The 72,089-nt window shown below is 36.7% G+C and overlaps 2 protein-coding genes across 11 annotated transcripts; both read left to right on the forward strand.

The window, feature by feature from the left end:
- Window positions 1–6,018: 6,018 nt before the first annotated feature.
- Window positions 6,019–6,447, forward strand: LOC124819633 (uncharacterized). Its single transcript, XM_047291187.2, has one exon. The coding sequence runs from the start codon at window positions 6,019–6,021 to the stop codon at window positions 6,445–6,447; it is 429 nt and encodes a 142-aa protein (XP_047147143.2).
- A 19,021-nt stretch (window positions 6,448–25,468) lies between these two features.
- LOC124834346 (uncharacterized) lies at window positions 25,469–28,545 on the forward strand. Of its 10 annotated transcripts, XM_047309015.2 has the most exons (8): window positions 25,474–25,679; window positions 26,053–26,181; window positions 26,735–26,803; window positions 26,897–26,958; window positions 27,043–27,182; window positions 27,837–27,983; window positions 28,065–28,124; window positions 28,230–28,545. In XM_047309015.2, exons 2-8 carry the CDS (start codon window positions 26,084–26,086, stop codon window positions 28,404–28,406), a joined length of 753 nt encoding a protein of 250 aa, XP_047164971.1. In that variant the 5' UTR covers window positions 25,474–25,679; window positions 26,053–26,083; the 3' UTR covers window positions 28,407–28,545. The 10 variants fall into 10 exon arrangements, with proteins under 10 accessions (XP_087956307.1, XP_047164971.1, XP_087956303.1 ...); XM_088100181.1 differs by having other exon boundaries at window positions 25,469–25,679; window positions 26,735–26,958; window positions 28,216–28,453; XM_088100177.1 differs by having other exon boundaries at window positions 25,475–25,720; window positions 26,735–26,958.
- The last annotated feature ends 43,544 nt before the right edge of the window (window positions 28,546–72,089 follow it).

Here is a 72,089-nt window from a genome sequence, read left to right on the forward strand (position 1 = left end):
AGCGGCCATTTTGCCCCTCAGCGGACCTCCCGCAAACTCCTGAGTGCCGCTCAGCGGTAAACTGCCGCTGAGCGGTGACTTCGGCTTCTCCTTTTGCACTTTTTATTGTCTTTTCTGATTTCATCTCTCTCCTTCTTCACTTCTTTTACCAAATTCACCTTAAAACCTGCACAAAAACACTGAAATCAAGCATAAACCTGTCCAGCTCTCTTATTTCCAAAAATATACAGAAAAGCATGATTTCAAGCTAGTTTCTAAGTGTAAAGGTTGCTTTTAGTGTCTATTTTAATCATGAAAATAACAGTTTTTCAACTGTTATCAGTGGTCAGACGGGTAGGGCCCTTGAAGGCCGAATGCGTGAGGCTGTGGATGTCGAATGATGGATGCCAAACATGGCTGAATACCTGAGGGCCTAATGGCTAAATGGTTGAGGTAGAAAACTTACCTTGAAGGCCGACTTGTAGACGACCGAGCGGAGCATGCCACGGGTGGCAGAGAAGTGCAGGCCTGTGGAGGTCGATCTTTGGCCATGGAGGCCGAACGGATGAATGCCGAATGATCGAGAGGTCGAAGCCTTTGGAGAGCAAGTTAACTATCTAGCAAGTTAAACGGCTAGATAGTTAACGGCTAGATAGCAACTTGGGGGGCTTGTGTATTGTACGGTCCTCTTGACTGAACGACCCTCCCAAGACAGACTGAACGATTTCCCCGAGGCCGCCCACCCAAGTCACCATCACGACCGAGCGTCCAAGCTAACGTTGTCCTTGGACCGACCATACATAGACCGAGCGGTCCTGCAAGGTCCCTGGCCGACCAACCCTTTTGAGCGGCCGTCCCGACCGACCCTCACTAGGTCGACTACACGGTTAAACACTAATGACTCATTAAAGCCCTTAATGAAGATTAAGGTATGATTGGGCTGTTATCAGGCCCACAAAAGGTAAAAGTCCATTACAAACAGTATAAATAAAGGTTTCAGGTATGATTTCTGGGAGATTGCTTACGATGCAATATATACACGCATTACAGACCGCTTGGTCATATTACTGACTTAAGCGTCGGAGTGCCTTTATCAGGTACCCGACCGCCCGACTTGGAGAACGAATAATACAACTAGGACTTGAAGACGAGAGAGCCTATTCGGCCCTTCCCAAGCGCGTCCAACCCTCAGCAAAGAGGTAACCGTCCGATTCTCGCTAGCTTCTGGTGCCCCCTAGAGACAGAATCGCTCGGTCTGGTTCAGTTCGTGGGATTCGGCAACGTCCGCCCGGTCTTCGGCAAACTCTTGAGTGTTTTTACAAGGTCAGACCAGATCCGACCGAAACAAAAGTGACACATGTAATTACTAATATTAATATAATTATTAATTAAGTGGTAAATTTCTGTTTAACTGATAAATTTTAATTTCAATTTTTCAATAAAATCAAATTATTATCTATATTATTGATTATATATTATCTATAATTATCTATTATTTATAATTGTAATTCAATCATTCTTGTAAACCAGTTATTATTATATAATTATTAATTAAGGCGTAAATTTGTAGTTAATTAATTGGTAAATTTAATTTTCAATTTCTCATTAGAATAAAATTATTATTTATTATCTATAATCATCTATTACCTACAATTGTAATTTAACAATTATTGTAATTCTGTAATTATTATTAATTTAAATTACTATTTTAGTATAATAATTAATTAAGTGGTAAATTTTTTGTTTAATGATAAATTTCATTTTCCGTTTTTCCTTAAAATAAAATTGTTATCTATATTATCTATTATCCATATAAATAAATATTATTTTAAGAAATAAAATTATTCCTTAAAATAATTATTAATTAATACATATATCAAATAATCTAATAATAATAATAATAATAATAATAATAGAATAATAATAAAAGCAATCCGTAATCTATAAATTCAAATGACACCTAATACTAATAAATACAAATAATACTAATATCAATGGTAACATTAGTTCAAATAATAATACTAACAATAATACTAATTCTATTATTTTTACTATTATTATTATATAATTTTATTATTACTATCAGTATTAACATTATTATTATATATTATTATCATTAATATTATTATTAACAATATTATTGTTAACAATATTATTATTATTACGTAATAATAATATTAATATATAATAATAATAATTGTAATAATAATAATAATATTATTATTATTATTAATCATAACACTATTAGTAGTAATAAAATTATGTAATAAATATAGCAAAATATATATATATATATATATATATATATATATATATATATATATATATATATATATATATTAATACTGGTATTAATAGTAATAATAATCATAATACTATTATTATTATTGTTAACAATTGTCAGAACTTATTAAAATCCACTAAAAATTCCAATAGTGGAAGCCAAATGTCAAGCAAAGGGCATCTGGAAATCAGAAAGTGGAAGATAGGTGTGAGCAGCTGAGTGGCCGTTCAGCTTTGACGGTAGGAGTAAAACTCAAAGTTTTCAAAATTTCACGCCACTTTCTGCATACACCCTTCCTCCCCAGATTCCTGAAACTTCCATTCTCTCCTCCTTCTCTCTAGAAAGCTCTTACTTCTCTCTAAGGATTCTCATCATTTCTTCTTCCGATCACCACTCAGGCACCGTTTGAACTCTCCCGGCGTCAAGGGCTTTCATTTAAACCGATCGAGTTGTGGTTCTAAGCCGGTGAGATGCTTTCCCCCTAGAACGTTCGTTCCCTTTCACATGCAAACTCATATTTAAGGTTGCATGAATGTATTATCTCATTCTGATAGAAACTTTGGTCTTGAATTTGGTTTAGTTTTAAATCGGTGGGCTCTAAGTGTATAAGACTAGTAGAGGTGAACCCGTATTCTGCCTCTGTGAGCGTTCGATCACGTTAAGAGGTAAGGGAAGCTTATATAATTTGATTTTATGTTCGTTTTGAATGGATGCATGTTCGTTGGTTTGCTGAATGAATATAAAATATGATTGTTGCTATGTTTTGACTGTATGAAGTATAAATATTTACTATGATATGGATGTATGAAATTATGAAGATAGATGTTGAGAAATGAATTGATATAAAGAATTCTATGTATATAATTCCATATGAAAATTTATGTTTGTCACCGAAGGTCTTTGACCGTTCGGTTTTCCTGTGGACTCGGTTGGAACTGGATTCTTTCATTTGGATGGAATTCCAGTTGAGAACCGAGCGTCTTCGTTTAGTAATATTTGTATATAAGCGTTAAACCAAGGATATTCATTCCTTGGTATTCTGTTATAAACTTAAGTATATCTATATGTATTTGTATATATTTCGTTCATTCTTAAACACTAGTTAAATGGTATCTTATATTTATCAAGCCTTTATTCTATAAGTTTAGTAGTGCTCAGTCTTACACCAAGTGCTCGTACTAAGTAGTGCTCGGTCTTACACGAAGTGCTCGTACTAAGTAGTGTTCGGTCTTACGCCAAGTGCTCGTACTAAGTGGTGCTCGGTCTTAAACCGAGCGCTCGACCTTGATTCTGTAATTTAATTTTTAAATAAGATGATGGAATATGATATGGATGAAATGACTTTGGTTATGAACGAGTATTCCGGGGAGGAATATCTCATGAATGTATATTGGAATTGGTAAAGTATGAATGTGGGCATGCTAAGCTGGCGGTTCATCCTGATATTCCGTGATTACTCGTTTCTCACGTAGAGAAGGGTAAGTCATGTGTGGGAATGGCAGGAGGTCCTAGTCCTTATGGTTAATTTGGACAGAACGGACTAACCTCGGGTGGCAGCTGTTGAGGGTATCCCAGTTACTACATCACTCGGGTGCACGAACGTCGTAGCTACACAAAATTCATATAGTACGGACATTCATAGTCTAGTATTAGGCTTTGCATGAAAGAGGTAATGAGTTATCTTGTTTAAATTGATTGAGTGAAATATATGTTGATAATTGAATTAAATTACATAAGCTTACCCTATTTTCTGTCTTGTCCGTTTTGTGCGTTCGGTGGTTGTCCTTCTGTTTCAATGATCATCCGTGTGGATGTGAGCAGAAGGAGAAGCTTTGCTGGAAGAGGCACTGGAAGAAGAAAGTTTGGTCGAGGTAGAAGTTAAGACCGAACAGTAGAGTCGTTCAGTCAGTAGTTAGTTTCTTTGTGTGATAACCGTTCGGTCATTTGTTGTTTTCTTATTTTCTATGACCGTTCGGTACGTCTTCTGTAAACCGTTCGGTCTAGATTGCATATTTGTACAGTTTTAATTTTCCCGTTATCTTGTAAGGCCGTTCAGCTATAAGCGTACGGGTCATCTTTTGTAAGACTGATATGGAATATTATGAATATATGATTATTCCCTTATATAGTTTTTATACTGTATTTTTGGGATGTTACATTAAAGGTATCAGAGCAGTTTTGTTCCTTAAGAACACTGTAGGTTATGAGTATATTATGCTTTTGCTGTGTGCTCAACGTTCGATTTTGTAGTTTCTGACTCTTTGAATTAATCTGATGGTTTTCTTTTTCTCTGCTTCTCAGAGAAGAGATGGCTCCTAGACCTCCTCCTCAACCTATCGATCGGGATTCATATGATAACACTAGATTCCTAGAGTCAATGATAGAGGCTCTACAACAACATAACGCTGCTCTAGTACAACAAAATACGATGGCTCTACAAAGCTTAGAGGCTGCTAGAGCGAACGCTGAAGTAACTCAAAGGCAGTTAGTGGAGATATTAGCAGCCACTAGGAATACAGTTGGGGCGTCCACTTCCTCTAGGAATCACCAAACCGAATGGAGTTTGGAGAGTTTTCTTCAACATCACCCTGCCAAGTTCAATGGGAAGTGCTTTCTTGATGAGGCCGATTAGTGGCTACGTGATATGGAGCGGATCTACAATGCCAAGAGGTGCCCTAATGACAATAAACTTGCATTCATAGAGTATCTCTTGACTGGGGAGGCCAGTCATTGGTGGAGTAGTGTGAAGATGATGCTAGAAGAGGGTCGAAATCCTATCTCATGGGAAGTTTTCAGAAGAAAGTTTTATGAGGAGTATTTCCCAGACAGTGTTCGTTTCGCTAAAGAGGTAGAGTTTCTTCAGTTGGTGCAAGGCGGAATGTCAGTATCGGAATACACCAACAAGTTCAAGCATTTAGTGAGGTTTAATACTATGGCTACAGTGAATAATGGCAGTGTCGGAAGTTCGAGAATGGATTGAGAAGCGATCTCAAAGTACTGATTTAAAGCCTATGCATTAAGTCTTTTCCTGCCATGGTGGAGAGAGCCAAGGTAATTGAGAAGAACATTCAAGAGGTCGAACAGCAGAAGAAGCAACAATAGCAGACGGCTCGAGGACCCGTTCTTTCAAGAAACACTTCAGGTCAGAGGAGGACCCCTTATTCTCGTCCTGCACTACCCGCAAGTTCTGGTAGGTCTCCTTCCCAGTCTTTGGTTGCGGTCAGTCAGTCTGGACAGTAGGGGACCGTAACTTTTTTTCAATGTGGAGGACCCCATACCGGTCGTCATGTCCTCAACTAGTGGGAGGAAAGTTTTGCGCTTGGTGTAGAAGGAATGGTCATCTGGAGAGCGAGTGTAACATGGGAAGGCGAGAAGTGATGAGGCCACCGAATGCTGGAAGAAATCAACCGAGAGGTGGTGGCCGAGCACAAGCGGTCGGTTGAGTTTATGCAATAACTGGTGTTGAGGCAACAAACTCAGGTAACCTCATTATCGGTACTTGCTTGTTGTATGGTATTTCTTGCTGTGTGTTATTTGACTCGGGGGCAACACATTCCTTCATCTCGAAGGCGTGCGTTGAGAAACTGGGATTGATTGAGAGTAAGATGCAGTTTGACTTGGTGGTGTCAACTCCAGCGCCTGGTGAGGTTACGACGTCTACTATGTGCATTAGATGTCCTATTGAGGTGGAAGGGCGTAGATATAAAGTAAACCTTATCTGTTTACCTTTAAAAGAATTGGAGGTGATTTTAAGAATGGATTGGTTGGCTGCCAATCACATTCTCATAGATTGTGGTGAGAAGAAGTTAGTATTCCCTGATGAAGAAGAAGAGAATTCGATAACGCTCGGTCAACTAAGAGAAGATATCATGGAAGGTGCCAACTATTTTCTGATAATGACGCATACAGATGAAGTGCTCGAGGAGTTGAGTTATGACCGAGCGGTTAGTCGCGAGCGAAGTGGAGAACGATCAGTTGTGAATGAATTTTCAGACGTTTTTCAAGAAGAAGTACCCGGACTACCTTACCCTCGCGAGGTAGAGTTCACAATTGATTTGGTGTCGGGAGCAGGGCCCGTCTCTATAGCGCCATACCTGATGTCTCCAGCCGAGTTGGCCAAACTGAAGAAGCAAATTGAAGATTTAATGGACAAGCAGTTCATTCTGCCAAGTGTGTCACCTTAAGGAGCTCCAGTATTGTTAGTGAAGAAGAAAGATGGTAGCTCTCGACTGTGTGTGGACTATCGACAGTTGAACAAGTTGACTATCAAGAACAGGTACCCCTTGCCAAGGATTGATGATCTGTTGGATCAATTGCATGAGGCTACTATATTTTCGAAGATTGATTTGGGATCAGGATATCACCAAATTCTGGTTAAGGAAGGAGACGTTTAGAAGACTGCATTCAGGTCTCGATATGGTCACTACGGGTACGTAGTAATGTCGTTCGGTGTTACTAATGCTCCTGCCATATTCATGGACTACATGAATCACATTTTTAGACCATTCCTTGACAAGTTTGTGGTCGTTTTTATTGATGATATCCTAATTTACTCCAAGAGTCGTGAAGAACATGAAGAACACTTTAGGATAGTGCTTGGTGTGTTGAGAGAAAAGAAGTTATATTCCAAGTTATCCAAGTGTGAATTCTGGATGAAGGAAGTACAGTTTTTGGGGCACGTAATCTCGGCAGAAGGTATCTCGGTGGATTTGGCTAAGGTGCGAGTGGTACTGGAATGGGACAGTCCCCGTTCGGTCACTGAAGTTAGAAGTTTTGTGGGGCTAGCGGGCTACTATAGAAGGTTTATTGAAGGATTCTCTAAGATAGTAGCGTCGTTGACTCAGTTGACCAGAAAAGATCACCCGTTCGCATAGACCAATCAGTGTGAATCTAGTTTCCAAGAACTAAAGCGGAAGTTGACGAGCGCTCCGGTTTTGGTTATTCTGAACACGGCCAAACCGTTCGAAGTCTACTGCGATGCTTCTTACCAAGGTTTGGGGTGTGTTCTTGTGCAAGAGAAGAGGGTAGTGGCATATGCTTCTAGGCAGCTGAAGGTACATGAGAAGAACTACCCTACTCATGATCTGGAATTGGCAGTAGTGGTCTTTGCATTGAAGATATGGAGGCATTACTTGTACGGGGCTACGTTTCAAGTATGTAGCGATCACAAGAGTCTCAAGTACCTCTTTGATCAGAAAGAATTAAATATGAGGCAAAGGAGGTGGCTTGAGTTCTTGAAGGACTATGATTTTGAACTGCTTTATCATCTGGGAAGGCTAATTGATGGACAAATTTGTAAGCACCAAAATATGATGTCACAAACTTGTTTCACAATCGGCAAGTATGACCGAATCGTTTCAAGTAATAAACTTGGTAAGACCAAGTATCGTTCTCCCAAAGGACTCACGGCCTAGTTTAGTTATGTGATTTGTTGATTAGCTAAGACTTAAGAACACAATAATTGAAGTTTAATATGCAAAGACGAAAATTAAATATGTATGCATGAATTGATCAATGACAAAGACAAAAGATAAACACTTTCAAGGAAATATATGAATGAATATGTTGTTGGGAGTCAATTTCATCTCATCCACTCTCATATATTTTAGGAATTCAACATTCAAATCATCATTGTTAATGCCACTCTCTAATGTACCATTCTAGATGGCTTCTCCCTAATCAAATAGTTCATACAATTCCTAGCATTCCTAATGATTAGTTCATGAGTGCAGGAGCTTAAAGGCAACCAATATAATATTGTCAGTATAATATTGGGAGAAATTCCCCGGATCTAGATTTCCCCGTACGTGTCCGTATCAACAAAACCAATAATCATGCATTAGAATGAGTTAAACAATGCAAGCATTGAGCAAAGAGGAAAAACCCTAACTAATGATGAAAGAAAGCATATGTCTTAATTCAAAGATGTACTCAACAAATCCATATATGAGAGCTTCAAGAGATTACTTTGACTCCCCAACAAACATACAAGGTTTAGTTCACCATATTCATGGTGAACCTAGATGAATTACAATGAAAGTATGAAAGAATAAACCCAATAAAGGTGAAGAGGTAGCCTGAGCATCCAAGATCCTCCTTCAAAGGGGTGAAAGAGAGAGTGTTTGCCTCGTTTCTGCCAAAGATGCTAACTATAGGACGTGCAAGCCCTTATATACTAATCTAGAGTTACAAAAGATTACAAAAGTCCAAGCCCAAAAAGTGCCGCTCAGCGGTATTTACCGCTCAGCGGTGATTGCGCGTCTTCTTTCTTCCCCTCAGCAGCCATTTTGCCCCTCAGCGGTTCCAACGTCACCTCTTGAGTGCCGCTCAGCGGTAGTTTGCCGCTGAGCGGTGCCTTCGACTTCTCCTTTTTGCACTCTTTCTTGTCTTTTCGAATGTCCTCTCTCTTATTCTTCACTTCTTTCACCAAATTCACCTCAAAACCTGCACAAGAACACTTAAATCAAGCATAAACCTGTCCAGCTCTCTTATTTCTGAAAATATAAACAAAAGGCATGATTTCAAGCTAGTTTCTAAGTCTAAAGGTTGCTTTTAGTATCAACTTTAAGCATGAAAATAACAGTTTTTCAACTGTTATCACAACCCCAAACTTAGAACTTTGCTTGTCCTCAAGCAAATAAAATGTAACTCCATCTTCAACCAATTCATATGATGGTTCACTCATTCAAAATCCTCTTTTCAAGATAAGTAATAACTTCACTCAAACTTAAGACCAAGAGTTCAATCAAGATGTGCACATGCTTTAGTGTTCACAAAGTCATTTAAATTCCAACAAATGCTATTTTTCATGAATGATCAATCAATTAAGCATGGATGTTCATGTGCTTATGGAATATTTCCTCACTAGGTACAGTGTTTCACTCAACACACAAGTGTATAAGAGGTAAAGTGTTTCACTCATTCACTCCACTATCACAATGTCACATGAATCAACTTTGCCTTTCATTTAACCACAATCAAATACATTCACAAGCATGCATCATCACAAGGACTTTTCAATGGCTTATAATGTGGCTGGGCTAACAAGAAAATTGGTTTTTCTGGATCACAAAATCCTTGAGTTAAGAGAATCATAACAACACAATCTTCTTATTCATTCCCAACTTTCTTTTGCCTTTGCTTTTGCATTTGCATTGAGCTTTGCTTCTTTTTCTTTTCTTTTCTTTGCATATTCTTACTTTTTAGTTGTTAGCTCAATGCTTTTTCCTTTTTCATGTTTCCCCAATAACCCCAAACTTGAACATTTAACAATACCACACAAGATCTTCTACTTAACTCAAGGTAAAGATTTTCAATCAAGGGTGTTCAGTGTATATTTAAGGCTAAGGGTTCAAAGGATAGAACACAACGTGTTCTCTTTTAGAAGGCTAACTTTATGAATTTGGCCAATAAAAAGGGTTTCAAAAACACGGCCTTTGATCATATGATGCAAAACAAGCAATTGATTCAATCATAGAAAACCTGGGCAAAGTCATTCATGCTTTCAAAGTAATAGCATTCAACAATAACAACTCTGGAGCTCAAAACCTCACATATAAACTCATTCACATTTGACATGCTCATCCTGCTTAATTTCACAATCACAATCATGATATTACACATTTGTTCACCTATATACATTTTAATGTGCACATCATCTCAACATCAATTAATCATAAGCATCATTCAGCATTACTTATCACACAATCACAGTTAATAGCAAACCATCACAAGAAACCAGGTTTCAAATAGAGTACATCAAACCCTAATCTAAAAACAAAAACAAAAGTTCAGAAAACTTAAACCACAAAAGCATAATCATATGATAGCATTCATCAGTAAATACTATCTCAGCTCCTCATCAGTCCGAGCTCTCTGTATCTTCCTCTTCCTCTTCATCATCATCTTCATCAAATGCATCCTCCTCCTCAGCTTCATCTTCATCCATGTCTCGGGCTGAAGCTTCAGCTGCTTCAGCTCCTCCATGCCATGGTTCTTCTGGCCAAGCTACCACATTATGGAATTCATCCATAGTCCACCTGTGTGCTGGAGGGGTATCATACATCCCCACTATCATCTCAGCCGTGGCCACCTGCCCTCTGTGGATGGACTGCAACTGAGCACCTATAAGAAACATATACATGTCCCTCATCTGGAATGGTTCTGCCTCATGAGTATCAGCAGAAGTCCTGCTCTGTGCTGGCCTTCTCTCTCTACGAGCCTGGCGTGGTGGCACTGGCTGGGCTGCCTCCTCACCTCCACAGTACTGTCTGTAATAGGCCTCATCTATAGCTTTTCTTGGCCTCTCAAATGGTGGAACAGAAGTGTCCACCCCAGCTAGCTTGCAAAGGTGAGTGATCAAAGAAGGATGTCCCAGTGGTGCTTTGTTGTTTGAGGTGTTAGCACACACACTAATCTCATCAGCTATCACCTGCCCAATATTAACATTCAAGTTTCTGATAGCACAGTAGATGAAGAGTGCCCTGCTGAGAGTAATATCTGACACATGTGAACATGGCTGAATGTTGGCATGAGAAAATGCCATCCAATACTTTGCAAGAGGAGTCAAATCTGTCCTCCTAATATTAACCACTGAGCCAGATCTATTCCTTTGGAAGTGTCCTCCAGGTATGCACAATACTCTCTCAACATCCTCAAAGTCAGCACCTTCCTCCATGCTAAGAGCAAACTGGCATTGCTCACCAGCCCACACAGTATCCAGAAAGTTATTGATGGAGTCAGGATCATACCTGATAGCATGGCCTCTAACATAGCCCAAATAATTCTCAGCTGGATAATCACCAATCTTCTTTGCATTGGTGTAGAATTCTTTCACCACAGCTATGTTGGCAGGTGATGGATAAGTGGCTAGCTTCCCCCAATCATTCCCTAACACTTGCTCCCCAAATTGAGGAGCAAAGTTAGGTATCATTCCAACCTTTCTCTCCATTAAAAGTCTCCTGTCCTGAACCACCCTAAAGTGCTTCTCATGTTTCCTAGAGAGGAACCTGCCATTATGGGGCTGCTCTGGTTCCTTTTCCTTTCTCTTGGTTGCCATGGTTTTCAATCTCTTTCCTGAAGAAGATGCCATTCCTGCATTCAATCATAAATCCAAAACCACAGAACATGATGTTAATCATTAGTAAACACAAAACAAAACTCCTTTTGAAGCTAAACCACCGCTGAGGGCCAGAATTTCCCCTCAGCGCCACCAGTGCCACATTCAAACACGCAACAAACCAGAAAAAGCAAATCTGGCAGAGTGCCGCTCAGCGGTAAATGCCGCTCAGCGGTGATCTGCAGATTTTTGCAACTCTCGTTTTTAAACTGTCCTAACTCCACCCAAATGCAATTTTCAGTTTTCCAGTTCATAATCAAGCAGTTTAATCGGTTCAAACATCAAATATATCATCAAATCATGCATAGAAATCAAAACCCCTAAATATTCATGCTTTGACAATCACAGTCAATTTCAAGAGCCCTAGAATGAACAAAATGCATTTTACTTACTTGGGTGGAGATGCTAGATGATATGAGAATGCTTCCAAACTAGAATGCTCTCTTCCAACCCCAAACTTTGATAGCACACTAGTGTAAAAGTGAGTGGAAGAGAAATTTTCTAAAGAGGGAAGAGTAAAAAGATGTGGGAAACCTAAGAGGAGATATGTGGGAGTCTTAGTGCAGAGAAGAGCTTGAAAGAATATAAAAACGCGCAGCTTAGGGTTTAAAAATACCCCAATGGGCTCGGGTTCCGCTAAGGGGAACTTAAGCCCATCTGCAATAGTACCGCTCAGCGGTAAAATACCGCTCAGCGGCACTTTCGTGATGTGCTCCTCTCCTTCTTTTCTTGACCTACGTGCCTTCCCTACATGTCCCTCATAGGTTCCCTGCAATTCAATGTTAAAAATGCTTATGCAAACCCTAACTAAAATAAACAAACAAAAACAATCAATCAATTGGGTTGCCTCTCAGGTAGCGCTTGTTTAACGTCACGAGCCTGACCCAAATTCCACCAGCACCCATTAGTAGGTGTTTCCAACTTACCAGCACCCATCAGTAGGTGCAAAATTTTCTCACCAACACCCATCAGTAGGTGTTACAAACCTAGCATCCTTCAGTAGATGCTTAACCACCTAGCATCCTTCAGTAGATGCTGGATCCAACAAAAATATTTACAGAATAATGTCCACAATTTAAAAGTTACAAAACCAAATCAAAAGTTTTTAAATCCACTGGGTTGCCTCCCAGCAAGCGCTCTTTTAACGTCATTAGCTTGACCCAATAAAGCTCAAGTTCCTTCTTCTTTTTCTTCTTTCTACTGAACTTCTTCAGAAATTTGATCAAACCAGGAACCTGTTGCAGTGTCTCAATCATAGGAACTTTAATCTCCAATTTCTTGAAGATTTCCATAAGGCACTTAAATTTCTTTTCCTTCCTATGATTCTTCTTTAGATGAGGATGTGATTTTTCATATGATTTCTTCTTCTTTCCTCTCATCTTCTTTTTCTTCCTTTTTCTCTCCCTAAATTTTCTCTTTTTCTTTTCTTTTATGTTTTTCTTCCCTTTTCTTTTTCTCCTCAACTTCTTTATTTTCACACAAATTTTCTTTGTCTCTTCTCTCTCAACCACTTCTTTTTCTTTTTCTTCATCTTTATCTTTCTCACTCAACTCTTCTTTCTCTTTTCTCTCTACCCTTTCCTCATCTCCCTCTAATTTTTCCTCATCAAGAATCTTGTCACTTTCAGTGATAATGACTTGCCCTTCCTCCTTAAGGTTAACATCAGTATTAACATCATCATTTAATATCTGACTAATGTGACGAAGTTGCATCTCCATTCTTTTACATGATTCTTCAATGCTTTTCTGAGTAGAGTCGGAATTTTTTAAAAATCGTTGAAGGGTGTCCTCCAACCTATCCAAACTTCCTGATAGAAAGGGTTGTTGCTGCCATTGTTGTTGTGGTTGGTTCTCAAATTGTCCAGCAGCTTGCCAAAATTGGCTTTGATCCATGCTTGAGTGAGGTTCCCACCATTGGTTGAGATTACTTTGGTAGAATTGAGTGCCCCTATAGTTAAACTCTTGACCAAATTGCATTCTGCAGACATTAGGCACAAAACCCTAAAAACAATTGTTAGCACAAAAAGATAGAGAAAAGAAAAAAAATCAAAGGATATAATTGAAAAGATAAGAAGATAGGAAATAAAAACAGAAAAATAAAAACATAAAATAAAATAAAATAAAATAAAATACAAACAGAAAATAAAATAAAATAAAATAAAATATAATCTAATCAAATAAAATAAAATCAAATAAAAACCGAAAAATAAAAAATAGAAAATAAAAACAGAAAACAGAAAAACAGAAAACAGAAAAAATAAAATAAAATCAAATCAAATACAAACTGAAAAATATAAACAGAAAAATAAAATAAAATAAAAATTCGAAATTAAAATAAAATCTAATCTAAAAAGATAAAAATAAAATCTAACCTAAAGGATAAAAATAAAATCTAAAAAGATAAAATAATAAAAACAGAAAAAATAAAAACAGAAATTCAAAATTAAAGTCAAAGATAATCAATAATCACACAAATTAACCAGTTAAACCACGAATCCCCGGCAACGGCGCCAAAAACTTGATGGACAAATTTGTAAGCACCAAAATATGATGTCACAAACTTGTTTCACAATCGGCAAGTATGACCGAATCGTTTCAAGTAATAAACTTGGTAAGACCAAGTATCGTTCTCCCAAAGGACTCACGGCCTAGTTTAGTTATGTGATTTGTTGATTAGCTAAGACTTAAGAACACAATAATTGAAGTTTAATATGCAAAGACGAAAATTAAATATGTATGCATGAATTGATCAATGACAAAGACAAAAGATAAACACTTTCAAGGAAATATATGAATGAATATGTTGTTGGGAGTCAATTTCATCTCATCCACTCTCATATATTTTAGGAATTCAACATTCAAATCATCATTGTTAATGCCACTCTCTAATGTACCATTCTAGATGGCTTCTCCCTAATCAAATAGTTCATACAATTCCTAGCATTCCTAATGATTAGTTCATGAGTGCAGGAGCTTAAAGGCAACCAATATAATATTGTCAGTATAATATTGGGAGAAATTCCCCGGATCTAGATTTCCCCGTACGTGTCCGTATCAACAAAACCAATAATCATGCATTAGAATGAGTTAAACAATGCAAGCATTGAGCAAAGAGGAAAAACCCTAACTAATGATGAAAGAAAGCATATGTCTTAATTCAAAGATGTACTCAACAAATCCATATATGAGAGCTTCAAGAGATTACTTTGACTCCCCAACAAACATACAAGGTTTAGTTCACCATATTCATGGTGAACCTAGATGAATTACAATGAAAGTATGAAAGAATAAACCCAATAAAGGTGAAGAGGTAGCCTGAGCATCCAAGATCCTCCTTCAAAGGGGTGAAAGAGAGAGTGTTTGCCTCGTTTCTGCCAAAGATGCTAACTATAGGACGTGCAAGCCCTTATATACTAATCTAGAGTTACAAAAGATTACAAAAGTCCAAGCCCAAAAAGTGCCGCTCAGCGGTATTTACCGCTCAGCGGTGATTGCGCGTCTTCTTTCTTCCCCTCAGCGGCCATTTTGCCCCTCAGCGGTTCCAACGTCACCTAGTGCCGCTCAGCGGTAGTTTGCCGCTGAGCGGTGCCTTCGACTTCTCCTTTTTGCACTCTTTCTTGTCTTTTCGAATGTCCTCTCTCTTATTCTTCACTTCTTTCACCAAATTCACCTCAAAACCTGCACAAGAACACTTAAATCAAGCATAAACCTGTCCAGCTCTCTTATTTCTGAAAATATAAACAAAAGGCATGATTTCAAGCTAGTTTCTAAGTCTAAAGGTTGCTTTTAGTATCAACTTTAAGCATGAAAATAACAGTTTTTCAACTGTTATCACTAATGTGGTAGCGGATGCCTTAAGCAGAAAAGCAGTTCATGTTTCGACAATGATGGTCAAAGAGCTAAGTCTAGTTGAAAGTTTTAGGGACTTAAGGTTGCAGTTCAATTTAGATTCGAGCGGTATAAGGTGTTGTACCCTTAGAATATCTAGTGACGTCTTTGACCAAATCAAGGAAAAGCAGTCGACTGACGAAGACCTGCAAAAGGTCTTGAGCTCAATCGGTACAGACAAAGCCAAGTACTTCAATACTGGAACGGACGATCTCCTACGATACAGAGATAGGACGTGTGTTCCGAATGATGGCGAGTTGAAGAGGATAATTCTTGAGGAAGGACATCAAAGTCATCTTAGCATGCATCCTGGCATGACTAAGATGTATCAAGATCTCAGGAAGTCTTTTTGGTGGCTAAGAATGAAGAGTGATGTCGCTCGGTTTGTGGCATCTTGTCTAACTTGTCAACAAGCAAAGGCAAAGCATCAAAGACCGGGCAGTCTACTATAGCAGCTGGAGATTCTTGAGTGGAAGTGGGACAACATTTCTATGGATTTCGTGACCCACTTACCCCGTACGGTCAAGAATCATGACTCCATTTGGGTTAGAGTGGATCGGCTAACAAAGAGTGCACACTTCTTAGCTGTCAACCTGAAGATGTCTATGGCAAAGCTTGCACAACTTTACATCAACGAGATCGTTCGGTTACATGGAGTGTCGTCCAACATCATCTCTGACCGAGATACAAGATTTAAGTCTCAGTTTTGGCAGTCCCTGCAAAGTGAATTGGGTAGCAAACTACAAATGAGCTCAGCGTACCATCCCTAGACGGACGGTCAATCTGAGAGGACCATCCAGACACTTGAAGATTTATAAAGGACGTGCGTCTTAGATCACTTGGGAGTCTGGGATGAAGTCTTATCGTTAGTTGAATTCACCTACAACAACAGTTTCCAGTCCAGCATTGGAATGACTCCTTTTGAAGCTTTATATGGAAGAAAATGCATAACCCCTCTCTATTGGTTCCAGGAAGGAGAAAAGGTGTTGACTGGACCTGAACTTATTCAGCAGACGACCGAGAAGGTAAAGGTGATTCAAGAAATATTGAAAGCGTCTCAAAGCAGGCAGAAGTCCTATGCCGACAAGAGGAGAAGGCCTTTGGAGTTCGCTGCAGGAGATCATGTCTTTCTTAGACTGAATCCAACTACTAGAGTGGGCAGAGTCGTTCGTCCTAAGAAGTTGTCTCCCAAATTCATTGGCCCGTATCAGATCTTAAGGCGCATCGGACCAGTGGTTTACGAGATAGCTTTGCCTCCTCTACTATCCAACCTTCACCCTGTTTTCCATGTATGCCAACTCCGGAAATATATCGCGGATCCTTCTCATGTGTTGGAGTTAAAAGACGTTCGAATTCGTGAAGACCGTTTGGTAGAGATGCATCCAGTACGCATTGAAGATAGCCGAACCAAACAACTCAAGAGAAAAGCCATCAGATTAGTTAAAGTGGTCTGGGACAAGAAGACGGACGACTCTACATGGGAAGTGGAAGATGCCATGAGAGACTTGTATCCTCGTCTGTTTTCTGGTAAGTTTTAATTTTCGAGGACGAAAATTTTTGTAGTTAGGGGGGATGTCAGAACTTATTAAAATCCACTAAAAACCCCAAGTAGTGGAAGCCAAGTGTCAAGCAAAGGGGATCTGGAAATCAGAAAGTGGAAGGCATGTGTGAGCAGCTGAGGGGCCGTTCGACTTTGACGGTAGGAGTAAAACTCAAAGTTTTCAAAATTTCACGCCACCTTCTGCATGCACTCTTCTTCCCCAGATTTCTGAAACTTCCATTCTCTCCTCCTTCTTTCTAAAAAGCTCTTACTTCTCTCTAAGGATTCTCATCATTTCTTCTTCCGATCACCACTCAGGCACCGTTTGAACTCTCCCGGCGTCAAGGGCTTTCATTTAAACCGATCGAGTTGTGGTTTTAAGCCGGTGAATTGCTTTCCCCCTAGAACGTTAGTTCCCTTTCACATGCAAACTCAGATTTCTGGTTGCATGAATGTATTATCTCATTGATGAGTGCATATTTATGCTCACATTTATGTTTGAAAATTAAAATTTTGATGGGATAATTGTGTTTAAATGGTTGATTTTAAGTGAATTTGTGATGATTGAAATTATTGGGTTTGGGAAATAAAGAGAGGTAAAAAGTAAGTTTTAGCGCATAAATTATTCTTAGATGTTCTAATGTTTATTTGTGCAGCTGAGAATATAAGTTTTATTGGTGCAAATGGCAATTCAAGGCCCAAAATCAGGTTTTATTTGGAAAATAATGTATAGATGGGCCAAACATGCAACTTTTACCCTTGCACCTCCCAATTTCCTTACATACACCCCTCTTCTCTTAAACAGGCCCAATACTAAGCCAAACAGTAACCCTATTCTAAATACACCTCCTAAATTTCCCTACCCATACCCCTCCTAAGCTAGAGTCCACCAGATCATGCCACGTGTCCAAATCCTACCCACACAGACCTAGCCAACCACATGTCGCCACATCAGCCCTAACACATGAGCATCATCTTCCACCCACTGAAACCCTAGCCGCCGTTCCGCTTCCGCCGCTGCCGCAACCTTGCCGCGCCGCTCCGCCTCCGTCCCGCATCATCCCCAACCTCCGTTCATCTTCTTCGCATCTCCATGGCTGTCGCGATACAACGTTTCTCACACGGCACAGTCATCTTCATCACGCCATTCCATCATTCTCGCACCTTGCCACCACGATTCACGCTCCTCACCGTGTTGCCGCCGCGACACTACAGGCCACCATCAACCATCGCACAAGTCTTCTTCTCCATGGCGCCACCACGCCGCATGGCCTCCGTTAATGTTCACCACCTACACTCAGAAAAATCACAGAACCCAGAGTCGCGATTCCACCTTCCTCAATGGCGGCCAACATCTTCTTTCTCACAAGCCACCGCGAGACTTCAACCGTTTCCGCCATCAAACCTGAAATGCAGAGAAACATCACCAACCCAAAAATCGCGAGTTCGAATCGCGAACGTCGCGCACATCAAAACAGCGACCTTCACCACCATCCATCATCTTCTTCGCATCAATGCCGCATTGCCAATGTCGCGCCTCCATCATCAACGAGAGCCATCCGCTTCGTCACCGGACCTGCATCAGATTCGCGGCAGAGGTGGAGGGGGAAGCCCTTTCCCCCAATTTGCAAAACCCTAATTTTGGGTGGGAAAGGGCTGACACGTGGCAAGCTCTCATTGGCCGCGCCCTTCCTCAGTCAAAGCTGGTCAACACTGCTTAAGTCTGGTCAAAGCTGGTCAACAGGGGTTCTGGTGCAATTTTGAATAATTCAGTTGGGGCTAAAATGCAGATAGAGGAAATTTCAGGGCATTTGTGTAATTTTAGAAAGTCAAAAAAGATAAAAAAATAAAATTCAGTTGTTGAATTAATTTAAATTGGGAATATCAACAGAAAATATCTTCCAAATAATGTTATAATTATTTAAATCTTTTAGTTATTTGGAAGATATAAGATAAAAGATTCTATCAACTGAATATTCAGAGTCCAAGCCCAATCAAGCCTATTTAAAGAGACCCAGAGGACTTCACTTCACTTAATTCATTCTCTCATACTCCTCTCACTTTTCTTTCATCTTGTATTCAACTCCATTCATGGAGAGCTAAGCATCTAGGGCTATTCTGCTGTAATTCCATGACGGATTCTGAGGTTACGTTCAGTTAATGCAATTGTTTACTTTGATTATTGATTTAAGCTGTTCTCTCTATGTCTTTCATCTCTCTATCTTGTTAAAAGCAAAGATTTTTGCATCATAATGTGTTTGAATCTACATGCATATTGATTATATGAGTTCTAGGGTTTCTAGGTTTAATTGAGAATTTACTTTGATTTAATTTAGGAACTTTCATATGATTAAATGATTTTTACTATCAATTGAGAATGTACTTTGGTTGATTAGTAATAATTTCAACTATAATCAATTGAGAATTTACTTTGATTGATTAGCTTTTAATTTGGTTAGGAGATTTAAGAATAGACATGATTAAACACAATAAAATTTGATCGAGAATGTACTTTGGTTGAATTTATTGTGAATAATCTAGAAAGGTTTTGCATTTGATTGAGAATTTACTTTGGTTAAATGCATGATCGCCCTCAAATTAATTAATAATGTACTTTAATTAATTTGAAACTTAAACAATAATCAATTGAACAATTATCCGTGAATAACCGATGATGAATCTATCTTGGAAAAGCAGTGGAATTAGCCTATTTCATCGTAACTGTTTTTAAGTTTCTTATTTGTTCTTTAAACATTCTTAAACCATTACTTTTATTCATAAGCATTGCATTCATAAGCATTGCATTCATAAGAATCAGATATTCGAAAGCAATTCCGTGTTCGTTGGGAGACGACTCAGGGTTACGTTAACCCTATCTACTTTCTTAAATACTACTTGGCAATACTGAAGTTCCCTTGAAAAGTAGTATTAATTTATTAGCTTCAACGACAATCTATCACTCATTCTGATAGAAACTTTGGTCTTGAATTTGGTTTAGTTTTAAATCGGTGGGCTCTAAGTGTATAAGACTGGTAGAGGTGAACCCGTATTCTGCCTCTGTGAGCGTTCGGTCACGTTAAGAGGTAAGGGAAGCTTATATAATTTGATTTTATGTTCGTTTTGAATGGATGCATGTTCGTTGATTTGCTGAATGAATATGAAATATGATTGTTGCTATGTTTTGACTGTATGAAGTATGAATATTTACTATGATATGGATGTATGAAATTATGAAGATAGATGTTGAGAAATGAATTGATATAAAGAATTCTAAGTATATAATTCCATATGAAAATTTATGTTCGTCACTGAAGGTCTTTGACCGTTCGGTTTTCCTGTGGACTCGGTTGGAACTGGATTCTTTCATTTGGATGGAATTTCAGTTGAGAACCGAGCGTCTTCGTTTAGTAATATTTGTATATAAGCGTTAAACCAAGGATATTCGTTCCTTGGTATTCTGTTATAAACTTAAGTATATCTATATGTATTTGTATATATTTCGTTCATTCTTAAACACTAGTTAAATGGTATCTTATATTTATCAAGCCTTTATTCTATAAGTTTAGTAGTGTTCAGTCTTACACCAAGCGCTCGTACTAAGTAGTGCTCGGTCTTACACCAAGTGCTCGTACTAAGTAGTGTTCGGTCTTATGCCAAGTGCTCGTACTAAGTGGTGCTCGGTCTTAAACCAAGCGCTCGACCTTGATTCTGTAATTTAATTTTTAAATAAGAGCATTCGGCCAAAACTAATAGCGTTCGGTCTCTACAGTGCTCGGTCTTCGACTAGCACTTGTTCTCCTTGATGTTAAACTCATAAATAAGCTAAGTATTTATAGCGTTCGGTTTCTTCATATAATTCCGTCACTTATTATTATTCGATGTCCTACAGTATCAGTTTCTATGGTGTTTGGCCTAGAGTCTTAGTACTCGGCCTAGGCTTATTGGCGTTCGGTCTAAACTCTCATGAGTCAGTTCATTAAATTGGCCCACCTTGTAAATAACGTTCGATTTTATTAGTCTTTGAGAAATATTATTGTAATCGGTGTCTTTCTCAACTCCGATAGTATCTCTCTCAGTTTTGATCAATTTTGGAACTGGAGACCTCTCGGTCTCACTCCAAGTGTTCGGTCTCGTTCGGGGTTGAAGATTAACGGTCGGTATTTGGTATCCTATGGGATCTGTATTCAAATTTGTTCGATTTGAGGTTTTGAAAATGAAAGATGATGGAATATGATATGGATGAAATGACTTCGGTTATGAACGAGTATTTTGGGGAGGAATATCACATGAATGTATATTGGAATTGGTAAAGTATGAATGTGGGCATGCTAAGCTGGCGGTTCATCCTGATATTCCGTGATTACTCGTTTCTCACATAGAGAAGGGTAAGTCATGTGTGGGAATGGCAGGAGGTCCTAGTCCTTATGATTAATTTGGGCAGAACGGACTAACCTCGGGTGGCAGCTGTTGAGGGTATCACAATTACTACATCACCCGGGTGCACGAACGTCGTAGCTACACAGAATTCATACAGTCCGGACAGTCAGAGTCTAGTCTTAGGCTTTGCATGAAAGAGTTAATGAGTTATCTTGTTTAAATTGATTGAGTGAAATATATGTTGATAATTGAATTAAATTACATAAGCTTACCCTATTTTCTGTCTTGTCCGTTTTGTGCATTCGGTGGTTGTCCTTCTGTTTCAATGATCATCCGTGTGGATGTGAGTAGAAGGAGAAGCTTTGCTGGAAGAGGCACTGGAAGAAGAAAGTTTGGTCGAGGTAGAAGTTAAGATCGAACAGTAGATCCGTTCAGTCAGTAGTTAGTTTCTTTGTGTGATAACCGTTCGGTCATTTGTTGTTTTCTTATTTTCTATGACCGTTCGGTACGTCTTTTGTAAACTGTTCAGTCTAGATTGCATATTTGTACAGTTTTAATTTTCCCGTTATCTTGTAAGGTCGTTCGGCCATAAGCGTAAGTCTCATCTTTTGTAAGACTGATATGGAATATTATGAATATGTGATTTTTCTCTTGTATAGTTTTTATACTGTATTTTTGGGATGTTACAATAATACTAATTATAATACAATTATGTTATAATAATGATAGTTATTGTAATAATAATAATAATATTATTATTATTATTACTAATAATGTTAATAATAATAATAATAATAATAATAATAATAAAATTTATAATAATATACAAGAATAATATATATTAATAATTATATATAATTATTATATGTTGTTCGATATATTATCTTTATCTTTATCTTTGTTTAATGTGTTTTTTATTTGTATTTTGGGCTTAACTCATATTTCTTCTATTAAAATTGGAGGATCCTATCTTTATACATAAGCGGAGATTAATCTTATACATAGTTTTTCACTATATTCTACGTGATATCATCGTCTACCGCCATCGACGACGCCATCATCTATCGCTGTCATTATCGGAGTTATAGTTTCGACCGATGATTACATGATTTTGATCGTCTTGGTCAAGCGATCATTATGTCGTCAATGACGCTTTCATTGGAGCTCTTATGCGCTCTCAACGTCTTTTGAACTTGTGGATATGCTCTTTTTTTCCGTCCTGCATGATGACACATTTTGTTTTTTCTTAGACAATTATTTAGAACATCAAGGTGGTTGAGATTTGAAACAAACAAAAATGTCAAATAAATAAAAAAAGCAAATTGATAATTTTCTTATATTATAGTCTATACTTGATAAAAGAGTGCAAAAGGCCTATATTGTCAAATGTTAGCATCGTATTTAATCATAGGTTAAATCATTTTTTATTTCTCTGTTTAGGATGATTTGTCTTAATTTGGCTCCTCACTTATTTTTTTTAATTCCAATTGAGTTCTTCTATTTATGCAATTAGACCCTCTGTTAAATTGGCTTAAGGGCGTTAAATGTGAATTGAGGTAGCAAAGTGATATGGTGTAATTAAAATCAATGGCAAAGTGAGATGGTTAGTTAGGTGGATTTTGTTATTTTTAAAATTAAAAATTAAAAAACTTCTTCTTTCATTAAAAACCAAAAAAAACTTCTTCTTCCTCCATTAATGGTGGCAATCACCTACAAAGAAAAGGATTTCCTAGCCCAAATCAAGCTAATCCCGGAAGTGACTTCAAGGTCTAGAAACAGATCTCTAACTTAACTCCTTCACCCGCTCTTATTTCATTTCTTTTTTTTCGTCCTTTTGATATTTTAAACATCAGAATTCATGAAAATATAATTAAAATCAAATTGAGATTTTTTTAGGGAATTTGCATTTCATGAAATCAAGGTTTATCGGGTTCTATCATCCAAATTGGGGATTGATTGAGTGAAATTGGGGATTGTGATGGTTGCTAACGCGAGACATGTGGTGGACGAACAAATGCTGGTTTCTAGTTTTCTGCAGGTGGTTCCCATGGCAGCGTGATTTGGAAACGCGATGGCTTCCACAATTTGGCTTATGCGTTTTGAAGTTGATGTTTCGCAAGAGAAGATGGATGATGAGACTCGTGAACTGTTCATTAATTTGTGATTAAACGAACCTGGGTCTGTTTTTGCAAGCGTGAGACATTGGTGAAGTCGCGTTTTTTATGAGGAAGATGATGGAGGCACAATTATTCTCATTGTCGTTGCTGGTTTGGGTATCATGGAGAAGCAATGTTACCTTCGCTATTGTCAATGTTTCACCAAATCTGGTGGTTGACGATGGTTCTGTTTAGGCTATTACCACCATTAATGAAGAAGGATGAAGCTTTTTGGTTCTAGATGGAAAAAGAAACTTTTTAATTTTTTATTTTAAGGTTTAATCATTCTCGTAGTCCTTATTTATGTTGGTCTCTTTCTTATTTTTTTTTTAATAGGTCCCTAAAAGTGAAAAATTCAAGTAATTGGCTCCTTGCCGTTAAATTTGGTTAACGGAGTTAACTTTCAAGTGACGTGTCAGTGTGAGGTGAATTATTTTAATGAGCCGATTCTCTTAGGTGAAAATGTTTAATTAAAAAAATTAAGAAAAAGGGTCATCCTCCATTACGATGAAGCACCACCCCTAAATATTTTTCCCTATGCATCAAGCCTGCGAAAGAAAACCCAAAAATCAACCCCAAATTACAATGAATCGCACCTCACAACAGACATGCAGAGAAATCCCAATTTTCACAAACTCAGGAACCCTAATTACGCTTCACAACAGACCAACAGAAAACTCAAATTCGCACGCCTTCAAGCTCACCAATTCACACCTCCACCATCTTCGCGACGCAAACCTATTAGTGGCGTTGCGATTTACGAACCAACTTCACCATGACGTGTGCTGCTGCATCTTCTCATCCTTCGTCAATCGCAAGCAACTTGCAGGAGATTAAATCAGAAACCTAGATCAAAATCGCAACCTCCTTCGTGATGAACCTTAATTGCAAAACCCAGTTGGCACGACCATCTTCCATGGCCATCATCTTCTCTTTTGTTCGCGACCCTTCCATTTTCAGAGATCTTAGGTTTGGGCCTTCAAAGATTTCCTTCGTTAAGATTACCTAGGACGATTTCAAAGTTGGTTCCGATTGGGATTCTTAGGGTGCTTTTACTGTTTGCAGGGATTGAATTAGTCATGGCTATCAAAGACATGAACACTAAAAAAGAGTCCTTCGTTATGCTCGTTTGTGTTGTAGTTTCACTTTGGAATTTTTTGTCGGCATTATGCTTTACTTGCTCCTCAAATTGAGGGAGTATGTGCAAGTTTTCCCTTTGGATTTTGCTCATCCAAAACCACAAAGTGATCTTTGTTGGAAGAACATGCAAGCTTAATTGTAGAAACCCTTTTGTTTTTAATCTTTTAATTAAACATTTTTTTTATCTAAGAGGCTCTACATATGACACGTTTTTAAATTAATCCACCTCACATACATGTCACCTAAAATTAACCATGTTAACCCAATTTAATGGCAAGAAGTCAATTACTTCAATTTTCCACTTTTAAAGACCTAATTGAAAAAAAAAATAAGAAAAAAACTTATTTAAAAAAATCCAACATAAATAAGAATTATAATAATTATTAATCCTTATTTTAAAAATAACAAAATCCACCTTACTAAGAATCTGTCACATATTTTTTTTACACCATATCAACGTGACATGTCAGGTGATATTTAAGGTTATTCAACTAATTTAATAACAAAAGTCTAATTGCATCAATCTTTCACCATTAAAAATTCAATTGAAATAAAAAAACAAACAAAGATCAAATTGAAATAAATAGAAACCTTATAAATGATTTAACCTTAATCATATGTCAAACTGCAAAGTGAATTTAATTTTCTTCTTTTAATAAATTTTGATATTTTGATTATTGATTTTGTTGTATGTTTAGAAAGTTGTGTGATGGTTTAAAGTGTGTAGTTTAAATAAATAAATTTATTTTATGTTTTTGTACTTTTACTTTATTAAGTTTTAGTTCTCTCATTTTATTATACTGACATATTTTATTATGAATTTTTTTGTTATAGTTTGAAAATATTATTAAAGGTAAAACAGTAAAACAATTTAATTACGCTGAATGTCATTATACAAGGTTTTCTAGTAATTGGGAATAAAAGAATGAATAATTTAACTCAATTCAGAATCTGATTGCAAATTTCTTTTACAATTATCAATAAACATCAAACTTCTTCTTTCATTTTCTTTGTAAGGATATCCTCGTAAATATACTTATGATTCCTTTGGTAAAATTTGTGGAACATGTAGTAAATTTCAACACGGATTCGGTAACTTACATCTTGTGTAACCAAAAAGATACCCTGGAACCGAATCGGTGACCGGCACCAAGAGCAGACCAGAACGCCGCCATAAATCCCACTACCATCGTCTTCGGTAGGATTCGTTCTTTCGTAATCTTTCTATTGGATCACAGTGTGAGTAAAATGTTCATAGATTTCTACTGCTGTTATTTCTTATTGGAATTTATTTTTGTAAACTATTCTTCTTAATCTTTTTACTACCCCCTCGTATTATTGTTTAAATTCCGAGATTGGCAATTGATGCTTGATTTGAATTTATTTAGTGTATTATTATTGGTGTTATTCACTAGAATAACTTTGCCTTAACATGCCCTCGCATTGTTCGTTGAAATTTGTTTTTGAAATATTATTGTGCTGAAATCCAGTATCAGTATTAATAGAGTTATTTAATCTCTCAATTATGATGTGCTAAGAGTTGGGAGCTATTAATTCTCTAATTTGTGAAGGGATGCCGGTATGGCAGCGCCATAGGCTGCAATGGCGTGTTTATATGGCGAAATGTCAGCCCTCTGCCATATCTCACCATTGATAATGCTGTCTGATGTACACTTTCATGATTCAACAACAAAACTTTGGTACGGGGTATATTTTCCCTTTTTTCCATTTAAAATTGGTTTTGTTGGGAAAAAAATATTCAACACTTATTTTGAAACTAGTTCTGAACCTAAACCCAGGTTATTGGTTCATGCTTTGGAACTGGTTTTAGATCAGAACCAGGTTTGTATTTGAACTAGATTTAAAATTGGCTTTGAACCAACCAATTCCTGGTTTCTAAAACCACTTTCAAGTTGGTTCTGAAAAACACCAAACTTGATTTTGCAAAAAAGTAGTTTGGTATAAAACTAAACCACATGATATGGTTATTGGTTTCCAGCCGTAATGTTTCGGGATTTGGGCAAGTTTTTACATTTTTTAATACTTTGTTAGCATTCCTTCTCAAGCTGTTCACAGTGGTTATTATTATTTATTTTGAGATCTTGGGAGCTTTTGGTCTTGTGAGTATTTATGTAACGCATCCCTTCTTCCGTGTATGTATTTATGTAACTACAACATGCAAGTATAAATTCCAGCTTAATTTCTTATGAACTAATCATATCTACAACATTGATTTTCTCCTGAATTCTGCAGTGAAGATGTAAGTGTAGCTCTGACTGAAATCTTGAACCTACCCCCGATGGACAAATGCAATGGCTGCAGGTTCTCTAATGTGTCTTCAATTGCTCTCTTTTCAAGTGCCATTTTTGTGGTCTCCTTGATTTTGGTTCGTCTCCTTTATGTCATATATCACAGTTGCTGGCCCTTGAGCAAAAGGGCTTCAAAACCTGTCAGTACCCTCATTATTTTAGGATCAGGTTTTACCTTATTTTCCTTTTTTTTCCATCCATATCAAAACATTCCATGGCAATTCCACAAATTAATAGTTTTATCTGCTTTAGGTGGTCATACTGCTGAGATGCTTAATCTATTGGCAGTGTTACGGAAAGATAGGTTTAATCCAAGATTCTACATTGCTGCAGCTACTGATAATATGAGTCTTGAAAAAGCTCAGTTGTTGGAAAACTCCCTTGCTACTGAGGTTCTATATTTTACTGTCTCAAGTACCTTTTATCAGTGATCTCTATTTATCTTTTCTTACTCTGGTGTGTGGGTTGGGCAGGGGGAAGGGGACGTTCTACAATATAAAATTGGATAGTTTTTAACACGATACCCTTTTTTTGCTATATATGGATCAAAATTATGTGCGTTAATGCCTGTAGTAATTGGTGCTCAAAATATTGTCATATATTTCCATTTGGTAGTTATAGGGAAATAAAACTTTTTCTTTGGGGATAATTTATTGGCTGAATTCCTCTAGAATTGAATGTGAGAGTAATTATTGTTGCCGGATACAAACGTGATTACCTTGTTTGCAATAAGGTAGACCCAAAGCAATGCTGCCCAGTCCCTTATAGGCTTTTTTCACGAATATCTAGGTCTGTACAAATAGCTTATTGTCACAAGACGTTTGTTGTCTTTAATAGCTGCTACCTTGATGGAATTTTTAAAATTAATAAATTAATTGAATGGCTGTATTTTTTTTTATGGTATCATTGTTTTTATTGATTTCTTCTTGAACCTTTTGCAGTTGCAGACTTGGGACCCGAAATAGAGAATATATCTTAATGTCTGTATTTTCACTTTTTCTTGTTGCTGGTTTACAGATTCTGATCAGAAATAAATTTTACTGCAGAATGCAACAAGTGTCACACATTCTGCCCAGTTCATGAAGATATATCGGAGTAGGGAAGTTGGTCAATCGTATATAACCTCAATTTGGACTACATTAATTGCAATGGTGCATGCGCTGTGGCTAATGATTAAAATTAGACCTGAAGTGGTACTATACCAAAATGATTTGCTTCTGTTATTATATTTTAGTCTGTTACAATTTGAGCTAATTGTGTATGCTATTATCCAGATACTTTGTAATGGACCTGGAACTTGCATTCCCATATGTGCAATTGCATTCATATTTAAGGTTCTTGTTCCCCTCAATAGTTTTTTATTATTTCCATAACTGAATTTATCTACTTCATTTGATAATTTGTAATGCTACTGAAATCTCTCAGCTTCTCTTATGCAGGTAGTGGGAATCAAATGGTCATCAATTTTCTATGTTGAGAGTATTGCAAGAGTGAGAAGGCTCTCCTTGAGTGGCTTGCTCCTGTACAAGTTCCGGATGGCTGATCAACTTTTTGTTCAGTGGCCACAGCTGCAACGGCAATATCCCCGAGCTACCTATGTTGGTAGATTAATGTAACCAACTCTTTCCTTTAATAGTTGTACTATATTTAAGTTCTCTCTGCATTTGCCAAGTGTTTTTATAGGTTAAATGATTGTTATTCTTAGTGTTTCGAAAGGAAAAAAAGAAAGATAAGAAGATTGAGATTATTTGAAGAGATTTGGAATGCTAGTTTGCGTGATGTGAAAGCGTTTCTATTGAACTACTAATCACTAAACTCTTAAAGATTTTTTTCTTCCAATGCTTTTCTTGCTAACTAGAACCTATATATCTTGAATTTGGTAACGGCGTTAGAATAAATTGACATTACTATGATTTGATCTCTGTATTGTTTTGGCCCAACAAGCATCTTTGAAATTTTAAAAGTTTTGGTTGGATTTTGCCAATTTTCTTGGGCTAGTCTTCTCTCTTTCATATTAGGCAGTTGCTTCAATCGCAGAAATTAAGTGGTACAACAACTTTCATTTAAAGCATATGTACCTTTCTACGAAAATGGAAAATGTATATATATATATACATATAGATATATTTATATATATATATATATATATACATATAGATATATGTATGTATGTATATGTATGTATGTGCATATATACATGTATGTGCATATATACATGTATGTATATATATGTGTGTATGTAGGGTTTGCTAACATACACCCTTAGCTTTTCTTTTCTTTGTTCATTTGTTTTTCACTTTGATAACAAAATAATTGATCATGTTGATGTTGATTTTTGATTGGAGGGTTGTGTTATATCTTTTTCCTATTATTAAATTTCTAAAAAATTAAAGTCTATAATAATTTCAAAACTAAAAAAAAAGGAAACCCCCCACAAAAAGACGTTAGCATCAACCTATAATAGTTGCAAAGCATTTAGTTTCTTAATACCAATTTTGATAAAATCATAGAAATGAAAGGAGTATAAGTTAAACCATGAATGTCATGAAGTTTAAATTTCAATTTGAAATTCAATGTATTTTTTTTTAATTTCACTGCTGTGGTAAATGATAAATCAGAATGACAACATCCTGTTTATATTAACCAAACAAGTTGGAGATGCGAATTGTTTAAAATAAACTTACATGATGTGATTTACTTTGGAAAGTAATTTTCTGGTGGTCCAATTGATAGCTAACAGGTTCATTATGACTAGTTTACTAATTTCTAGTTGATTTTTAATTAGTTAGTATATAATGTAGTTTTTCTTCGAAACTACTCAATATTCTGCAATCTGCTCAAATCTAGAATATGTGTAATTTGTTAAAATATTTTTATTAATTTTACAAAAATAAAATGAAAATATGCTTATCAATATGAAACTTTCGAAAAGGAACGAGCAGCGACCTCTTTTCTGAATAAGGGGACAAAGTCAACAATAACAATTTTTTCTATTCATAACTCTCTTCAATAATTTGTTCGTGTGCAGAAACTTCATTTTTTGTTTGTTTTGACGTTGGTTACATGCAGGAAGGTGAAAAGTACATTCCAAAATATTGTTTTAAGCGAAAAATATGTTTTTAGAATTATTTTTAAGAGTTGACTTCATAAATCCATTTTCTGGACAATGACCTACCCCTTCCGGAATCTACTTTCCACATAAAGGTTTTTCTCTTCTAGAAAATATTTCCGAACAACTTAACGGCCAAAATATAAAATCTCCTTGTAGATAAACTACAAATTCTAAAATTTAAAAACGAAATTTAATAATAATTAAAAGGGAAAAAATATAACACAACCCTCCTATCAAAAATCAACATCAACATCATCAATTATTTTGTTATTAAAGTGGAAAACAAATAAACGAATAGAGCAAGAACAACAAATTGCGGTGTCGCGGGTTATTGTGTGTGAGTGAGAGAGATGATGGAGGTGAGAGAGAAACAAATTGGATAAGTGAATAATGTGGATTAAGGTTAGGTGAATGTTTCTGATTTTTTCAGTTGGGATTACAATAGGGATAACAAAAAGAAGGTTAAAGTGATAGAGATGAAAGCGAAAAGGGATGAGAGAGGGGTGAGTAAGAGTTTGGGGGTTTCTTGTATTTTTTTTAGTTTTGAAAATGAAAATTATTCAAATACCCTTGACCTTAAAATTTAGAATCCTTAATATATGAGGGTATTTTTGTTTACTAAAACTTTGTATACTTTACTAAAATGTACCAACTAAAAAAAGGGCTTAAAACATATGTTAGATAACCCCATATATATATATATATATATATATATATATATATATATATATATATATATATATATATTTAAGGTCAAGGGTATTTGAATAATTTTCATTCTCAAAACTAAAAAAAAAAACAAGAAACTTCCAAACCCTTAGTCTCACCTCTCTCTCATCCCTCATTCCTCTTAACTCTTTCTTTTTCATCTATCTCACTCCAACATTCTCTCTGTCATCCTACAATAGTCCTAACTGAAAAAAATCAGAAACACTCACCTAACCCTAGTCCACCTTTCGCACTTATCCAATTTGTTTCTCTCTCATCTCCATCCTCTCTCAATCCACACACAGCAACCCGCGACACCGCAATTTGTTGTTCTTGCTCTGTTCGTTCAATTGTTTTCCACTTTAATAACAAAATAATTATGAAGTTGATGTTTATTTTTGATTGGAGGGTTGTGTTATATCTTTTCTGATTGTTATTAAATTTCTTTTTTAAATTTTAGAATTAATAGTTTATCTTCAAGGAGATTTGATATTTTGACTATTAAGTTATCCGAAAATATTTTCTAGAAAAGAAGAACCGTTATGTGGAAAGGAGATTCCGGAAGGGGTAAGTCATTGTCTAAAAAATGGATTTCTGAAGTCAACTCTTAAAATAATTCTAAAAAATATCTGAAAACAATATTTCGAAATATAGTTTTCACCTTCTGCATATAACCAACTTCAAAACACAACAAAAAATGAAGTTCCTGCACATCATACTAAATGATTTAACAGGAACAAATTATTGAAGAGGGTTATGAACAGAGAAAATGGTTGTTGTTGACTCTCTCCCCTTATTCAGAAAAGTGCTTGTTCCTTTTCGAATGTTTCACATTGATAAGCATATTTTCATTTCATTTTTGTAAAAAGAATTAAAATATTCTAATAAATTACATATCTTCTAGATTTGAGCAAATTGCACAATATTGAGTAGTTTCGAAGAAGAACTCCATTGATATACCAACTAATTAAAAATCAACCAAAAATTAGTAAACTAGTCATAATGAACCTGTTAGCTCTCACTTGGACTAGAAAATCACTTTCCAAAGTAAACCACGTTATATAAGTTTATTTTAAGCAATTCACATCTCGAACTTGTTTGGTCAATATAAACATAATGTTGTCATTATGATTTATCATTTGTCGCATAAGTGAAATTAAGAAGAACAAAATGCAGTAAATTTTAAATTGGAATTTAAACTTAATAAATTTGCTACCATCACGCTCATTGTTTAACTTCTACTTCTTTCATTTCTATGATTTTATCAAAATTATAAACATGATGTTGTCATTCTGATTTATCATTTGCCGCAGAAGTGAAATTAAGAAAAACAAAATGCACTGAATTTCAAATTGGAATTTAAATTTAATAAATTTGTTACCATCACGCTCATAGTTTAACTTCTACTCCTTTGATTTCTATGATTTTATCAAAATTGGTATTAAGAAACTAAATGCTTTGCAACTATTATAGGTTGATGCTAATGTCTTTTCATGGGTGGTTTCTTGTTTTTTTAGTTTTGAAATTATTATAGACATTAGTTTTTACAAATTTAATAACAATTAGAACGAAAAAGATATAACATAGTCCTCCAATCAAAAATCAACATTATCAATTATTTTTTTATTAAAGTGGAAAACAAATGAACGAACATAGTAAGAACAACAAACTGCGGCGTCACAAGTTGCTGTGTGTAGAGGTGAGAGAGGATGAAGAAGAGAGAGAAACAAATTGAATAAGTGAGGAATGTGAATTAGGGTCAGATAAGTGTTTCTGATTTTTTCAGTTAGGGGTACTGTAGGATGACAGAAAGAATGTTGGAATGAGAGAGATGAAAGAGAAAAGGTTGAGAGAAACGAGGGATGAGAGGGAGGTGAGTGAGAGAAGAAAATAAGGGTTTGGGGTTTCTTGTTTTTTTTTAGTTTTGAGAATTGAAATCATTCAAATGCCTTTAACCTTAAAACATAAATTCAATAATATATGAGAGTATTTTTTTCTACTAAAATCGAATACATTATGCTAAAATGTACCAACTGAAAAAAGAGCTTAAGTATATTAAAAAACCAATATATATATATATATATATATATATATATATATATATATATATATATATATAAAAGAGGTTTTTATTCATAGTCATCCAACATACATAAATACTCGCCAATACATTTTAGTCTGTTACTAAAAATATGGATGTGTATGTATAGCATTCCTTTCTCAAATTTACTTTACTTACATTGTTTGATTTATCTATATTTGAGATTCTTTATTTTAGTATAATATTTTTTTTTTCATTTTTATCTTTTAAATAATTACTTTTATAAATTAAAATAATTAATTTATCACTTTTACCTTTTATATGATATTTTTTAAAGTTGATATTTTAATTTGATATTTTTTTAAATTATTATTTTTTAAAATTTAAATAATTAATTATAATAAAATTATAAAAATGATTTATATTTACTTTTATAATTATAATTATAATAATTTTATGTTTTTATTGTAAAAAATTAAATTCACAATTTTGTTTTTACTAATTTTTTACAAAAGAAACTATTAGAATGACTTGTAAAATATTTTCACATATTATTTTTCAGAAGTGATTTAATTAAAATATATGAGAAGTAATATCCAAACAAAATATATATTAAGAACCCCGAAAGTCAAGAATAAGTATTTTTTTAATCTCATAATCGTATTCTTTTATTTAATAAAATATTTTAAGAATAAAAGTAATTAAAAATATTAATATATTCATCAATACTCATTTTTTCAATAACATTGTGCTAGTTTTTTATTTTGTATAAAGTTTTGTTAACACGAATACCAAATTTCGTAAAAACAATTATATTGACAAAATATTGTTCTAAAAGTGTTATTTAAATGCTAATGAATTAGATTTAGTCGGTAGGAACAAGTATTTGAGAATAGGAAGAAAATGTAAAGAGAAATAAGTAGAAATTTGAAGAGAAGGACCTAAGAGAAAAAATAAGAGAAATCTCATAATATTTTATACATTTTTTTCACTCATTTTTTAATAAATATATCATTAGTTCTTAGCTTTGAAAAGTTGAAATCTAATTTAATCCAAATTATTTCAGAGAATAATTGTTATTAGTACGGAAACAACTTCACATCTCTTGTTTGAAAGCTCACAAACAAAATATCTTGAGTGAGAAATTATGACCAAACCTTGATCAATTATGCTTGCACTACATCTTAACTTTAGAAAAATTCTGTCATGTTTTCCCTTTTCAGTTATGACAGTTTAGTATATAAGTCTAGTTTTCTGTATTTTTGTCACAGAATAGTAATGAAAATCCTTTTGTTTTCTTTCTCTTTCTACTACATGTTATTTTCCTTTGAAGATCATGTTGGTCATTTTCAATCACCTATGCTGAACACTGCTCAAGTGGCATTTTTATGATATGGTATAAGAACTCTTCCTGGAAGAGCTCTCTTGCGTCATCTCTCGTTTATTTTTTCTTCTTCTTCTTAGTTTCTTTTCTTTCCAATTCTTGTTTTATTTCTTGTTTTCTTTCTTCCATGGTAAAAATAAGTCAAACACATGCTGTAGATAATTGCATGTATATTCATCCCAACGAAAACTCTACAACCTGTCTTGTTTCACCCCGTTCTTGATGGCAATAATTACCATTCATGGAGTACATCGATGGAAAAACAGTGTTGAGCACGAAAAGCAAACTAGGGTTTGTGGATGGGACCTTGACTGAACCTAAAATGGATTATAAGAAATATGTGGCTTGACAAAGGTGCAATAAAATGGTTGTTTCCTGGATTCTCTACTCCATTTTTAAGCAAATTTGCCAAAGTGTATTATGGATAGATAAAGCAGAGGATATCTGGAATGATTTAAAATCCAGATATTTCCAGGAAAATTTGTTTCACATTTCTGAGTTGAAGGCTAATATTGCTACTCTTATACAAGGCGATCTTACAATCACCGAGTATTTCACAAAGTTGCAAGGATGAGCTAGATAACTTCCAGCCAGAAGTGCAAATAAAAGTGTTTGTGTAGAGTTTTTACTCTAATTTCTCATAGAAAAAAAAAGAGAGGACCAAGCCATGCAACTTTTGAGTGATTGTTAGGTTTCTATGGTTTAAACCTAACCAAACGAACAATCGCACACAGAAATCACACACAAAAGACCAAAGTATGCTAATCTTGTATTTATAATAGAAAGAATACTCTGTACAATCTCAATTGGGAACTTAACCTCCCCAATAGAGTTAAAACTTCTATCAAGTCAACAACTGTCAAAACGTAAGTAAAACAATACAAGAATTCTATTTATACATTCCCTCTTTCCCACATCTCCTAACTACCTAGCCAGTTAGGCTATTAATGCTTTCCTCTTCTCACATAAACTCTCCATTCTCTAACATTACCTCCTCCTCTTTTTCAACCTTGTCCTCAAGGTTAAGATCTAGATACTAGTCTTGTATTGTTGCCCTGTCTTCCCATGTCGCCCCTTTGATAACGATTGAATTTACCGTTATCTATGATGCAATTTTGATACTAAATTAACTTTTTGTGACTTTGAAGCTTGCTTAAACTCTTGTTTTAGTTGGAATTTGGTGAACAAGTGAATATAGGTTATACTTACTGATTTTTATCACTGATTTCCTTAATTTTGTAGGTTATTGGTATGTTTTGAAAGAGGAGGAGTAAAGTACCAAGGAGTTGGAACCCAGGGGGACAACAAAACCACCAGGAAAGAAGGCTAAAGAAGGCACAGGGCGCCTGGTTGCCCTTTTTTGGGGCCTTGGGCGCTGATTGTCACGCAACCACGCCTGATTGCCCTCTTTAGGGGCCCTCAGCGTTGGAAGTCTCGTAAGGGCGCCTGCTTGCCTCCATTTGGGGCGCTGAGCGCCACTCATCTCGTAAGCACGCCTGGGCACCCTCTCCAGGGGCGCTGAGCGCCAGCCAGCCACACCGCAGGACGCCTGGTTGCCCCCACTTAGGGCGCTGAGCGCCAACGACGTTGGCCCATGATTCAATTTTGATCTATTTAAAGGCTTCTACACATTAGGGTTGATATCTTTTGACGACTGAAGCTCAGAAACACACTTTTCGACCCTTTGGAGGTAGATTTGGCATGCGAAAGTGTTAACACTCCGACAAGTGTACCAAATTGTATCAGGTAATAATAAATGGTAAGACCAAGTATCGTTTCCCAAGAGACTCACGTCACTAAATAGTTATGTAATCGCTTAATCAATTAAGACTTAAGAACAATTTTTGGGGTTTTTGAATGCAAATGCAATAAAAATAAACATGAATGCAAATTTGATCAATTGAGGCTAAACAAATAAGGTTTAGTTCCCCATCATCATGGAGAAACTAGATGAACAATAGAAGAATGAAAGAGATAGAAAAACCCTAGAAAGAGAAGAGAAGAGCTATCACATCCCCAAATCTACCCCCAAGGGGTGAAAGGTATGTTTCTGTGCTCAAGCCATCAAAAGATACAATCCCTCGGACGTCCAAGTCCTTAAATAGAACATAAAAATAACAGAAAACAGGTCCAAACCCACGAAATTGGCGCTCAGCGCCCCAAAAGGGCGCCCAACGATAGCTGCGGCACTAAACTAACGCTCAGCAGTGGCGCTCAGGCGTGAGACAGAAGAAATTGGCGCTCAGCGCCCTTTTTCTGCATTCTGGTTGACTTTTCTACACTCTAGTTGACTTTTCTGCATTCTGGTCGACTTTTCTGCATTCTAACTATTTGGTACTTTAACTCTTCTTTCAAATCATTCCAATAGCCTACCAAAACAAGGGAATTTAGTGATAAAATCATCAAGTATAACCTCAACTCTCTTATTCACAAAACTAAAGCAAAAACATGAGTTCAAGCTAGTTTCTAATCATAAAGGGTGTTTTTAATATCAAAATTAAGTATAAAAATAACGATATTTCAACCGTTATCAGGGAGCTATCTTCTTATCTTTCTAGGGTTTTTATCTCATTCTTCCATCATTGTACACCTAGATTCTCCATGCAATGGAGAACTAAACTCATTTGTTGTTGGGGAATGTAACCTCTAAACTTTCATGTATTTGAATATGTTTTGAATTATTTTATGCTTCTTTCATTAATTGTTAGTGATTTTCTCCTTTACTCAATGCTTGTTATGTTTTGGTCACTCATAGCATGATGTATGACTTTCTTTGTTATTGGGAAATACCTAGGAACCAGGATTTGGAGAATTTCACCGAAAGGGACTATTGCCTAGACATAGGGATAAAATGTTTGGTTGTCTTAAGCTTCTTTTCATAATGCAAAATTGATTATTAGGGATGCAAGACATTATGGTCTAATAATTAAGGATAGACTTTTTACGTCGAGACATCTGGTTCTAAGTAATTTAGAGAGTGACATTAACAATTTAATGAAGAAGATGAATTCTTATATGCATGAAAGTAAGGATGGTGAAATCTAAACCCCAACAACATTATCATCTCATATTATCAACATCATCCATTCACTCTTGTGTTTAACCTCAATTGATCAAATTTTACATTCAAGTTATTAGGTTTACTCTTATTGCGATTTAATTTTAATCATTGGAATCGTTCTTTAGTCTTAATTAATTAAGATATTACACGATTTTTTAGGAACACGAGTTTCTTGGGAAATGATACTTGGTCTTACCATTTTATATTACTTGATACAATTTGGTACACTTGCCAATGAATGAACACCCTTCTCTCTGTCCTTCTTGCCATTCTACTAGTATTTGTTGAACCCGCTCTTCCCCTTGTTGCACTTGTCTTTCCTCCAAAACCCTCATTGGCCAGAAGGTTGGCCCTTCAGCTTGTAATTCAGGAGGCAACTCCTTTCCAACCTGTTGCACCCCCACTACCTTTTTGAGTTGGGATACATAAAACACAGGATGTATCCTAGCTGTGTCTAGTAGTTGTGACTTATAGGCCACTTTCCCCACCTGCTGCACAACTTGAAAATGGACAAAATAACAAACTGAAAGTTTCAGATGCAATCGGGATGGCATTGAGGATTGCTTATGAGGCATTATCTTTAGGTAAACTCAATCTCCCACCTTGACATCCGCCGACTTACTCCTTTTTGTTCGCATGCTTTGTCATCAAATCCTATGCTCTATTCAAATGAAACTTTAGTTGTGTAAGAGCTTCATCTCTTGTTTGCAACTCTTGGGCAATGACTTCAACTGGAGTTTCTCCCAGTATGAACCTGCTCAGAGAGGGGGAGCCCTACCATATACTGTTTCGAAAGGAGTATATCTAGTTGCTCCTTGATAGCTGGTATTATACCAATACTCAGCCCACGACAACAACACACTTCAGTTCCTTTGCTGCTCAGAGCATAAACATCTTAAGTAGCCTTCAACTATTTGGTTTATCACTTCAGTTTGACCGTCCGTCTCAGGATGGTAAGCAGTACTCATCCCGAGTTGAGTCCCTGTATATTAAACAATTCCCTCCAAAACGTGCTAAAAAATAAAGGGTCCTGATCACTACTGACAATGGACACTAGAACCCCATGCAGGCGAACTATCTCCTTAACAAAGATCTTTACCACTATCTTAGCCGAATATGGGTGTTTGAGTGGTAAGAAGTGCCCATATTTGCTCAGGCGGTCTACCACCACTAACATCGCATCATAACCCTGGAATTTTGGCAACTTGACAATGAAATCCATACTTACTTCTTGTTAAACAGCATTCGGTATCGATAATGGTTGTAACAGTCCCTGGGGAGATGCAGCCAAGTACTTGTGTTGTTAGCACACTAAACAGCTTGCAACAAAATCCGTGATAGACTTCTTCATTGCCCTCCAATACAACGATTGGGTAACCCTCATGTACGTCTTATACATCCCCGAATGACCTCCTATTCGGGTTACGTAGAACTCGGCCAGCAGCTTTAGAATCCAGGCCGATTTTACAGACAACACTAGCCTTCCCTTATAGTGCAATCGGTCTTGCTCTAAAGTAAAGGCTACATGAGCATTGGGATCTGATGAGTGCATACTTATGCTCACATTTATGCTTTAAAATTCAAATTTTTGATGGGATAATTGTGCTTAAATGGTTGATTTTAAGTGAATTTGTGATGATTGGAATTGTTGGGTTTAGGGAAATAAAGAGACGTAAAAAGTGAGTTTTAATGCATAAATTATTCTTGGATGTTCTAATGTTTATTTGTGCAGCTGAGAATATAAGTTTTATTGGTCCAAATGGCAATTCAAGGCCCAAAATTAGATTTTATTTGGAAAATTCAGAAAGGGCTAAAGTGCAGACAGAGGAAATTTCAGGGTATTTGTGCAATTTTGGAAAGTCAGAAAATCTAAAACATAAAATTCAGTTGTTGAATTTAATTTGGGAATATCAACAGAAAATATCTTCCAAATAATTTTATCATTATCTAAATCTTTTAGTTATTTGGAAGATATAGGATATAAGATAATTAAGTTAATATCTATCAAATATTCTTTAAAACTGATTTAATCTAATGAATATTTGAAAGATATAATATATCAACAGAAAATATCTTATCAACAAACTATTCAGAGTCCAAGCCCAATCAAGCCTATATAAAGAGACCCAAGGGAGGCAGAAAAAGGGACTTCACTTCTTATTTTCATTCTCTCATACTCCTCTCACTTTTCTTTCATCTTGTATTCAACTCCATTCATGGAGAGCTAAGCATCTAGGACTGTTCTGCTGTAATTCCATTATGGATTCTGAGGTTAGATTGATGTAATACGATTGTTTATTTTGATTATTGATTTAAGTTGTTCTTTCTCTATGTCTTTCATCTCTTTATCTTGTTAAAAGTAAAGATTTTTGCATCATAATGTTTGAATCTACATGCATATTGATTATATGAGTTCTAGGGTTTCTAGGTTTAATTGAGAATTTACTTTGATTTAATTTAGGAACTTTCATATGATTAAATGGTTTTTACTATCAATTGAGAATGTACTTTGGTTGATTAGTAATAATTTCAACTATAATCAATTGAGAATTTACTTTGATTGATTAGCTTTTAATTTGGTTAGGAGATTTAAGAATAGACATGATTAAACACAATAAAATTTGATTGAGAATGTACTTTGGTTGAATTTATTGTGAATAATCTAGAAAGGTTTTGCATTTGATTGAGAATTTACTTTGGTTAAATGCATGATCGCCCTCAAATTAATTAAGAATGTACTTTAATTAATTTGAAACTTGAATAATAATCAATTGAACAATTATCTGTGAATAACCGATGATGAATCTATCTTGGAAAAGCAGTGGAATTAGCCTATTTTATCATAACTGTTTTTAAGTTTCTTATTTATTCTTTAAACATTCTTAAACCAATACTTTTATTCATAAGCATTGCATAACATTCTTCGTGACAGCGCATCAGCCACCCAGTTGGTGGTACCTGCTTTATACATAATCTTAAAGTCATAACCCAATAACTTTGCCATCCAGTTTTGCTGGTTCTGGGTGGTTATTCTTTGCTCCAACAAGTATTTAAGACTGCGCTGATCCGTGTACACTATAAATTTCTGGCCCAACAACTAGGGTCTCCAATGTTGAATTGCCAAGACTAAAGCCATCAACTCTTTCTCATATATTGACTTATTTAAAGACCCCTCCGACAAGGCTGTTAACCTGGTTTTTGTCGACTTAAATCAAAACAAACTCAATTTCCCCACTAATGAAGTATAGGGATAACCAAGGATCAATCCAAGGACTTGGCAAAATTAAGTTTTAAAAATGTAGAGTTAAGTCTTCTACTACTTTATTTATAATATTTACTAATTATTATCTACAAGACAAGGTGGGGAAAGAAATTTATTGCAAAAGAAATTTGAAAAGAAAAGAAATAAGAAAAGAAATATGTTTGAAAAGAAAAGAAGAAAATAAAATGTAAAGAAAAGAAAACAAAACAAAATAGAAATTTAAACTACTTAGGACAAAAACATGACCTAATTTACAAGTATTACTATGATATATTACAACTGGAAATATCATAACAAAAACAAGTAGAAATCATTACTTAATTCTAGAACCTAATTCATCACGAAAGAATAAAAAGAAACATACATCTTCCTAAGCTAATTAGGATTCAAAAACACTAACCAAACCTGCATATCATAAGCTCAACAGAATCATCAAGAAAATGTCAAGTAAAACTTAGAATCTAAAACAGACATAAAAACTAAATTCTAGAATGAAGAAATCAAAATTCTAATCAAGAAAGAAATTAAAACCTGAAATCATAATAGTGTTGCAAAGAATCAATTTTAAATGGCAGAAAATGAAAGACAAAACAAGGAAATTAAAAAGAAACTAAATTTTATTGCAATTGAAACAAAATTACAAGAACACGATTCCAGAGAACACCAAGAAACAAGCCACAGTCTGTCACTCCGTGGAACTCCTCTGCACAATCCAGTAGCCAGTAGAAATCTAATCAATGAAAGTAATGAAAACCTATCTCTACTCAAAATCGAAAGCAAAGCGGAAAAACCCTAACTAATCGCTCAAGAACTCTCTCGCGGAGCTAAGAATGGTGCGTGTCACCCACCACTCGTGTCTTTTTCAAAAGCTATTTACATCCCTTTATATAGGGTCAGAAAACAATGAACAGGGAAGAAAGGGGAAAGGGAAGATAAGTCGAGAACCTTGACGCTTCGCTCAACATGATCCAACGCTTCTCCTTGCGAGCCTCTTTGTTTCACGTTTTTTCAGCCCTCCGATCACCCCACGTGGCAGCTCCGGTCAACTCTCTTTTCTCGTCGGTCATCTTCTCCGGGCAGGACCTCACCAGTGGAGCTCTCCTCTTCTTCCTCTCGCCTTACTCTCTCACGAACCCTAGAGAAGGGTTGTTTTCTGCCAAATGACTTGCTCGAGTGAGTTCCCTAAGCAACAACAACATTAGGCTCTTCAAAACGCTGCACTTCATTAAGTTGGAGCCCAAGTAAGGCAGCAACTATCATGCCTTAGATGCACCGTTTTACTTATGGAGAATCAGCTCAGCGGTCCACTATTCTTTCAATCAGCATCATCGGCCCAATTGCTTTTTTTTCTAACTCAGATAAGCCCAAATCAATTGTTGCAGGGCTTCATTGTCTCTCCATCTAAATTGCACATCTTTATTATCTTCAGCCCTTTATCTGCATAAAAGAAAGAATTAAAAATAAAATCCTATAACTCTAAAAACAAATTTTTACATTTAAAGAAAAGAACAAAACATCAATAAAAAAATACTATTTATTATCTAAAAACACAAAATTAATACTATTTTTACAAAACTCTAAAATTGAAGAAAAAAACTATAAACTATCCTAATTCTAGAAAATAAGAAACTAAAATTACCTTCTAAACACAGAAAAATAGGCAAATTTAGAGAGTTAACAAAGGCCTTACTAGAGAAAGCAATGGGCTTCTTCCCTTGTGTCAACACTACCCCTACTCCTGCCCTTGATGCATCACACTCTATGTGAAAAGTCTGGTTAAAATCTGCCAATGTTAAAACTGGTGCTGAGGTCACAACCTCCTTCAGCCTTGATATTGCAGCTCTGGCCCGTTCGGTCCAAACGAATTGCCCCTTTTTCAACAACTCTGTTAGGGCTTTGGCTATCTTGCCATAGTTCTTCACGAATCTCCTATAATATCCCGTCAAACCCAAAAATCCTCTCAAAGCCTTCAAAGTTCTAGGCTCCTCCCACTCCCACACAGCCTTGACCTTATCCTGGTCCATCTCTACACCTCTTTCTGAAATCTGATGTCTTAGATACCGGATCTGTGTCCTTCCGAAGTCACACTTCTTCTTATTAGCCACCCACTTACTCTGCTCCAATACCTGTAACACAAGTTTGACATGGTCCAAATGTTCCTCCCACATCGAGTTGCACACTAATATATCGTCAAAGAAAACCAACACACACTTCCTCAAATATGATTGCAACAAGCCGTTCATGGCGCTCTGAAAGGTGGACGGTGCGTTGGTGAGGCCAAACAACATTACCAAAAACTCATAGTGACTTTGATGAGTTCTAAAAGCAGTCTTATGGATATCCCCCTCGCCCATCCGAATCTGATGGTACCCGGTCTTTAAGTCGATCTTGGAAAAATATTTAGCCCTCCTCAATTCATCTAGGAGCTCTTCTATCACCGAAATCGGAAATTTATCTGGTATAGTCGTATAGTTCAAGGCTCTATAATCCACGTAGAACCGCCAGCTACCGTCCTTCTTCTTGACCAAGATGACCGGGCTGAAGTAAGGGCTGATGCTCGGCCATATGACCCCTGCCCTTAACATGTCTGCAACTTGTTTCTCTATTTCTCCCTTCATTAAGTGCGGGTACCTATAGAGTCGTAAGTTAATTGGATTAGCCCCTTCCTTAAGGGGAATTTGGTGTACCATTCTCGTTTAGGTGGCAACCCTCTCACCTCTTGGAAAACCCCTGGGTGTAACTTCAGAATCTCTTCCAACTCCCTTTCTTGCTCCTCTGTCAACTCTGTAAGCCCTTCTTTGTCTTCCACCTTGCCGACCTGACCCAAATCCCACACCAGGGTCCAAACTTCCACCTCTATCAGAGCTTTAGGCTCTATCAACTGCCTAGCCAAGGTAGGATCTCCTCTGATCTTCACCTTCTTCCCTCCCTGGCTGTGAACCATTGTCATATTTCTCCCAGTTCAACATTACTTCCCCCAATTTTGCCAACCACTCTACCCCCAATATGATGTCCATGCCTCCCAACTCGAACAAATGGAAGTTCTCCTCTATGATGGCCTCTTCTAAAGTTATCAGAACCTTCTCACAATACCCACTAGTTCTCTACCGTTGCCCATCTCCCAAGCTCACCTGATAAGGGGGTGTCTCTCTAATGCCCAAACCCAACTCTACCACCAGCCCTCTATCAAGAAAATTGTGGCTTGCGCCTGTCTATCAACACCAACACTTTTCTCTCCCCAATTCTTCCCTATAATTTCATGGTCTTTGGCTGGGTTAAACCTTTGGCCGAGAAGGCCGACAGTTCCATCTGCCGCTGATCCCGTTTGGTCATTCCCTCCTCCCTTTCGGTCATTCCCTCCTCGTCTCCCTCTTCATCCTCTGCTAGGATTACCAGACGTAGGCTCCTTTCTGGACAATGGTGGCCGGGCGCGAAAGGTCCCCCACATCGAAAACATCGCCCATCTTCCTTTCTTTTCAGGAACTCAAGATAGGGCAAGTTCCTCACCGTTCGACCCCTGTTATCGCTTCCGCCAATACCGCTCAGTCTCGCGTTGGTACTTGTCGCGACTCCTTCTCTTCTCACCGACCCTATACTCTCCGGCCCTCCAGGTCGACTGAGATTAGGACCAGGACGACTGGGCTCGTTTCGTATAATAGCTCCTGTCGCACGCGACCAAGATTGTGAATTCTTGGTCCCATTCCAACTTCCCTCTCTCGCTCCCCTCGTAGCATCCTCCACGTCTATCGCAATTCTCATTGCCACCATCAGCTCTTGGGGATCGTAACCTGACCCATAATGTCATCGCGCAGTCCGACAAGGAAATACCCGAGCATTTGCTCCTCCGAAACTCCCCGAGATTGCCCCACCAATATCTCAAAGTCTTGGACGTATTCTTCTACTGTGCCCTCCTGTCGTAGTGTCGCCAGCCTTTCAAACACCATTCCCCGGTATCGTCCTCCAAACCGCCCGATCATGGTCGTCTTAAAGCCCTCCCAAGAACGATTCTTGGCCTTTTCTTTCCAAAACTTGAACCAATAACCCGCGCTGCCTTCCATGCTTATGTACGCAAGCCTCACTTTCTCTTCCTCCACCACGCCTTGAAGATCAAAAAACCTTTCCGCCCTATTTATCCAATTTAGAGGATCCAACCCTTCGAACGTGGGTAATTCAATCATTTTCTGCCATTGATTCTACACCTCCTGGTGATCAACACCCACTCTCCCTCCAATATCCTCCTCGTGTCGTCGCTGGTTCTCGTTTACGGAAGTCTGACTTCCATCTGAGTATCCTTCGTTGTTGTGAGCCCGCGCCCCCATCATCCTCATTATTTCTTGCAAGTCCCACGCACTGCGGCGGATTCCGCCTTCATCCCCTCCATCGTAATATCCAGAGCCTCCAATCGTCCCTCTGTGCTTCCCTCCATCTTCACTTTGCACCCCCAAATTTGGATGTGGTAGGTCAGACCAAATTGTTAGCTTTCTATTGTTTAAACCTAACCAAACGAACAATCACACACACAGAAATCACACACAGAAGACCAAAGAATGTTAATCTTGTATTCACAGTGGAAAGAATACTCTAACATGGCTTTGACAGGAGCTCCTGACAGTTATGAATTTCAAAAATCATAAAAACAAAGCAAACAAATGAACACAAAAAAACTATAACAATTATAACTTTAAGGCTTTGTGTGGAGCGATAATACACCGTGAATGAGACATTATTTGAATAGTCACCATTGTTAGTATAGCCCAAATTTCAAAGGAATAAAAGAGAACATAATGATGAAAAAAAAAGGATGAAAGAAAATAATTAAATAACCAGGTTTTGCATAACGGAGGCCCATTTCAAGTTGAATGCTCCATTCCATGGCACGAACACCACAAGTTGGTTCCATGGCTAATTCTCTTCTGCAGGCAACGGTGCTAACTACTGAGGACAAATTGCAAACTTGGAGTAAGCGTTGTTTCAAGAAGTTATAATTGAAAATTTCCCGTTAACAATTTTGAAAATCTAAAACATTAAAATAATTTGCAAATTGATCGTAAAATTTTCCCATAAAGCTATTATTCCCCTCCTAAATGATGTCACGTTCAATCCATACCTGATAATTTAAGCTGTAAGAAAACAGTATGAAGAGGCAGCAACAGATGATAATCCTTCTATAATCTATCCTGTTAAACCTTCATGAAACAACAAAAATACAATTGGCTTTTGGAATATATATAGTGAATAAGGGTCTAAGGAGTGGACTCAGAATGAAGAAGAGTAAAGCAACCACACGCAAAAATCACAAAAGTCTAAGATATAGTTCCAATAAAAAATTTGAGTGCTCTTTTTTCAATGAAAAAAAATTGAGGAAGAAACCCACTGTTGTTGATTTTTGGGCGAAATCTGGTAGACGGGGACTGTCAACTACCGGAACGGCTGCGTCGCGCTGTTGTCAGGTGGTTGTTTCGCGTGGTGACTGAACTCCGTCGTGCAAGACGGGGCGATGGCATGTGTTGGGCTGTGTATTGGAGAGAAAAAGGAGGGGAACAAGAGAGAGAGAAAACGATTAAATACATTCAATTATATATATGTATATTATATATATATATATTATGCAAAATAAAAACAAAAATTTTATGAAAGAAATATATATAACAGTGTATTTTTAATTTCATTTTTATTTATATTTTTAATTATTTAATTTTTAGTTTTTCATTGTTTTTATCAAATTTGGCTTAAGTTAACAAATAGTTTAATATTTTTAGGTCCCTCTTATACAGAATCGTCGAATAGGTCTTTATATTATTTGTGTTCTTAAATCAGTTGGACCTTGCCATCAATTTTGTTATAACAGTATTAAAATTACACTGAGGTAGGATGTGACTTTGTAAATGTGAAACATGTGGCAAAGTTACATGGAATTTAATTATTTTAAATTTTTGAAAACTATCCTCGACCATAGACTTGTCCTGGTTTCATTTCACTGGTGTTCTCATCTGTCGTAGGCAGAGGAACGTCGTTAAAGGCGACCGGTGCCGGAAAAGAGATGTCACTGGCAAATGCATAGCTAAGTGGTGCTACAACATCCATGCAACAAGCCAGGGCAAGCATCTCTTGTAGCAGCGACGATCAAAATGATACGTTGTCGTTGAAGCTATCAAATTAATACTACTTTTCAAGACAACTTCAGTATTGCCAAGTAGTATTTAAGAAAGTAGATAGGGCTAAAGTAACCCAGAGTCGTCTCCCTATGAACACGAAATTGCTTTCGAATATCTGACTCTTATGAATGTTATGCAATGCTTATGAATAAAAGTGAGAATGTTTAAAGAATGTTGCAGAACAAATAGGAAACTTAAAAACAATTATGAAGAAATAGGCTAATTCCACTACTTTTCCAAGATAGATTCATCATCGGTTATTCATAGATAATTGTTCAATTGATTATTATTTAAGTTTCAAATTAATTAAAGTACATTCTTAATTAATTTGAGGGCGATCATGCATTTAACCAAAGTAAATTCTCAATCAAATGCAAAACCTTTCTAGATTATTCACAATGAATTCAACTAAAGTACATTCTCAATCAAATTCTATTGTGTTTAATCATGTCTATTCGTAAATCTCCTAACCAAATTAAAAGCTAATCAATCAAAGTAAATTCTCAATTGATTATAGTTGAAATTATTACTACCAATCAAAGTACATTCTCAATTGATAGTAAAAATCATTTAATCATATGAAAGTTCCTAAATTAAATCAAAGTACATTCTCAATTAAACCTAGAAACCCTAGAACTCATATAATCAATATGCATGTAGATTCAAACACATTATGATGCAAAAATCTTTGCTTTTAATTTAATAGAGAGATGAAAGACATAGAGAGAGAACAACTTAAATCAATAATCAAAATAAACAATTGCATTAACTCAACCTAACCTTAGAATCCATAATGAAATTACAGCAAAATAGCCCTAGATGCTTAGCTCTCCATGAATGGAGTTGAATACATGATTAAATAAGAGAAAGAGAAGTGGTGAATGAATGAATGAAGTCAAGTCATATTTTCTGCCTCCCCTGGGTCTCTTTATATAGAGTTTGATTGGGCTTGGACTTTGAATATTCAGTTGTCAAAATCTTTTATCTTATATCTTCCAAATAACTAAAATATTTAGATAATTATAACATTATTTGGAAGATATTTTCTGTTGATATTCCCAAATTAAATTAATTCAACAACTGAATTTTATCTTTTAGTTTTTCTGAATTTTCAAAATTACACATAAGCCCTGAAATTTTCTCTATCTGCACTTTAGCCCCTTCAGAATTCTCCAAAATTACACCAGAACCCCTGTTTGACCAGACTTTGACCAGAGAAGGACGCACCAATGAAGGTATGCCACGTGGTTGCCCTCTTCCTTCCCAATTAGGTTTCCAGATTAGGGAAAGGGCTTCCCCTTTGCTCCTACGGCGGCTGCTTTGCCTGGGATTTTTCTGTAGGTTGTTGATGATGCCGACAGCGGTGGCTTTGACGGTGGAGCACGACGAAGGTGACGCAGATGTTGTTCGTGGTGGTGCTGTGGTGAAGATACTGGATGGTGGCGGCCATGGAGGAAGAAGAAGGGGATCCGCGATTTCCATGGTCTTCTACAGTGGCGGCAACATTTTTCATTTCTGTTTCTGTGATTGCTTGCAGGTCTGATGAACGAAGGAGAAGATGACCCGCGCCATGACTTTCGAACAACGGCGCGATTTTGATTTTCTGTGATTGGGTTTTGCGTGTTTTCTCTGGCAAGTGCGAGGGTGATGACGGCGATGCGAAGAAGATGATGGTGGTCGTGGAGGTTGCGCGATAGCGGTGGTGGAAGAAGGTGATGAACGAAGAAGATAGTGGCTAGTGGATTTAGTGGTGGCGATCGTGGCTGGGAGATGCGTGTTGATGGTGGTGTCGCCGTTAATGGTGCGATGAAGGTGGATGTTGCAGCGGCTTCGAACTCTTGCGTGAAGGAGAGAGTGCTCTCGCGGTGGTCATGGTGGTGTTGTTGGCGTTCCGGTGATGGTCTGATGCGTGGAGGCTTCGGCCTATGGTGGCTCTGCTGGCGGCGCATGGTTGCGGCAAGGTGGTGATCGGCGGCGGTTGTGCGTGACGACACGATGGCACGGCGGAAAGGATTGTGGCGGCGGTCTTGCAGTGGCTAGGGTTTTGATTGGGAATTAGGGTTTCTGTTTGGAGATGATGATGACGTGTCAAATGTGTCAGGGGTGGTGATGTGGCAAAACCTGATTGGCTCACTGATTAGAGCAAGGATGAGTGATGTGACATCATCTGGACGGTTTGATATGTTGGTGATGAATTGTCACATGGTGTAATCTGGTGAAGTTTGACTAGTTAGTGGTAGGAGGGGTATGGGTAGGAAAATTTAGGGGTGTAGGAAAAAAAGCTTAATGCTTGGGCTTGGTTAAGAAAAGAGGGGTATATGTAGGGAAATTTGGGAGGTGCAAGGGGAAAGTCTTTATATTTGGCCCATTTGTATATTATTTTCCAAACAAAATATGATTTTGGGCCTTGAATTTCCATTTGGACCAATAAAACTTATATTTCAACTGCAAAAATAAATGTAAGAATATCCAAGAATAATTTATGCGCTAAAATTCACCTTTTACGTCTCTTTTAATTCTCAAAACCAACAATTTCGATCATCATAAATTCACTTAAAATCAACAATTTAAGCACAATTATCCCATCAAAAATTTGAATTTTAAAGCATAAATGTGGGCATAAATATGCACTCATCAACGATCAAAATGAATTAGAAAATTAATATAAAAAAGGGGAAAAAAAAGAAAAGAATACAATTAGGGTTTTGTTGATAGGACTGTGAAAGTGGGGGCTTTGAAAGCCGCCGATGCCGAGGCCTTTACTTCCCCCACAAAAAAGGACAATGCAAGATCTATTGAAAACGGAGAGTCCCCTCAAAGTGTACACGGTTATCTATTTGTACACGAAATTTTCAGCATATGTTCCTTCCTCAATAATCCACCATGTTATGCTTCAATAATATTTCAAATTGAAACAACGCATCATCATCCAGGGTTGATGATGTGTGCTTCTTCTTTTTCAGAGGAAACGGATTCGGAAGGTTTGATTTCTCCTCCTACGCACACCCTTCAGAGGACCATAAGTTGTCCCTCAAATGATGATATTATAAGAGAGCAAAGATGTTCATAACCAATTTTAGACGACAACTTCAGATGGAGAGACAAATCTCACTGTAGCTACGTTATTGTAGGGAAAATAGTCTTGAATTGGTCTGTCCCTGATTAATTCTTTGGATTTCTTCTAATGGAAGATCTCCACTTTTTACTTTGTGTTGATTGCCTCAGGAACGTGTACAAAAAAGTGTGCCTTTTTTTCCCTTTCATTTGTAAAGGTTTGGAATCTTGAGATTGTTTCAATCCTTTTTTAATTTTTGCAGCAATAACAAGAACCTGGTTAACACAACCCACCCCTTGCAATAGATCTGGTGCGGGAGAGAGATTTGGGCCTTGGGTCTCCTTTCTCGTTGACGACGTTGATGGTCAAGCCCGTCGGAGTCTTGTCGAAGTATCGCCCTTACAAACACACGCCACTACCACCTTCAATGTGCCAATGCTTTATATTTGCAAAGTCAGCATGCCACCTCACAACAATCTTAACGTCGTTCACCCAAATCGACGACAATGGTCCAATTGATTCAATTTTACACAAATAGAGACCTAACTAAAAACACGAAAAATAGAAGGATTTATTCGAGACGATTCTGCATAAACATAGACCTAGAAAATGATTAAACCTAACAAATATTTTTGAATCATCATAATAGAGGAAAGTCTACTTACAAATATCCTAACACTCAAGTTAACAAATATATCCTAATAATATACTAGTGAGGAAGATTGTTAGATAAGTGTATTTCGTGTGTTGTCATGTATATATAGGCTTTATAGGTCTATTGATAACAAATATAATAATAGACATCATATAGTCAATACTAAATATATCAAAGATAGAGCAAAAAGATCATTATCATATTATATGGATGCTCTTATTCTCAAGTTGTTAATTAGGTTTACTTTTGACCTTAGTATTATTATTATTATTATATTATTAAACCCCCTACTAGATATTGATAACAGTTGAAAAACTGTTATTTTTATACTTAATTTTGACATCAAAAACACCCTTTATGACTTAGAATCTAGCTTGAAATCATGCTTTTGCTTAAGTTGTGGAAATAAGAGAGTTGGATGAATTTTATGCTTGGTTTTCCTTGTTTTGGCAGGAATTTAGAAGAATTGGATGAAAGAAGTTGAAGTAGCAAGGCGTTGGACTCAGGAAAGGAAGGAAAAGTGCACAATTCAAGTGTCTCAGTTACCGCTCAACGCCATTTCACCGCTGAGAGCCAAGCTTGCTTGTTGAGTACACTGTCTCGCGCTTAAGCGTCATCGCTGAGGGCTGATTCTAAGTGTCGCACTCACCGCTCAGCGTCATTTCACCGTTGAGCGTTGTTAACTTGGGTCTGGGCCAATTTTCTGTATTTTTAATAAACTATATAAGGGTTTAATCGACCTAGGGTTGGTATCTTTGGACATCAAGAGGCGAAATTACACTTCTTTCACCCCTTGGAGGCGGATTTTGGATGCGGAAGCTCCGATCTTCAACTTTTAGGGTTCTATCTTTCATTCTTTTCATTATTTTCATCTAGTTTCACCATGTTTATGGTGAACTAAACCTCCATTGTTGTTGGGGAAACAATGCAATTCTTTGAAACTCTCATGTATTGAATTGATTCTTAATTATATATGCTTTACTCCATTAACTGTTAAGGTTTTTCCTCTATACTCTATGCATGCTTTGTTTAATTCATTCAATTGCATGATCATTGATGTTATCAATTTGGACACATATAGATAAGTCTAAAACTGGGGAAATTCTCCCGGAAGCAATATTACCTAGACATAGGAATAGGAGGATCGGTTGCCTTTAAGCTTCTGTGCGAATGTAATGCATGATTAATTGGTAGGGAAACAAGACATTGTGAACTAGTAATTAGGATTAGGCTTTCTTCACCGAGACATCAGGTTTAAGGTAAATTAGAAAGTGACATTAACATTAATGAAGAAAGATGAATTCATAAATACATGAGAGTGGATAGGATAAGTCGGAAACCCCAACAACATAATCATTTCATATTTTACATCAATCACTTTTGCATCTTTCGGTCCAATTGATCAACACTTGCATTCATGTTTATTTTTTCATAATATAAACACAATTATTTCGTTTACAAGTCCTATTTAATCAAGAAATCACATAACTGTTTAAGCCTCGAGTCTCTTAGAAAACGATACTTGGTCTTACCATTTATTATTACTTGATACGATTCGGTATACTTGCCGAAATGATAACAGATACCTAATTCATTATAATTATATTAATTCTGGTAGACTGATTGAGGTGAACTATAACCCAGTTATAAGTGAATAATATATTAAGTTCTTCTTCCACACCATCAATAATATATATCAATAGCAATCATATCATGCAACATAATAATTTATCCAACTCTGAGAATAATAGAGTATATTTTTCAAGTAGAACAACATTCAATTATCATTCTAACAACGTCTAAAGTTTCCCTTAAAAGCTCAAACATCATAGAAACACAACCTACCACTTTAACTTCATTCTAACACACATAAAGGTTCATATTATCCTTGATTGAAACAGAATAGATACCCATAATCAATTTGTATAACTATTATCTAGATTAACTCAATCACCAAAGTACAGAGAGTCCATCCAAGTGCACCAGGTTCAGATAACTAATTCCTAGCTGCATAATCTACATGCATTCATCAATCTCATAAAACATAAACTCAAAATCCTGATTTTACTATCTCAGATTGAATAGGTGAAACAGAGCATCCAGCACATTCTTTACAAATTCACATACAGCCCCCCTATACCAATTAATATACTAAACAGAATCAAAACATCAATACCCTATTTTCATTTGCCCCAAACATACAATTATACCCAATATTGGAATGATTACCTACGTTTGATTCATGTTACAATTATACTAGTCAGATTACACAAAAGAACACGTTTTCCTCCTATGGATTATCAATCCAGAATCATATCATGCAATATTGACTTAATTATAACCCTTCATTACCCCAATGAACTCATGCCAGTTTGATACCCCCATTGCCGTTACAGAATACATTATACATTCATATCAAAACTAAAAGAACAAATTTATATAACTTACCTTCAGTTTGCCACTGATTCAAATGAATACATACCACCCATGTCCCCTCTAACTCACTACTTAATCTTTACAGACCATCAAACCAGTTTTAATTCAAACATATATCTCAATTTATCCATTTAAAACATCTTCAAGACATATCCCACTATTTCAACTTATTTAATCAGTCATTTTGATCACCAAGCATTACAACAATTCTTAGAGTTATAACATTATACTCCCGGTCAACAAAATTTAAGCAATACAATGATTATACAGAATATATCTCAGCTAAGGTAAAGTACTCTGGAGAAAAGAATGCAAGTTAACGCATATACATCAGACCAAACATAAACCTTCACTCCTATTTCATATACTTAGAGAAAATAGTGTACTCTAAATCAACAAGCAAATCCACGCATAGTTTTTCATTCACTCTCTAATAAGTGTTAACTCATAATAAACCAATCATTATCAGTCCCAGCCATCACATTCTGCGCAAATGTATCACAAATTGTTTCCTTATTAATAACCAAAGCAGAGCATTCATGATTTCTAGTTTACCAAGTCATTTTCATAGTGACAATAGCTACCCAACTAAAATAAAAACCCATATAGCATTCACAGTATCCAGAATCACATTTTAAACAGGTGAGACGGGTTTGTAAAAAATCGAGGTTTTCTCTCACCTGATAACCTTTGGAACTTTTCTACAACACGTACTTGGGATCTGGAAACTCTATCTCTACTTCTCGAATCGACTCCCCACCACCGTGGTTCCCCAGAGTCGAACGACATCCCTCCTGCCACAAACATTAGCAACACACAACACATGCCGCTAAACCAGCTTATTTTCGTTGATAACATAACCATCTTATATATATGGTTTAATAGGTTCGTAGGTCCCTATATTTATGGGTTCGTTTCAGTTGGGTCCTCCAATTTTTAAAGTGATCAATTGGGTCCCTAATTTGGGAAATTTGATTCAATAATAGGATTTCCGTTAAATGTAGTTAACGTACGTTAACTTTGTTTTGAAGTGGAAGCTGAGCATCCAGGTGGCATCCTTCGTGGATTTATATCATTTTCAGAAATTATTAACTAATGTTAAATATATTAATAAAAAAAAATATAATTAGAATAATCATTAAACATATCAAGTAATGTTTCGTATTTTGGGTAGCTTCTGTCTGAGAAATTGGGGAAATCTGCGAAGTTAGGGTTCGTTGGAGGTGTGCTGGCATTTGGGGAGCACCGCTTTTGCGTGAGAAATTACTCAGCCATACATGGTGTCTTCAAACTATTTCCAATTTTGGGGTCAGGTAGCTGGTGTCTTCAAAGTTGGGGAAATCTGCGAAATTGGGGAAATTAGAAAAATTAGGGTAGCTCGTGGTTGTATTTTGGGGTCAGGTAGCTCGTGGTTTTATTTGAAGGTGAAATCCCTAAATTAAAAGTGTGTGATAGGAGGTCGAAGTTGTAGTTTTGCGACGCAGCTGGGTGTAGTGCTTGTGGTTGTTCGAAGAGAATGTCGAAGGAGCACTCTTGGTATTCATCGAGTTGCAGTGCCAGGCGGAAGGAAAATGGTACGCCTTCACCGATCTGCTACTGTGGTCAAAGTTGTGTGGTGAGAACTGCCAAAACTACGAAGAATCGGGGCAAGCAATTTTGGGGATGCTCCAAGTATTGGTACGCCTTCACCACACAACTTTGACCACAGTAGCAGATCGGTGAAGGCGTACCATTTTCCTTCCGCCTGGCACTGCAACTCGATGAATACCAAGAGTGCTCCTTCGACATTCTCTTCGAACAACCACAAGCACTACACCCAGCTGCGTCGCAAAACTACAACTTCGACCTCCTATCACACACTTTTAATTTAGGGATTTCACCTTCAAATAAAACCACGAGCTACCTGACCCCAAAATACAACCACGAGCTACCCTAATTTTTCTAATTTCCCCAATTTCGCAGATTTCCCCAACTTTGAAGACACCAGCTACCTGACCCCAAAATTGGAAATAGTTTGAAGACACCAGGTATGGCTGAGTAATTTCTCACGCAAAAGCGGTGCTCCCCAAATGCCAGCACACCTCCAACGAACCCTAACTTCGCAGATTTCCCCAATTTCTCAGACAGAAGCTACCCAAAATACGAAACATTACTTGATATGTTTAATGATTATTCTAATTATATTTTTTTTTATTAATATATTTAACATTAGTTAATAATTTCTGAAAATGATATAAATCCACGAAGGATGCCACCTGGATGCTCAGCTTCCACTTCAAAACAAAGTTAACGTACGTTAACTACATTTAACGGAAATCTTATTATTGAATCAAATTTCCCAAATTAGGGACCCAATTGATCACTTTAAAAATTGGAGGACCCAACTGAAACGAACCCACAAATATAGGGACCTACGAACCTATTAAACCTATATATATTTAACTAATTCTTTTTCGCTTATTTCCTATTTTCCCGTTTTTACATATTTTTACTTTAACTTAATTAATTTACATACCACATAAACATCTCCATGAGGCCTCTTATTTTCCACCATACTAATCTCAGAGTAATTAATAACAAAGTACCTTTACTAATTTAATATTAAAATAATTAAACTTCTCAATCAATTCGATCATTAAAACATCTATAATCGGGTCTTGCAGCAATTTTGTTCCTATTTAAGTCAATTCAGTTTGATATTGTTAGAACCAGTAAAATCAAAAGTCAGAAACCAGTAAAACCACGCACGTATTGTTTAGTGGAATTCACGTGTCAAGAGGGGAGCTCGACACGCAGATGACGAACGCCAAGTGTCAAGCGAAGAGGATCCGAAAATCAGTTAGTGGAAAACAGGTGTCGACGGAAGGGGGGGACGTTCGTTCTGACGTGTGACGCAAAACTGGATTTTCAGAAAATCTACTCCACTCTCTGCATGCACCCTCTTTTCAGATTTCTAAAGAATCCCATTTTCTCCTCCTTCTCTCTACATCTTCTTCATCTTCTCTCTGAGAAAACACCCATTCTCTCTTCTCCGATCATCATTCAGAGACCGTAGAAGCACTCCCGGCGTCCCAAGCTTCAATTTGAACCGAACAGCTTTGAGTTCTGAAACTGGTAAGTTCCTTCCCCTCAGCCGTTCGTTCTTTTGTAACATGCAAACCAAGTTCTGGTTGCATGCAGGGGTATAGTCTAAGTTATTCTTGGATTTTTATGTTGTTCGGTTTAGTTTGGAAAAGTGTTGATCGTTGAGGGTAGAAAGTTGTAGTCGGACGAACCAAGAACCTACATTTAGGACTTTCAATCACGTATCCAGGTAAGGGAAGCTTATTTAATTTAATCTGTATTAGTTGTTGTGTATGAACGTCCGTTGGTTGAATGAATGAATATGATGCATGCTGGTTGATATTTATAATGATGGTTGATATGTATGAAGTATATGAATGTGAATATGAGTAATCATTTTGGAGTATGAATTGTTAATATGGATTCTATAAAGTATGTAAATTGATATTTGATGTGAAGTTATAAGGTTATAAACTGATGTGTTGAAACTTGAGTTGGAAATAAATGAAAATCTGAATATGAAATTCTCACTATGATAATGTACGTTCGTCATCAAACGGTCCCCTACCGTTCGGTTTTTCTAGTAAACTGTTTTAAAATGGAATTCTTTCATTTGGAGAGAATTCTATTCGAGAACGAGCGTCCTCATGGGAAACACTAGGTTGGAGCGTTCGGCCCAGCATAGTTGTATCCGGATATTCGAAATAAAGTAATAAATATATATACCCTCGTACTTTAAGATTAGTAGTGCTCGGTCTTACACCTAGCGCTCGTATTAAGTAGTGCTCGGTCTTACACCTAGCGCTCGTACTGAGTAGTGCTCGGTCTTACACCAAGCGCTCGTACTAATGTATAATCAATATTGATAAAATAGCGTTCGTCCAACTTCAGTAATATTTCTTTTTCCATGTTCGGTCATTTATTGGCATTGGATTTCCGTATGTGAACTATTCTAAATATAGTCCTTAACATCTTGATTATTCTTCTTGCATTGGATCCGACCTAAGGCCTCCATACTTGAATTATTCCTTAAGTATTGGTTTGAACTCAAGAGAGTCAGTTCATTTAACTAACTCACGTGGTAAATACCGTTCGTCACATATTTCACTATTTTACTCGGCTCATTTCTTAAATCCAAAAGTAACTCTCTTAGTCTTATTCTGTTCTGAACGGGAGGATCATCGGTCTCGTTCTTATCGTTCGTCCTCGTTCTGAAGAGGGCTGAACGTTCGTTATTTAATGTCCTTGTAACTGATGATGAAAGTGATAATAAAGTGAAAGATTATAAAGGATGAATAGTATATGAGATGATTAAACGGTTGTGGATTTTGAACGAGCGTTCCGGGGAGGAACGACTCATGTATTGAATATTGGAATTTGTAAAGTATGACTGTGGGAAGCTAAATCTGGCAGTTCATCCTGATGTTCCGTGAGTATTCGTCCTCACGTAGAGGAGGGTAGGTCATGTGTGGGAACGGCAGGAGGTCCTAGTCCTTAGGGGTACTTTGGATGGAACGGACTAACCTCGGGTGGCAGCTGATGAGAATTCCAGTTACTACATCACCCAGGTGCACGAACGCCTGTAGCTACGCAGATTTCATACAGTCTGGACAGTCAGTCTAGTGATAGGCTTTGTATGATACGTACGTTGAAATTTATTTGGTGTTGGATTATTTGAAATGTATGTTATGCATGAATTAAATTACATAAGCTTACCCTGTGTTTTCCTGTGTTGTCTGGTTTTGTACGTCCGTCCTTGTCATTGCAATGATCATCCGTGTGGATGTGAGCAGAAGGAGGCGAGCTGCTGGAAGAGGCGCTGGAAGAAGAAAATTTGGAAGAAATTGAAGAAAAGACCGAACAGTAGGACGTTCGGTCAATTGTCTAGTTATAGCAAGGTGGTCGTTCGATCACCTTCCCTTTTGTTTAGGTATGACTGTTCGGTATTTTCTTTTGTAAACCGTTCGGTCAGGTTTGTTTACCTTGTACATCTCAAATTGGTAACTTTCTGTAAGGTCGTTCGGCCATGTACGTACGCTCGAGTCTAGTATAAGACTTTTCTGGAAATATTATTAGATGTAATTTATTCTATTATACAGTTGTAGATGTAAATTTGGGATGTTACAGATATTATTTAAACTCAATATTACTTGATAAAATTTACTTATAAAGGAAAAATCTATTTTTTAATCAATTTTTGAGATAATGTAATTCCACTAAAATTAAATATATTTTTCGTTCTTAAATTATTTGTAAAAGTGATTTTTTTAAACAATTGAATTATATATTTATTTCATTTTTTAACTTTATAAAAGTGAAACATCGTCCATAAATTATGTGTGAAAGTTAAATTGGTCTACTGTATAATATCCTGATTCTCATTCAGAAAATAGTTCTGTTTGCTATAAAAATATATTTCATTATTTTCATAAATTACAAAAATGTAATAGATACATAATTTAATTTAGATACAAAATATAATTTAGTGAAATAAGTTATACACTAGTAGAATATTTGCTTTAAAACTCGCACATTATACCTCGTTTTATAAAAAACCGCTGCCTATCAGTACGCGGTGGCAGACTTGAAATTAAGTTAAACTTATAGGCCTCGGTTGCATGACTAACCGAAGCATAATTGGAATACCACTTCGTTCCTTTCAAAATCGGTGTCTAATACCACCTACCGAAGACGTTACTACTTCGGTTTTTATGAGAACCGAGGCATAAAGCCTCTGCCACGCACTGAACACGCCTACAATTGACTGAACTGACTGAACACGACAACTGACAAAGTTATAAAAGCCTATATTGCTTCGGTTCCGTTCAGAACCGAGGCATAACGCCTCTGCAACCTCTGCCCCGTACCACTTTTTGAAGACCTTTTTGAAACTTCCATCCGTTTTGTCCAAGAGTTACGACCTCGGTTGCCTTAGAACCGGTGTCATTGGATGTTTCGGCTTCGGTTTCTCGTTTGCCCGAGGCATATATCCGCTATTGCTTCGGTTGTTTTTAAAAACCGAGGTAGTATCGTTTATTAAGTTCCAGCTCTGGTTTCATTTTTCTCGCGCTGCTGGTTCGTTACGCTTCGTCTTCTTTCTCTACAAATGAAATAGCTTCGTTGCTTCTGCTTCTTCGCTGCTTCCTCGCGCTGTTGTTTCGTCTGTGCCGCCACCACTGTTGCTTCATCGTCGCTTAGCTGCCTTCATTTTTGGTGCTGCCTTGGTCATTGTCGTCGTAGGCGTTGCTACCCGCGCCCTCACTGTGCATCACGGTAAGTTTTTCAAATGTCTTTAGAAGAATAAGGTTGTGGATGATACTAAGTTTTCTTTAGTTATTGTACACTTGCGAGTTAGGATTGTCTGAGAGGGTATTGGAGGGTATTGAATTGAATATTATAAGGTTAAGGTGTGTTTGCGAAACTTAGAGTTTGGGTCCCACCGTTACGTGTTGATGATGATGAATTATTGTTTATGATGTTTGCGTGATTGACATTGAAATCTATATATAATTTATATATTGGTTTTAGCTTTGAGAGATTTTACTAACTTCTAACTCTGAGACAGAGTGAGAGTGAGAGCTTTTTGTAGGCTTGTAGTCTCCCACTTAAAAAGCATAATTAATCATAATCCTAATACTTATGCCAATATTTATCATATCAAATTTTAAATTTTAAAGTTTTCGTCATTCCCTCCAAATTAGTGAAATTTTCAACAAAAAAAGTATTTCTTATTTTCAACATGAAGAGAGTTCCAAAAGTACAATTTTTATGTAAACTAAGGTGATATTTTTAATTAAATAGATATTTATTATAATATTTAATTAATTTGCAATTACTTTCAAATGAAGACATAATGATCAGACATAATTTTCCAGAAAAGATACACGTGATAGAGAAAGAAGAGAAACTAACATCAATCTGTGGGAGTTGAAAGCCAAAGAATGCACGTGATGTGGGAGTTGTTGCTTCAATATATTGTTTGGTAGAATATATTACATGTTGCATATGTAATCCTTAATTTTCTTGAATATATTGTTGTTGTTGACAATTAGCCTTAGTTTTCCGTTTCAGATTCAATACAAAAATTATTTACTATCTCCATAGACTTTTGAAGAAATGTACCTTTTAACAATGAATAGAGAGGAGATGGTAATAATAATTTAGAAGTATTGAATCTTGAATTGTCCGGTTGGACAGTTTAAGAAGAGCATAATTTTTTCATAGTTTATTAATACATATCAATTTTAATATATACATGTCTTAAATTTCATGAAATTTTACAGTTGTGTTTTGTATTGATCTTCGGGTGCATATTTGATTGTGATTTATAATCACTTTCATTTTGTGTAACCTAAAGACCAATGCGAAATGCTGGCAAATTTCGTGAAATTTAAGATATGTTGTTTAAAATTGATATGTTGTTTAAACTAAAAAAAGTGAATCTTCTTGAATGGGATAGGGTCACACCTTGAATACAAACACGATCAAAGTGATCATTCAAGATTATTGAAATTGTGTAAACAATTTCAGTAAACATGCGTACGGATAGAGGGTGGATTAATTTACCACGCATCAACATTGAGTACGAGAGAGTAGTAGAAGAATTTATAGAGTTTGCGCAACGTAATGCGAGTACAAGTGGTGATGATGAAGTCAAGTTCAAATGTCCCTGTGTCAACTGTTTGAATGGGAGGAAGTTGAACGCAACTGATATTAGGGAACATCTTATCTGTGATGGTTTCATACGAAGTTATACAACATGGATATGGCACGGCGAATTAACAGACTTTCCAACTATCTCTCCAACTGAAAATGTTTATGATTCCACAATGGATATGGAAGATCAAGCAGAAGAAGACAACTTAGAGGACATGATCCGCGATGTTGGCGCAGAAGCTTTTGCCCAAGCACATGTGTATGAAACGATGTCCACTGATGCGAAGACTCCTTTGTATGCAAGTTCAACTAAGTTCACACGGTTGTCAGCGGTGTTAAGGCTCATGAATTTAAAGGCGAGCAATGGATGGAGTGATAAGAGTTTTACAGAATTGTTGTCGTTGTTGAATGAAATGCTGCCAGATGGAAATACGTTATCCAATCGTAATTATGATGCAAAAAAAATTCTTTATCCGATGGGTATGGAATATAAACGGATACATGCATGTCCGAATGATTGCATGTATAGGAATGAGAATGAAGTTTTGATAAAGTGTCCAAAATATGGGTTATCACGATACAAGTCAAAAAACAACGGTGAAGATGGTGGTCACACAGAAAAGAATGGTTCTGCTTTGAAAGTAGTTTGGTACCTTCCACTAGTTGCCAGACTTAAGCGTTTATTCGCGAATCCCAAAGACGCTAAAAACCTAAGATGGCATGCAGATGAGAGAACAACTGATGGGCTGCTTCGTCATCCAGCTGATTCAAAGAAATGGAAAATTATTGATCAAGAATTCCCCCAATTTGGTGAAGAATGTAGAAATCTTAGGTTTGGCTTAGTTATTGAGGGAATGAACCCATTTGGTAATTTAAGTACCAATCACAGTTGTTGGCCCGTTATACTGATAATTTACAACTTATCTCCTGGATTGTGCATGAAAAGAAAGTACATGATGTTGTCAATGTTGATATCTGGTCCAAAGCAGCCTGGAAATGACATCGATGTTTATCTAAGGCCACTAGTTGAAGACTTGAAGTTGTTGTGGGTTGATGGGGTTGAAATATTTGATGCCTTTGCTTCAGAAACTTTCATGATGCATCCCATGTTCTTTTGCACCATTAATGATTTTCCAGCTTACGGTAATTTGTCGGGGTACAGTGTGAAGGGTCATAAAGCATGTCCTATATGTGAAGAAAACACTGCAGCTCAATAATTAAAACACGGAAGGAAGACAATTTATATGTGTCATCGACGATTTTTACAATCTAATCATCCATATCGAAGGTTAAAGAAAGCATTCAATGGAGAACAAGAGAAAGACAATGCACTCATTCCACTTACTGGACTTGAAGTTGCTGAGAAAGTTAATAGAGTACATCATATATTTGGGAAAACGTCGAAGAAGTCTTCTGTAACGACCCCTTGGAAGAAGAAATCAATATTCTTTGATCTTCCATATTGGTCAAAGTTAGATGCTAGACATTGCATAGATGTCATGCACGTTGAGAAAAATGTTTGTGATAGCTTGATTGGTACACTACTAAACATCCAGGGAAAAACAAAAGATGGAGTGAATGCGCGTTTGGATTTGGTTGACATGAAGATCCGAGAAGAGTTGGCACCAAGAGAGATTGGTAAACGTACTTATTTGCCCCCTGCATGTTACACAATGTCCAAACAAGAGAAGATAAGTTTTTGTCTTTGTTTAAAGAGTATCAAGGTACCACAAGGATACTCTTCAAATATCAAGAGCTTAGTGTCAATGCAGGACTTGAAGCTTGTTGGACTGAAGTCTCACGATTGCCACATCTTAATGCAACAGTTGTTACCAGTGGCAATTCGTGGAATTTTGCCCAAAAAAGTTAGGCAGACCATAACTCGATTGTGCTCATTTTTCTCGTCAATTTGTAGTAAAGTCACCGATCCTACGAAGTTAATGAACTTCAAAGCGAAATTATCATCATCTTGTGTCAGCTAGAAATGTTTTTCCCTCCATCCTTTTTTGACATCATGGTGCATTTACTTGTTCATTTGGTCAGAGAAATAAAGTTGTGTGGACCAATATACTTAAGAGGGATGTACCCTATTGAGCGTTATATGAAGATTTTGAAAGGGTACGTGAAAAATCAATATCATCCAGAAGGTTCAATGATTGAAAGATATATTGCTGAAGAAAGTATTGAGTTTTGCTCTGAGTATATGACTAAAGCAAATCCGATAGGAGTCCCTCGGACATCATGGTTGAATAGATATTCTACAAGTAAAAGCATCCGAGGTGTGAATGTGGTGACGGAAAGTCGTGAAGAATTGATGCAAGCACATCTGTACATATTAAACAACACAGATGAAGTGATCCCATTTTTGAAAGCACACAAAGTCGTTGTAAAGGACAACTATCCACGACAATCAGAGAAATGGCAGTTGATGGAGCATAACAGAACATTCTTGTCCTGGTTCAAATCTGAAGTTTCGAAAGAATCACGGTCCTCTGAGACTTTTTTGTGGTTAGCAAATGGCTTGAAGTTTGATGTTGTATGTTGTACAGGCTATGAAATTAATAATTGCACATTCTATACAAAGACTTTGGATGATAAAAGCACAGTACAAAATAATGGCCTCAGTCTAGAAGCTGAGTCACTACAGTTTTCCACATCCAAAGATCAAAATCCTGTAGTTGGATCCATGAGATATTATGGTAGAATTAAAGGGATATGGGATGTTGATTACACTAAGTTTTCCATTGCACTCTTCAAATGTAAGTGGGTAGACAATAAGAGTGGTGTCAAAATAGATGAATCTAGTATGACACTTGTTGATTTTTGAAAGGTTGGTTATGGAGACAAACCGTTCATCATGGCATATCAAGCAAGTCAGGTTTTTTATGTCAAAGATCCTGCGTCTGACCATTGGTATGTTGCTCTTCAAGGAAAAAGGCAAATTGAAGATAAAGAAGAGAATCTAAGTAATCTTCATATCGCTGACAACCATCCATTTAAAACGACAATAAATTTGGATGACGACCCTCTAATTGATGATATACAAGCAATACGAGAAGATCACAATGAGGGAATATATATATATATGACCAATCCATATGATTATGTATGAATTTCATGTTTGTGTAAATATTTATGGCTTTTGTTAAATAATATATGTTATTTTATAAGTGTTTTATTTATCTTTCATCTTATTTATTGTGACAGATATATGGCTGAGTCACCTCATTCGTCAGGCGATGAAGTCCCCACCACTTCTAGACGGACGAGAGGAGCAACGAGGTTACGACAACTTATACTTAGAAGAAATGCAGGTGAGAGGACACCTGTCATTATTGACGTGGTCAGTGGAGTTGCATCTGGCCCAAATGCAAATGTATTTAGGTCTTACCTTGGAGTACTAGCACGTGATCGTATCTCTATACTTACTCCATCCTTTGACCATGTTTCTGAGGCTGATCGGAATCTTATCTAACAAGATCTATTGGTAAGTTAAGCAATATTGCTCAAAATTCTATATTCATTATATTGATAAATCTGTATTGATATAAGGTTATTACTTTCTTTGTTGCAGATAACATTTGATATGTCAAACGTCGAAAGCTTAAGGAGTAGGTGTTTATCTGTAATTGCAGAAAGATTTCGAGGGTTTAAGACAAAATTGACGTCTAGATATATATTTTGGACCAAAAAGTAATGAAAATCCATGTTCCAAATATTCAGCAATTGACGAAGAAACATGTCGTCAGTTTGTAGAGCTTCGTTCATCCGAGGCGTGGCAGGTAAGTGTGATAACAGTTGAAAAACTGTTATTTTCATGATTAAAATTGACACTAAAAGCAACCTTTACACTTAGAAACTAGCTTGAAATCATGCTTTTCTGTATATTTTTGGAAATAAGAGAGCTGGACAGGTTTATGCTTGATTTCAGTGTTTTTGTGCAGGTTTTAAGGTGAATTTGGTAAAAGAAGTGAAGAAGGAGAGAGATGAAATCAGAAAAGACAATAAAAAGTGCAAAAGGAGAAGCCGAAGTCACCGCTGAGCGGCAGTTTACCGCTGAGCGGCACTCAGGAGTTTGCGGGAGGTCCGCTGAGGGGCAAAATGGCCGCTGAGGGGAGAATGGCCTCTAAGACTTATGCTTTCTTTCATCATTAGTTAGGGTTTTTCCTCTTTGTTTAATGCTTGCATGGTTTAACTCATTCGATGCATGATTATTGGTTTTGTCGATACGGGAACGTACGGGGAAGTCTAGATCCGGGGAATTTCTCCCAATTTTATATTGGTTGTCGTTAAGCTCCTGTACTTATGAACTAATCATTAGGAATGCTAGGAATTGTATGAACTCGTGATTAGGGAGAAGCCTTCTGGAAAGGTACATTAGAGAGTGGCATTAACAATGGTGATTTGATCGTTGAATTCCTAAAATATATGAGAGTGGATAAGATGAAATTGAACCCCACCAACATATCCATACATAAATTTCATTGAAAGTGTTTATCTTTTGCTTTTTGCCATTGATCACAATTCATGCATACATGTTTATTTTCTGTCTTGCATTTTAAACCCCAATTAATTCGTTTGTAAGTCTTAGTTAATTAAGAAATCACATAACTAAACTAGGCCGTGAGTCCTTTGGGAAGAACGATACTTGGTCTTACCAAGTTTTATTACTTGAACGATTCGGTCATACTTGCCGATTGAAAACAAGTTTGTGACATCATAATTTGGTGTTCATAAATTTGTCCATCAAGTTTTTGGCGCCGTTGCCGGGGATTCGTGGTTTAACTGGTTAATTTGTGTGATTATTGATTATCTTTGACTTATTTTTTTTTTTTAATTTAAATTTCGAATTTTTTTTTTTATATTTAATTTTATTTTTCTGTTTATATTTTTCAGTTTGTATTTTATTTGATTTGATTTTATTTTTTTGTTTTCTGTTTTTCTGTTTTCTGTTTTTATTTTCTGTTTTTTTATTTTTTGGTTTTTATTTGATTTTATTTTATTTGATTAGATTAGATTTTATTTTATTTTATTTTATTTTCTGTTTGTATTTTATTTTATTTTATTTTATTTTTCTATTTTTATTTTTCTGTTTTTATTTCCTATCTTCTTATCTTTTCAATTATATCCTTTGATTTTTTTTTTCTCTCTATCTTTTTGTGCTAACAATTGTTTTTAGGGTTTTGTGCCTAATGTATGCAGAATGCAATTTGGTCAAGAATTTAACTATATGGGCACTCAATTCCACCAAAGTAATCTCAACCACTGGTGGGAACCTCACTCAAGCATGGATCAAAGCCAATTTTGGCAAGCTGCTGGACAATTTGAGAACCAACCACAACAACAATGGCAGCAACAACCCTTTCTATCAGGAAGTTTGGATAGGTTGGAGGACACCCTTCAACGATTTTTTAAAAATTCCGACTCTACTCAGAAAAGCATTGAAGAATCATGTAAAAGAATGGAGATGCAACTTCGTTACATCAATCAGAGATTGAATGATGATGTTAATACTGAAGTTAACCTTAAGGAGGAAGGGCAAGTCATTATCACTGAAAGTGACAAGATTCTTGATGAGGAAAAATTAGAGGGAGATGAGGAAAGGGTAGAGAGAAAAGAGAAAGAAGAGTTGAGTGAGAAAGATAAAGATGAAGAAAAAGAAAAAGAAGTGGTTGAGAGAGAAGAGAGAAAGAAAATTTGTGTGAAAATAAAGAAGTTGAGGAGAAAAAGAAAAGGGAAGAAAAAAATAAAAGAAAAGAAAAAGAGAAAATTTAGGGAGAGAAAAAGGAAGAAAAAGAAGATGAGAGGAAAGAAGAAGAACTCATATGAAAAATCACATCCTCATCTAAAGAAGAATCATAGGAAGGAAAAGAAATTCAAGTGCTTTATGGAAATCTTCAAGAAATTGGAGATTAAAGTTCCTATGATTGAGACATTGCAACAGGTTCCTGGTTTGATCAAATTTTTGAAGAAGTTCAGTAGAAAGAAGAAAAAGAAGAAGGAACTTGAGCTTGGGTCAAGCTAATGACATTAAAAGAACGCTTGCTGGGAGGCAACCCAGTGATTTAAGAACTTTTGATTTTATTTTGGCTTTGTAATTTTTAATTTGTGAACTTTATTTTTGTAACTATTTTGTTGAAGGTAGCATCTACTGAAGGATGCTAGGTGGTTAAGTATCTACTGAAGGATACTATGTTTGTAACACCTACTGATGGGTGTTGTTAAGAAAATTTTGCACCTACTGATGGGTGTTGGTAAGTTTGTTACACCTACTGATGGGTGTTGGTGGATTTTGGGTCAGGCTCGTGACGTTAAACAAGCGCTACCTGGGAGGCAACCCAATTGATTGAATATTTTTGTTGATTTGTTTTAGTTAGGGTTTGCATAAGCATTTTGAACATTGAATTGCAGGGAGCCAGTGAGGGGCATGTCTAGGAGGCACGTAGGTTAAGAAAAGAAGGAGAAGAACACATCACGAAAGTGCCGCTGAGCGGTACTTTACCGCTGAGCGGTACTCTCGCAGATTGGGTTTTAGTTCCCCTTAGCGGGACCCGAGCCCATTAGGGTATTTTTAAACCCTAAGCTGCGTATTCTTTCACACTTTCAGATTTTTCTCTGCACAAACACTCCCACATACCTTCTCCAAGGTTTTCCACATCTTTTCACTCTTCCCTCTTAAGAAAATTTCTCTTCCACTCACTTTTTCATTAGTGTGTCATCAAAGTTTGGGGTTGGAAGAGAGCATTCTAGCTTGGAAGCATTCTCATTGCATCTAGTATCTCCACCCAAGTAAGTAAAATGCATTTTGTTCATTCTAGGGTTTTGATTTTGAATATGATGGTCAAAGCATGAAGATTTAGGGGTTTTGATTTCTTGGCATGATTTGATGATATATTTGATGTTTGAACCGATTAAAATGCATGATTATGAACTGCAAAACTGAAAATTGCATTTGGGTGGAGTTAGGAAAGCTTTAAAATAGGTTTTTCAAAAATCTGCAGAGTTACCGCTGAGGGGTAAACTGCCGCTGAGCGGCACTCTGCCAGATTTGATTTTTCTGGTTTTGTGTGATCTGGAATGTGGTACTGGTGGCGCTGAGGGGGAATTCTGGCCCTCAGCGGTGGTTTAGCTTCGAAAGGAGTTGTGTTCTGTGTTTTACTAATGATTAACATCATGTTCTGTGGTTTTGTTTGTGTTTTGAATGTAGGAATGGCATCCTCATCAGGAAAAAGATTGAAAACCATGGCAACCAAGAGAAAGGAAAAGGAACCAGAGCAACCCCAATCTAGCAGGTTCCTCTCTAGAAAACATGAGAAGCACTTTAAGGTGGTTCAGGACAGGAGACTTCTGATGGAGAGAAAGGTTGGAATGATACCTAACTTTGCTCCTCGGTTTGGAGAGCAAGTGTTAGGGAATGATTGGGGAAAGCTAGCCACTTATCCTGCACCTGCCAACATAGCTGTGGTAAAGGAATTTTACACCAATGCAAAGAAGATTGGTGATTATCCAGCTGAGAATTATTTGGGCTATGTCAGAGGCCATGCTATCAGGTATGATCCTGATTCTATCAATAACTTCCTGGATACTGTGTGGGCTGGTGAGCAGTGCCAGTTTGCTCTTTGCATGGAGGAAGGTGCTGATTATGAGGATGTGGAGAGAGTATTGTGTATACCTGGAGGACACTTCCAAAGGAATAGATCTGGCTCAGTGGTTAAGATTAGGAGGACGGATTTGACTCCTCTTGCAAAGTATTGGATGGCGTTTTCTCATGCCAACATTCAGCCATGTTCACATGTGTCAGATATTACTCTCAGTAGGGCACTATTCATCTACTGTGCTATCAGAAGCTTAAATGTCAATATTGGGCAGGTGATAGCTGATGAAATTAGTATGTGCGCCAACACCTCAAACAACAAAGCACCATTAGGACATCCTTCTTTGATTACTCACCTTTGCAAGCTAGCTGGGGTGGATATATCAGTTCCACCATTTGAGAGGCCAAGAAAAGCTATTGATGAGGCCTATTATAGACAGTACTGTGGAGGTGATGATGCAGCTCAGCCAGTTCCACCACGTCGTGCTCGTAGAGAGAGAGGGCCAGCACAGAGCCAGACATCTGCTGAGACACATGAAGCAAAGCCATTCCAGATGAGGGACATGTATATGTCTCTTATAGGGGCTCAGTTGCAGTCCATTCACAGAGGGCAGGTGGCCACTGCTGAGATGATTGTAGGGATGTATGATACACCTCCAGCCCACAGGTGGACTATGGATGAATTCCATAATGTGGTAGCTTGGCTAGAGGAACCAGTGCATGGAGGAGGAGCTGGAGCAGCTGAAGCTTCAGCTAGAGAGATGGAAGAAGATGAAGCTGATGATGATGATGCATTTGAAGATGATGAAGATGAAGAGGAAGAGGAAGATACAGAGGACAGCTCAGACTGATGAGGAGCTGAGATAGCATTTACTGATAAATGCTATCATATGATTATGCTTTTGTGGTTTAAGTTTTCTGAACTTATTTGTTTTTGTTTTTAGATTAGGGTTTGATGTACTCTATTTGAAACCTGGTTTCTTGTGATGGTTTGCTATTAATTGTGATTGTGTGATAAGTAATGCTGAATGATGCTTATGATTAATTGATGTTGAGATGATGTGCACATTAAAATGCTTATACAGGTGATTCACAAGCTTTGTGAACAAATGCATGATATCATGATTGTGATTGTGAAATTAAGCAGGATGTGTATGTCAAATGTGAATGAGCTTATATGTGAGATTTTGAGCTCCAGAGTTGTTATTGTTGAATGCTATTACTTTGAAAGCATGAATGGTTTTGCCCAGGTTTTCTATGATTGAATTAATTGCTTGTTTTGCATCATATGATCAAGGCCGTTTGTTGGAAACCTTTTTATTGGCCAAATTTGTAAAAATTAGCCCACTAAAAGAGAACACTTTGTGTTCAATCCTTTTGAACCCTTAGCCTTGAATATACACTGAAAACCCTTAGTTGAAAATCTTTACCTTGAGTTAAGTAGAAGATCTTGTGTGGTATTGTTAAATATTCAAGTTTGGGGTTGTTGGGAAAAACATGAAAAGCATTGAGCTAAGAGTTAAAAAAAAAAAAGTAAGAATATGCAAAGAAAAAGAAAAGAAAAGAAAAAGAAGCAAAGCTCAATGCAAAGGCAAAAGAAAGTTGGGAATGAATAAGATGATTGTGTTGTTATGATTCTATTAACTCAAGGATTTTGTGATCCAGAAAAACCAATTTTCTTGTTAGCCCAGCCACATTATAAGCCATAGAAAAGTCCTTGTGATGATGCATGCTTGTGAATGTTTTTGATTGTGGTAAAATGAAAGGCAAAGTTAATTCATGTAACATTGTGATAGTAGAGTGAATGAGTGATCATCTCTTATACACTTGAGTGTGAGTGAAACACTTGACTGAGTGAGGAAATATCACATGAACACATGAACATCCATGTTTAATTGATTGATCATTCATGAAAATAGCATTTGTTGGAATTTAAATGACTTTGTGAATACTAAAGCATGTGCACATCTTGATCGAACTCTTGGTCATAAGTTTGAGTGAAGTTTTTGCTTATCTTGAAAAGAAGATTTTTGAATGAAGTGAATCATCATATGAATTGGTTTAAAGATAGAGTTACATCTTATTTGCTTGAGGACAAGCAAAGTTTTAAGTTTGGGGTTGTGATAACAGTTGAAAAACTGTTATTTTCATGATTAAAATTGACACTAAAAGCAACCTTTACACTTAGAAACTAGCTTGAAATCATGCTTTTCTGTATATTTTTGGAAATAAGAGAGCTGGACAGGTTTATGCTTGATTTCAGTGTTTTTGTGCAGGTTTTAAGGTGAATTTGGTAAAAGAAGTGAAGAAGGAGAGAGATGAAATCAGAAAAGACAATAAAAAGTGCAAAAGGAGAAGCTGAAGTCACCGCTCAGCGGCAGTTTACCGCTGAGCGGCACTCAGGAGTTTGCGGGAGGTCCGCTGAGGGGCAAAATGGCCGCTGAGGGGAGAAAACAAGTCACGCACTCACCGCTGAGCGGTATTTTACCACTGAGCGGTACTTTGGAAGTCACGGGAGATCCGCTGAGGGGCAAAATGGCCGCTGAGGGGAGAAAACAAGTCACGCAATCACCGCTGAGCGGTAGTTTACCGCTGAGCGGCACTTTAATGGGCTTGGACTTGACTTTTTGTAATTTACGAATGATACATAAGCTTTAGGGTTTCCTAGGGTTAGGTATCTTTGGCAGAAACGAAGCAAACACTCTCTCTTCCACCCCTTGGGGTAGATTGGGAGATGGTGACAGCTCTCCTCTTCTCTTTCACGGGTTTTTCTATCTCTTTCATTCTTTCATCATTGTTCATCTAGGTTCACCATGAATATGGTGAACTAAACTTTTTATGTTTGTTGGGGAATCAATGTAGTCTTGTGAAACTCTCATATATGGAATCTGTTTTTACATCTTTTAATTAAGACTTATGCTTTCTTTCATCATTAGTTAGGGTTTTTCCTCTTTGTTTAATGCTTGCATGGTTTAACTCATTCGATGCATGATTATTGGTTTTGTCGATACGGGAACGTACGGGGAAGTCTAGATCCGGGGAATTTCTCCCAATTTTATATTGGTTGTCGTTAAGCTCCTGTACTTATGAACTAATCATTAGGAATGCTAGGAATTGTATGAACTCGTGATTAGGGAGAAGCCTTCTGGAAAGGTACATTAGAGAGTGGCATTAACAATGGTGATTTGATCGTTGAATTCCTAAAATATATGAGAGTGGATAAGATGAAATTGAACCCCACCAACATATCCATACATAAATTTCATTGAAAGTGTTTATCTTTTGCTTTTTGCCATTGATCACAATTCATGCATACATGTTTATTTTCTGTCTTGCATTTTAAACCCCAATTAATTCGTTTGTAAGTCTTAGTTAATTAAGAAATCACATAACTAAACTAGGTCGTGAGTCCTTTGGGAAGAACGATACTTGGTCTTACCAAGTTTTATTACTTGAACGATTCGGTCATACTTGCCGATTGAAAACAAGTTTGTGAAATCATAATTTGGTGTTCATAAATTTGTCCATCAAAGTGCAGTAAAATCATTCAATTCATCATTCATAATTCTCTACTATGACAATTGTTTCATTTTGTCACAGGAAAAAAGGTCAAAAGCACAGGGAATAAGCGCTCAAAATAAAAATCCACACCTACTGTCTCGTGGTGGATATAGGAAGCTTGAAGAAAAAATAATGAAGCAGAAGTCAGATAGTAGACTTCCACTTTCTGAGGGTGGTGACCCTCCTCCTCGTCCTCCTTCATCACCATCTAGGCACGAGAAGTGGAAGTGAGCCCGTATAAAACCATCGGGCTCCTACACTTTCGAGTCTGCCAGAGAAATATTTGAAAGAATTGTAAGATGTCATTTCTTATATTTTTACATTAATTTTGTTATATACATTACATAGATCTTTCTAATGATTTTGAACTTTTGTTATGTGATAGGACTCCTGGGTTGAGCAGAGCTCCCAAAGTCAATTCGCACAAGAAGGTCGTTAGGATATTTTTGCAACAGCTATTGGACGATCTGAGCACCCAGGACGGGTGCGTGGTGCTGGGACTGGCATAGGCATACGACAGTTTTTTGGGTCTTCCTCGCGTCCATATTCATACGAA

Source organism: Vigna umbellata, chromosome 10 (assembly GCF_029865625.1).
Source record: "Vigna umbellata cultivar VRB3 chromosome 10, Vumbellata_1.0, whole genome shotgun sequence".
In the NCBI taxonomy this organism is placed as follows: Eukaryota; Viridiplantae; Streptophyta; class Magnoliopsida; order Fabales; family Fabaceae; genus Vigna; species Vigna umbellata.

Excerpts from the sequence above, each read along its gene's own strand:
- LOC124819633 (XM_047291187.2), top strand. The coding sequence starts at position 6,019 with ATGGATTGGTTGGCTGCCAATCACATTCTCATAGATTGTGGTGAGAAG.
- LOC124834346 (XM_088100177.1), top strand. The coding sequence starts at position 26,084 with ATGGCGTGTTTATATGGCGAAATGTCAGCCCTCTGCCATATCTCACCA. Across the intron at positions 26,959-27,042 it reads CCTCATTATTTTAGGATCAG|GTGGTCATACTGCTGAGATG; the intron begins GTTTTACCTTAT and ends TATCTGCTTTAG. Across the intron at positions 28,125-28,229 it reads CAATTGCATTCATATTTAAG|GTAGTGGGAATCAAATGGTC; the intron begins GTTCTTGTTCCC and ends TCTCTTATGCAG.